Source organism: Aulostomus chinensis, chromosome 17, assembly GCF_037954235.1.
Source record: "Aulostomus chinensis isolate RoL2024-O1b breed Wild chromosome 17, RoL_Achi_v1.0, whole genome shotgun sequence".
In the NCBI taxonomy this organism is placed as follows: domain Eukaryota; kingdom Metazoa; phylum Chordata; class Actinopteri; order Syngnathiformes; family Aulostomidae; genus Aulostomus; species Aulostomus chinensis.
In genome coordinates this window covers 15,126,796-15,195,431 of record NC_141336.1, presented here as the reverse complement: position 1 = coordinate 15,195,431, position 68,636 = coordinate 15,126,796, and the positions used below count along the sequence as shown (strand labels likewise).

The 68,636-nt window shown below is 41.9% G+C and overlaps 3 protein-coding genes across 5 annotated transcripts; 2 read left to right on the top strand and 1 right to left on the bottom strand.

Annotated features, from left to right (window-relative positions):
• The first annotated feature begins 8,458 nt into the window (after positions 1-8,458).
• On the top strand, positions 8,459-12,217 carry LOC147246449 (uncharacterized). The gene is made up of 6 exons (XM_086182326.1): positions 8,459-8,538; positions 8,947-9,021; positions 10,078-10,353; positions 10,927-11,049; positions 11,304-11,331; positions 11,448-12,217. The coding sequence occupies exons 1-6, from the start codon at positions 8,505-8,507 to the stop codon at positions 11,566-11,568; spliced, it is 657 nt and encodes a 218-aa protein (XP_086038452.1). The 5' UTR covers positions 8,459-8,504; the 3' UTR covers positions 11,569-12,217.
• On the bottom strand, positions 10,488-15,089 carry ptafr (platelet-activating factor receptor). Its single transcript, XM_086182325.1, has 2 exons — positions 14,980-15,089; positions 10,488-13,612 (listed from the first exon to the last, which is right to left on the bottom strand). The coding sequence occupies exon 2, from the start codon at positions 13,610-13,612 to the stop codon at positions 12,446-12,448; it is 1,167 nt and encodes a 388-aa protein (XP_086038451.1). The 5' UTR covers positions 14,980-15,089; the 3' UTR covers positions 10,488-12,445.
• Positions 15,090-23,204: 8,115 nt separating this feature from the next.
• luzp1 (leucine zipper protein 1) lies at positions 23,205-68,349 on the top strand. 3 transcript variants are annotated; one of them, XM_086182652.1, is made up of 8 exons: positions 23,207-23,507; positions 43,707-43,762; positions 56,201-56,577; positions 56,668-58,939; positions 59,061-59,647; positions 59,745-59,918; positions 67,312-67,573; positions 68,018-68,349. In XM_086182652.1, the coding sequence occupies exons 3-7, from the start codon at positions 56,446-56,448 to the stop codon at positions 67,534-67,536; spliced, it is 3,390 nt and encodes a 1,129-aa protein (XP_086038778.1). In that variant the 5' UTR covers positions 23,207-23,507; positions 43,707-43,762; positions 56,201-56,445; the 3' UTR covers positions 67,537-67,573; positions 68,018-68,349. The 3 variants fall into 3 exon arrangements, with proteins under 3 accessions (XP_086038780.1, XP_086038778.1, XP_086038779.1); XM_086182654.1 differs by lacking the exons at positions 67,312-67,573; positions 68,018-68,349 and adding an exon at positions 62,976-64,222 and having other exon boundaries at positions 23,205-23,507; XM_086182653.1 differs by lacking the exon at positions 43,707-43,762.
• The last annotated feature ends 287 nt before the right edge of the window (positions 68,350-68,636 follow it).

Sequence of the window (68,636 nt, the reverse complement as noted above, 5' to 3'; positions counted from 1 at the left end):
TTTCCCGTCGTCAAGGAACCACTCTTTTGATCAATATTTCTGTATTTCAGATTTATTTTAGGACTTACTTTTTTGTTCTGCATTGAATTAGCCCAAATGTGGCTCACATAAATTCTAACGTGGCACATGTGGCCTTGATGGGGATGATGACAGCGTTGACTCACACAGTTGCCTAAACTGTGTCATAGTTCCACCCTCTATGGCCCGGATCTGGCCCGAGTCAAACCCAGCTCATTATATTATTTGGGCTACATCTGGTCCACACAACACTTCAACGTGCCATAACTGACATGTAGGATAAAAAAAATTAGACTCCAACTGACTGAAACACATGGTTCATAGAATGTTTGCTTCAGATTTTCAAACTAAATATGGGTTGACAACATTCTGCTCGTATAAATTCGAGTTTATTTTACATTTAAGTAAACTATATAAATAGTTAAGCTGTAGTGAATGAAGCCTCAAGCCAGAAAATAAATAAATCTTTTTCTCAGGGTGAGGGCATGCCAACTTCATGCTTCCCAAGCCCTAGGAGCGCGACTGTTTTCTCTACGTAAAAATCCAGTCCAAGTGCTCAACTAAGGCCGTGTTTTGACACTGCATTACACTAATGCTCACAGTGTGACACGGCTCCATCAAATTTCCCCTCCCACACCCCCACCCTCCTACTCACCAGCCCCCCTTCTCGCCTCCTCACATCACACCCCACATGCATTCTGTTATCAGGAAAAGGTGTCAGAGGAATGTGCTTAACACTTACAGCGAGCGGCGTGTGTGCCGGTATTTAGCGAGGTGACACCTTGAATCGACCCATGCGTTACTACAGCGGCCGATACTGATGGGGGGGGGGGGGGGCTACACGGGTCACTAAGTTACTAACTACTGCAGAGGAAAAACCAGAAGGAGGTTGCCTGTCTTTGGGTACACCTATGTGCTCGACAGTGTACAGATGTGTGTGTGTGTGTGTGTGTGTGTGTGTGTGTGTGTTTAAACCTTTTTCCTGGACCTAAATTCTTCAGAGGAATATTAGTAACAGACCAGAACGCTCCCATCTGCCACTGCTCAGTCCTTCGATCTGCCTCCCATCCTTGTTTAATCATCTCTAAGCTCTCCTCTCATTGTATCAGTTTCCAATCAGTGCCTCCAGTGTTATTCGGTTTCAAGGTCTTTTTTCCCCCCTCTTGTTCTTTTTTCCTTTCTGTTTCTATTTCCTCCCCGTCTGTCATTCCTACCACCTGTTCTTTTTGACATCTTTCCATGTACTCCCAGCATGCTACCACCCGCCTCTACAGCTCACATTTTAAGTCTTTCACATTTTAAACACCGGATGATATACAGGCTTAATACCTGCCTTTCTTTGTTCCTTTTCCCTCCTCGCCCCTCTCTCTTTCGTACACATGCTCTTGCTTCCAATTTAGAGAATAGTTAAAGTAAAAACAATGAACGTTATCACAACAGCCACTGAATTCGGCGAGATAAGAAATTCATTAGGCGCCAGCTTGCTAATGACGTGCAAAGGGATGAAATTACGGCAAGGACAAAAAAGGGTGTGAGAGACTTGAGTGTAGGGGAGGAGGTGAAATGAAAAAAAGGATGCGCAGGAGAAATTGTTCCCCCAGGTTTCTACGTAGTATCATAGCTGCTTTTGACCTCTTGAAGTCAAAGAATTTAGCGAGGCCTCGCTCACATGCTAACAAAACAGCCTGTTTTTCTTTATCAGTTTGTGTGTCTCTCGCTCTCGCTCTCTCTCCGTCTCTGTCTCTCTTCCTCCACGCCTGTCTGATATTACTTCCAGCACACGACCATGGGAAGGGAAAGTCAAAGTGCTCAAACTTGCATTCTCTCTCTTGGTTTCCGCTCAAAAGCTATTCAAGGTCACGGAAGCCTTTTTAAACTAATAACACCCTCTGCCATGATGAGAGGGTGAAAAAGAAATGGTGGAAGGGGGGGTTGATGTTTAGCTTTTGAGGACAAAACGCTACTGGTTCATCTGTGGCACCGCAAAAACATAATCCCAATGTTAGAGCATGCTTAACATTCTATCGAACTCACACACGGACACACACCAACAGCCATCTGGTGCATGTTCTGCATGTCATACCCCCTCTGCCCCATGCTGGATTACCGCCTCAGTATTTACATCTTGCAAAATCCAGTCGGCAGTCTCTGATAGGGGCCATCTGTAATCTGAAGGTTATATTTGCATCATGTGCATTTGTCCGCACGCGTGTCTGTGTGTTCTCATGTGTGTATCAGCCTGTAATTTGTTCCCGCTCAGCACAGGGACAGTATCAACATCCGCGACATCTGTTCGACACAGGGCCCATACAGCAGAACTGAGCGCATCATCTGCACAGGGATGAGGCAACATGAGTCTCTCCAACACACACACACACACACACACACACACACACACACAATCTACCTCCACTCACTTGCCAGTTTATCAGGGATGTCTACATAAACCTCAGGCATTTGATGTTGATTTGTTTTAATTGTTATTATGGAGGCTGTAGTTTGTGACGCTCTCCAACTACACTGGGATAAACTGAATGGTGTCGCTAATATTTTGTCTATCTCGTTTATATGAATAAGGGTTTAAGAAATATGACCTCTCAATATAACAGAGTCCAATTCAACAGCATCTGATGTATTTTTTAAATTCCATTCTCTTCTTCCTGAAGCCATTTCCTCACCTTTTTCCATTTTATGCAGGTTGTCCGTTCCATTCTAATTCATGGGATATTTCTGGAGCAAACGTTACGTCACCCAAAAAGTGAATTTTGCCTTTGAAGCGCTCACAAATACGTGTCTTGAGCTCACAAAGATATTTTTCTGTCCTGCATCACTTCTTTATGACTCCAGAACGCAGAAAGAACCAGCCATGAAGCTAATGGCGCTACAAAACACAGCAAAACCTGGCAAACTCTCAAGTGTATGGTGTGGTATAATCCCCGTCTTCCTTATCCAGCCGTGTGCTGAGTAATCCACACTTTGATTTGAGCCAAAAAAAAACCAACCAAACAAACAAACAAACCATAAAACCTTCCAGTTCTGTGCTCGTTCAACATAGCACTGTGATGGAAGGTACACTTTTAGGTGAAGAATGGCTTTAAAGGAATCTCTTCAAACCTGGCATAGAAATCTGCCCTGGTATGTTTAAATTTCGCACAGGTCTTTAATTTCATGAAATGAAGAAATCATGACATTTTACAGTTTGTTTGCTTGTTGGTTTTACTCAGAAAAAAATGAGTCTGGAACAACATGAACTGCAACTGGCCTGGTTAGTGGAGGCATTAAATTCCCTTTTCCTTCATCCAAATGTGCTTCTGTCTTGGCAAAAGTGATACAGATCACAACAGAGCAAACAAGTTTGAATGAAGGTCAAAGAAAAAAGTCATTCTTGAACATTAAATCACAACAAACAGAGAGAATTTTTAATGGAAGCATCCTGGTGCCCTAGAGGTTAAGACACATCATATATCATACAGTATATATCATATAAAGTGTAAATGTATATCAGTGTCCCTTGTCCAATTCCATTTCCTGTCTACAATTTTAATAAATGGATGCTCCAGCAATGCAATATTGCATTTCCACTGAGCTGGACGACTCACAAGAGATATCTAAACCTCAAGTCACTCGTATTGGATGCCCTAGAAATCCTCAATCGCTGGAATTCCTATAACCTCCTATAACACCGAGGAAATTATACATCTGCTTTCACAGGCTGAGGACTGGCATCCATGAGGAGTAAACTATCGTTACGTGTGTGACGCAAGTAATATGTATTTGAAAGGTATATGCATATTATGACTTAAAAACATTTAATAGTAATATGAACATTAGTGTTTGTATTTCTGTGAGGACTTTTAGCTACGTATAATACATTTTCTTTCTTTTAGTGTCGATTCCAGTTTTTAAACCTGACCAAAATAGATAGATGAATAATATCTTTAATCACCTGTCTGGCTGGTAATGAACATAACACTTTTATGTTGTGACCAGAGTTTTTAGTTTGGCTACTTTAGCATCTCAGTAAGTGTTTTTTGCAAACAAGCACAGTTTTGCACATCTGCCTGTGGTCAGCCTCAATCAAATCCTACTCAAAGAGATGCCACGTTGGAAAAAAAAAAAGCTTTCAGCCAAAATATTGGACTCCGAATGCCCAGTATTTCTCGCCAGTGATGACAACAACCCAAGTGGGAAACATGCAGAGAAGGAGAACAAAGACGGAAATGAATTTACAGCTGGGGGGGCTGGATGTGCACAAGATGATCATCTCATTCTCAGCTAAAATGAAATAAGATGCGGAGGGAGCTCAGTGCCATTTCCTGCCTGGCACAGGAAGCGCCCATCTGGAGTTGAGTACTGTCTGTTGTTGGTGTTGCATATCTCGCTGTTCTCAGTGCTGTTTTATTTCTGAGGCGCTGCACAGGTCAGCCGAGGGACATGTGGGGACAGGTTTCAGTAAAGAAGCTGCGTTGAGGGTTTTGATTGACATTAAGGGTGGAGTTTATGATTTGAACCAGGTTGGAAGTGTAATGGAGGCAGCAGAGGAGCTGTAAGAACACATGCTGGCAGCTGCCCATGTGACTATCACATCCCACCGCCTGCCAGAAAAACAGAAGGAAGCCACTCGTCATCATCGTGACTACCAACGCGTGACAAGAAGATAGAGGAAATATAACTATAAAAAAATAACGCAGGGATGTGTGTATTGCTTTGACACACTTGCGTATGTAGAGTCTTTCGTTTGAGTCATCAAGATGGAAGAAAAGCCTGAATCTCATTCTGTCTCATGCATTTCAACCCAACAACATAATAATGTCTTTTCTTCACAGTGGAGCGACTGTAAGCCCCACAGGCCCGATGTTCTCGGCACACACAGACAAACAGAAAGCTCAAGAGGGAGGAACAGCAAGTCAACTGTAAACTAAACACACACACACACACACACACACACACACAAACACACTGTCGCAAGTGTCTGACTGCTCTCTGTGAAAGAATTATGTATATAAATTTTGACAGGTTTTAACCTGTAAACCTGAGCGTAGTCTTGGAATAAACAGGTGAAACCAAAGAAGCTGAGATACTGTCCACATGTCCGTGTTCTCCTGGTGGGAGATTTGTGTTTTTGATCATAAGATTGTTACGAAAATGACCCACGGCATATTAAGCAGGTAAAAATTACAGAGGAATAGAGGAGAAGGTGCTTTAATGTAAGCAAAATTGTGTGTGTGTGTGTGTGTGTGTGTGTGTGTGTGTGTGTGTGTGTGTGTGTGTGTGTGTACGCGTGTGCGTGTGTGTAATTGTGAGTGCTAAGCGCCACCCAGTGGTTTGAGAAGCAACATACTTGAGTCAGTGGCTTCACATGAGAATCGACAGGTCAATGTTTGAAGCTGGAGCTTTTAACAATGAAATTTATTGCTCAAATACCAAATGACAGTGTCAAATAACAATAATAATCTCAGCCTGCTGGAGTGTTCTGCAACTTCATGGCTGGCCATGCTCTCTTCACGTTTGTTTTACTTTATTTCTTTTTTTCTGAATGCCCCCACCTACACACCCATGTGAGTTATGTGGGCTTAAACTGTGATAGGAGCAATTGTTTTTGAGTAATTAACTATTTTTCTTACCTTATTTGATCTATGTTTTATCTCTAATGCACCTTCAATTGCTGTTGTTGCTCTCTTATCTTATCTTATCTTATCTTATAACTGAAGATGGGAACTGTATGGGTCTCCATTTTTCCCACATGGTCCCTGTTTGGAGCTCACCAAAGGGGGGCCATCATCACTCCATCTGGGCTTAACCATGTGGGGGCTCCATGGAATCTGAGGACAGTCCTGGCTAGGCCCCATTTCCAGATTAGCCACATGGATATTCTGGTTGAGTGGAATCTAAAAAAAATAAATAAATAAATCCCTACAATGGGAAAATATCGGTATTTGACTTCATCTATCAACAGATAATAGCACCCAAATAAGTGTTAGAGCTTCCCACTGAGCCAAAATTTCATCCTCACTAAGTCTTTTGTTTTGCCAGCTCATCTCAGAACTCGCACGATTCATTATCTGGTCACGCGCCAGCTGCAGTCGCCGATGGGCAGATGCTGCCCTCTAGAGATCCATGAAGTCCAAATCCATAAAGAGGAAGATGAATCCTAATATGAGATGCATTATTCTCATTCGCGGTAGAAGTAGGCAAAGATGGACATCGACATTTCAGACATTTGTTCCTGCTCTCACTCATACGTCACCTCATTATTCTGCTGTCATCCGTTGGCAGGAGAGGCGAAGTGTCTGTGGTGAGAAGCTCCAGGCAGGCTCGGCTGTAGCCAGTGGTACCGGCAGAATAATGAATGAGTCATGAATAATAAAAGAATAATGAAGAATAATGGGGGGGGCACACACATAAATGCACACATTACACACATAACACACACACACGAGGACAGACAGATAATTATACACTATCACCATTTATCTTTCCTTCACAGAAAGAGAGGTTCCTCCGTCCCCTCTGGTGTACACAACTTCATTAGGAGGAAGTCACAGATGGCCGCTGGGTGGGAGGAGAAGCTCTCTCTCTCTCTCTCTCTCTCTCTCTCTCTCTCTCTCTCTCTCTCTAACGAAATAAAAAGCAGGTAGCAGATGAAAGCAGGAAGAATTTGTTGTGTTTAACCTGTAATTAAAACATCATAATTACTCAAACGCTCCCACAGTTTGATTTACGTGAGTTTTGCGGAGTTTTCTGAAACTTTTGTGCAACCTCCTCTTATTGCATCTTCACATCTCATTTCACACTGACCATGCAGAACTGAAACTGATGTGTTTTTCTTTTCTTTTGGTGCTTGGCAACAAAAGACAATAAAGAAGATTGGAGGTTCAGTAAAAATTGCGTAAGCGCGGAAATAATTGATGTCTTGCCGTGACAGGATTTCTGCTTTTGGTGAATTTTACTTTCATTCAATTTATTCTGGATTCTCACATTTAGAAAATGATAAAGGATTTCTGATCAATTCTGGCGAGGTTATGTCAACGTTTGACACTTTTTTACTAGAATGGAGTCATCAGAATTTTATTTTAAGTTTAATTTAACACAGACAGTGCACATTAAATAAACATATTTCATCTGTTGTCTGTGGAACGATGATACAGTGTCCACCTAAGGGCAAATAAGATTGAAATGAAATAAAGTTAATAAACACTTTAAAAAAAAAGAGTGATTCAGGTGGTGCTGAATCACACACAGGATTAAGGGATTTGTATTCATGGAATATCACCAATTAAATGTCTCGGTTATTGTTCGTACTGGTTACACTGTCATTGACACCCAAAATCATAGTAGCTGGCAAAAGAAAACTTGGAAAAAAATGACATTCCCAAATTTTAATAAAGATTTTGGTGTAGGAGTCATAACATTGTCGTACCTTGTGATTAAACCCAGCCAAAGTTTATGTCTATTCCTCATCTCATGTACTGCAACTTCCTGTTTGCCATTTGCTCCACCCACCTACGGGATATCACTCTGGTAACAACTTCGAAGCAGTGTCTGAACTCTTGGTTTTACCGATGGTAGATATGAAATACACCGTTGCGAGTGTGGATGAGCCCATTTAATATTTTGTTTACACATCTGACAAATTGCAGATTTAAAATGTCGCTGTTGCTACACACAAATTAGAGTTAGGTTAAATTTGGCGCCAACCTAAAAAAAAAAACAACAACCCTGCAATATCCTCTCAATTGATGAAAGATAGAATATCTTCAAACAACAACTTTCAACTATTTTTATGCATCTATTCAGTTGCATTTCCTGGATTATAAACATGTTGTTGTGTCATTCATCAAGTCTAATCCTCTCTATTGATTTCTCAATGATATATTTATGTTTAATTGCCGTGTAAAATCCGTGAGCTTATCCCCACTCGTCAGGCTGGCTGGAGAGTGTTTGCCTGAGGTGAGAGGTTTGCTATCAAACTGTCCAACAGCAACAATCTTAGCTGTCATCACAGCTGCAGCCTGAAGGTGACCACTGTTGGAGATTGGAAATGTTTGAAACCAAGTGTGTTGGGTGTGTGATAAGACTTACCCGTCAGCTCTGAAATTTAAAGTTCCGCGGCGTCTGGTTTCAGCAGCTTATAGTCGATTTGATTGCACAGTTTAAACCGCTTCTTTTTTTTTAGAGAAAAAGAAGGTTTCACGGGTGGGATTAGGTTTAATTCTGATTCTCTTTATAATAATCTTGTTGCCTTTTTATGTTTGTATTGTTTTCGTGCCATTGCTTTCAGCTGTGATTTTCAGTAATAAGTTATGTGAGGTCTCTCTTACCCCGGTGGAGAATATTATCTATTATTACTCCATCAAACTGTTGGTTTATTAAACATTTGGAAGGGAACTTGAAACTTCCCTCCATTCCAGTTTCACTTCCTCCATCCTCACCTGTGCATCGCTGAGTTCTGATCACCCTTGAAACTGTCTAGCGACTGAGACATCATGCGCCCCATCTTCTGTCTACTGTTGTTTTCAGGTAAGGATGTTTCTATTTCTGAATCCATTTATAGGATCTGTTCGAGGTAATAAATGTACTTAAACTTCAAACTTTATTGACCTGTTATCATTTGTCTTTGCAGCCAAAGAAATGGGAAAAGCCTCGGGAAATGGACATGATAAAATATAGGAATAAATACATCGTGTTAACAGTAAAACTAAAGTAAAACTGCTATAGACCATTATTATCAGCTGGGTTAATATGAGCATTTAACAGTTTGATGGTCAAATAAATCCAAAAAGTTTTCAGTAAGTTAGACTTTTTGACTAGTAAGTAGCTTTTGCTCTCTAAACCTCTGTGCAGAGGATGACAAGGATGCTCTTCAACTGAATTGATTCCTGATGAGAGTAATAACAGGGAATATGTGTGTTTGTAACAATTTTGCAGTGAAATCCCTGGCATTTTCCTCAGCTATTGCGACCAACACATCCACCCCATACAGAAACAGTACAGCTGTAGAAGGTAAAATACATTTTGACTCTTAACTCTATCAAGTCAATAATTGTTGTTGTTTTTTTTAAACAAGTCATTCAGTCCGAGCTACATGCTAACATTAGCATGCAGACAATACATTTTCCATCGTGCTGATGTTTAGTAGACCTGAGATTCTCTTTGCTCGCCGTCCAGTATAAGGAAGAACAGGGAAGTTCACAGTCAGGAACCGCAGCATCGGAGACATAACATCTTTTTAATCAACCCTCATATAAAATATGACGTTTGTAGGTACACCACACAGGGACCACCATTACATCCTTTCCTGTTGCAAATATCAACGTTCGCACCAAATTGCAGAGACTACACAAGAATACACAACACCCCCAGCTGCCAACTGTGCATCTGCTACTGGACCTTCTTTAAATTTCCTGCTTCAGTCAGAGAAACAACAAAGTTTGATAGTTCAGATTTGTTGCGCCATGAGGGCAAAACATCTAGGTTTTTTTGGGCTTTTTTTTTCTCTCCAAAGAGAATAAGGCTGTAATGGTAGTTCACCAGACACTTGAACCAGCATTACTATCTCTGAGGTATGGAGCCCCAAAGACGACGTGAGCAGAAAAGTAAAACAGTGGCCACTAGAAACGTAACTGTAGTCACCAGATAGGTAGAAACTATCGACTTCTGTGGAACCATTGCCTTCGCACCGCATGATATCTACAGCAGTGCTGTGCTTTTGTGTGACAACAACATTACAGGGATAAGTTGAGCTTTATTTTAACCTTAGACTTCATTTTAAGAACAGTACTGCTGTGCTTGTGAGTCGTCACCATAATGTTGTCTCAGAATAATATTTGCAACTGATACTGAAGGCTTCTAGTGCCATTTAGCAAAAGGGATACGCCGGCTCAGCAAACTGAAGCTGACCAAAAGCTTTGATAGAAAGCCAGGTTTATTTGACTTTTTCTCTGTCCAGTTAAGGGCTGCGCATTAAAAATATATCTTTAACTTCCATTTGAAATACAAAATTGCTTTTTTTCTCCACTTCTTTCCTACCCCAATCCATCTCTTCCTCTTCACCTCCAGAGCTACCTCCCTTGCAGCTGAGAGCCGTTCCAGACTACCCAGTTGCAGAAGGTCAAACAGTCTACATGCACTGCAGTGCTTCCACAACGCTTGACTCCATCTCTTGGTTCTGGGAACGAATGGAAAATCAGACCTGGCATCGAGTGGGTTTCAGTAGAAATCTGACCGTTACTGAGCCACAGGAGAGCGGGCTGTACCGCTGCCTCGCGGAGAGACGGTCCTCCCAGAGTGCGAGCCCAGATCACATGGTCTATATTGTCTCTGTTCATGCAACAGGTTGGTGGGCTGTTTTGATTTGCTGCATATTTTCATTAATTAATTTGAACTATAATTTGAATTTTGAAAAATCAATACTCAGGACACTATTGACTGAAGCTGATATAGTTTATAGCAACTTGAATCTGACATCAGTTTAACACTCAGTGACACCCGGACTCTTGGGTGTAAAAGTCAATTCCTGGACACAAAATAATGACAATATCAACCATGAAAGGCTTTAAAATGACTTCAAAGTAGAAATTGATGCAAATATTCATCAGTATTGGAACTGCAGTTGGTGTTGTACGACGTCCTGATGTTGAATTTTTGTCACCTGATATCTCGGAATTACCGAGGCCATCTACCTGTCTCCATATTTGCCAGACAAATTCTAGTTGAAGCACTTTTAACCCATTGAAAATTGTCCTTTACATTTGCTTTGAATAGAATTACAAATGTTATTTATACAACGCAAGACATTTTACATTTTAAAATAAGCCTCTCACGCACACTATACTGTCCTGCTGGAAGTTCTGTGGGTTCTTCTGGCAGTAATCAATTAGTCTTTGCTGTTTCTTTTTCTCACGATAGTGGCTGAGAATTTAGGAATAGCTGCCTTCATTTTTTCTCTCCTGGCCCTGATGATCGATGGCACCATTCTGCTTTGGCTGGGCTTTAGGAAACTTCCAACTTCTACCTCCAGCACGGGAGCAGGTAAAGATAAAAGACACAACGGAATTCCTCGTGTACAAAATCAGCCATTTCACTAAAGTAATAATAATAATAATAATGAGAAGAAGAAGAATCTGTATTTTTTTCTAAAATTAATGAGATCATCAAGTCAATTAGTCAGAAAAACAGAGCAGATTTGTTTTTCTCAAGTGAATGCAATACACCTCCATGCTAATTGGAGTGGATTACAAGAACATTCTTTGGCTCACTGTGGTTTCTTTTTCATTTTCTGAAAGGTTTTCCTCCACCTGTTAAAGCACCAAAGTAAGTCTGTACGATCAGATTCTATTCATATATTGCATTTTGTTCCCACATTGTAAATCAGGTGAGTCAGAGAGTCGTATATACTGAGAGTGTGGTAACCTTTTCTTGTGTAACAGTGGGGATTTGCCACAGCATGACGGAGATGTGTACATAAATTACACAAACACCAACCAAGCCTACACCGATCTCAACCCTGTCACTATGACGGGGGACAACATGTACTCAAGCCTGTCATAAACAGCAGCGAGCAATGAGGAAGTCCAGCAAAAGGAGGATCAGCTACAAAGAGAACGTTCATCTCATGTCACTGCCTACTTAAGCCTACCAATACATCTGTAGTTCAGTGTTGCCACCAAAAAGTCTACTTGCATTCTTTTACGTCACTGATAGCATACTAACACATTCAGGCTTCCCATTGTGTCAACTTTTTTAATAGTCTTTAACATTACAGCACGTTAAACATTTCAATAAAATTAGTTTGCAGTAACATGTATGTAAGCACTAACACACACACACACACACATATATATATATATATAGTACAGTTGATAGCTCAACTTCAATAAGCATTAGTCACAATGAATAACTGGATTTTTGCTGCAAATGCAATGTCATCATATCAGACGCCAGAGGCACAATACAAGCATTGTAACTCCTGATCCTTCCTGCTTTCACAGTACCAGCTATAACCTGAGACATCACTGGTAGGAGATTAAAAAAAAAAAAACCTCATTGTCACCTATTTTACAGATATAATATCTATCTATATATATCTAAAAGGAAAAAGAGGAGACTCGAGGCTGTGTAAAATGCCACGACTGCTCTGAATGCTCTTCAGGAACAAAGTTGTCTCGTCAGTTTACTGTTGTCAAATAAATTGCCATCCAGCTGCTTTTTTTTTCGGTGTCGTAACTATTTTTCTATGTACTGATTGCAAAATTTCTGCTTTTACCCTTACACAGGAAGACCAGTTAGATTGATGCAACTCAGCGAAACAAAGAGTACACCGGCGCTTTAATGCATCAATAATGATGTATGAACTGCCCATAGGATCAGTCTTCAGTCAGTGGAAAGACGTACTTCATATTTTACATAAAAACTTTCCATATTTAAATTATTCTGACCCAGGCTTTTGGTGCTCGCTCTGAAATTTGTGGCTGTCCAAAGATATCTGTGAGCTAACGGTGTGAGAGCATCCTTCGCCTTTCGCCACCTTTTTTACATGAGCCACGATGAACCTTCTGAACTTCCTTGTTGCAAAACAGTACACCACAGGATCCAAGATGCAATTAAGACCCATAAGAACCAGGGTAATTTGATGGGTGTCATTCAGCGCTTGAATAGTCTGACGGTTCCAGTCCACATGACCCCATCCCTCTTTGATCTGCAATACTGCCAGAGTCCAGAATCCTTGAATGACATGATGAGGCAGGAAACAGACAACAAACACCCCCACCACTGCCACCAACATCTGCAGAGCCCTCCTCTTCACCCCTGTGCGCCTTTGGTATGAAGAGGACATGGTCCTGTTTGATTTTCTGGATGTGATTGTTGCAGACTTGAATTCAGACTGAGGAGGTTTTTGAGACAGTAAGGCCCGGGCAATGAGGAGGTTACACACGACGACAAGGAAAAAAACGATGAAAAACATTCCAATTATCGCAAAATGAGTGGCAGCAACGGCTCTCTTGTGCGCGTCGTCGCCATTTTGGTACCCCTCAAAACAACGAGTGTAGTTCTCATCCTTGTTGGTTCCTGGAGTGAAAAGAAACGGCATAGCCATCGAAATGGTCACCAGCCAGATGACAACACACACGACGATCCCGCGCCGCCTGTGGTCTGAGGAGGCGGCGTCCAGAGGCCGGGTTATGGCCCAGTACCGGTTGACACTGATGGCTCCGAGGAAGAGGACAGAGCAGTAGGTGTTGATGAAGAATAAAGAGCCCGTCAGTCTGCATAGGAAGTCCTTGTAGATCCAGTCACCTTGGCGACTGTAATACCCAATCCAGAAGGGAAGGGCGCTCACAAACAGGAGGTCAGCTATGGTCAGGTTAGCCATGTAGATGCGGATTTCACCCATCGCTTTGGCTTCTCGCAGGCGTCGCAGAACAAACAGCACGTAGAGGTTAGCAAAAAGGCCCGGGACGAAAATGATGCCATAGGCAACTGATAAGAGGTTATAACGAAAGTGCGAGTCCAGGAAGTTTGAGTGATTGGCGGCTGTAAAACTCTTATCAGTGATTCCTGTCATTTGCTCTGTCGTTGAAACCAGCATCTCCATCTGTGAGGGACAAGACACAAAACCCAGAGAGAAAAATGAACCTGGTAGTTTCGTTACACTCTATATGCTCAGTTCCACGGCCCTGATTTTTGTTTTAAAGTTAAACAGGCTAACGTCACTTGTAGTTATGCTGTTTTTGACCTGCGTCCTTAGATTGTGGTTTAGTTTAACTTATTGTAACTTGACGGTATGTTGTTTTTGACCCTCCCACCACACCGACCTACTTCCTTATGCAGACTTCCTTCTCTCCTAATTAAAATAGATCCTGCTCTGGTTTTTGCATTAAATTTTTAACTTTTTGAACACTGTGTAGATAAAAATCTGATATATTTAGTTTTCTTTTACCCAAAGCTAATGAGTTGAAATATTTGCCTCGCGTGCGATTTCAAAAGCTGCGCGAAAAATGATATCAAAAATGTGTATGGAGGAAGAAAGAAGAAATAGCTAACGGGCAAATACTTTAAAATACCAAATCATGTCTCAAAAATGTCTTCAAATTTGTGACAAATGAAAGTTTTAAATGCGTATATACCTAACAGAGAAGTTGCTTTAATCTGCCAGTCAGTCAAAGCTACTGTAGCGACATCTTGGTCTCGAGTTAGTAGAAGTGAAACAGGATTTTAAAAAAGGGAAAAGGGACTCTCACTGCTCCTTCCTCTGTCTTCCTAAGAAATAGCTTGAGATAATCAGCCAGCAAAACTACAACAAAAGACATGTTGAAGCCCGCATGTGAAAGTAGGCTGAGGGCATGAGACCAACTTAAACAGATCTTCCCTAAAAGACTGAACCTTTTGAACTCACATTATTGAAATATACATATTATATTGTTATTTTTATTGTTTCACAGCATGATTATGATTATTCTTTACCATATGCAACGAAGAACAATCATTTATGCAAGGTGTTATCACGTGGGTGGTTTTGGAGACAGATTAAGTGTTACGGCAAAGATAATTATTCTGGTTCTCACTTGACAAGTTAGAGCAAAAAGCTTTCACACACTTTCCAGATATGCAGTTGAAAGAGTTCGTTTTTTTTTTTCATATTAAGGACAGCAAACATAAAACATTTTTAGATATTGATATCAAAATTCAGACTCATCTAAACCATGATTTATCAAATAGGTTTAAATTCCCTTGGGGATTGTCTTCAAGAGAATTCAAAGCAGTGGAGTATAAAAAGATAATAATAAGTCGGAATTGAACTTCTTCTTCACCTGACAGATCGCGTGTGTTCAGGTCACAGTTCAGCAGTGAGTCTGAGGCCGCGCTGTGCTTCATTTATATTTCATCACTTTACATTTAAATGTTTCAACTTTTCTCTGATCTTCCCCAATTAGACACAAAAATGGAATTCTAACAACTTACCAGAGTGTTTCCTCTTTTAATATCCCCTCAGATGCGATGCTTTCAAGTGCGTTCCAACTTGAGAGACTGGGTGGGTTTGTGAGTGTCTGTTAAAGAAATGGTTCAGATTGCGTAACAAAGGAGGTGTGAATGCGAAAAGCCCAGTTTGCTGCAACACACTCAAACCCACACACGTTCCACGCCCCTTTTTGTCAGCAGCAATATATATATTTATTTCCCTGTTAGGAGAAATATACTTATAATCCAACTACTTTCAGCAGGATGATCATTGTCTTGATAGTTTATCGTTGTACTGCACCGTTTTTGCGGTGTAGCTGTTTTGTTCTGTTTGTTTCTGTGCATTTTTGTCATGACTCTGAATGACATCTTAACCTCAAAACAGAAACGCTGTTTAGTATTTTGGTTGTATCCGAAATCCTGTATTCTAAAAGGTTTTGTGTTATCTTTGAGAATATGAATTGAAGCATTTAACAGATGTATAAAGTTATAGCTAAATTAGAATATATAAACTTGATATTTCAAGCGTGTTACCCAAATGTTGCAAATGTATGGTGGCCAAGAAGAATGCTGCTTTTAACTACTTTTTAATGGCCTCAAGATAAGTAAGATTTCATGTTGATTTATCATATTATGTCTGGGGGGAAAAAAAGACATTCATACCTAAACAACTTCTTCTTTTTTATTTCATTTGAAGATAATTAGCTAAAAATGAGTTTCTGGTACATTTATTCACACTTGAGTTCTTTTAGGCTCAAAAGATTTAATTTACATCAAACCATACCTAATTTTTGAGTAAAAATTTTTTTTTGAAAAGGGATCAAATTTGACTTGAGTGCAACATAAGGCTCAAAAGCTTTTTACAGGATCTTTGCATTACCTTGTTCATAAATGGATGCATGTTATTTCAACTGACAAATTAGACTTGGAGTACTTGGAACGTTCCTCTTAAGTCTTTAGGCCCCAATTACAGCCGTATTACCATAACACAATGGAAGCCGTGCTTCAACTTTATTATTCATTTCTCTTTTATCTGCGGCTCTATCTGTAACTAATTCATACACAGCCCTTCACACATCTGAGTAAACGTCTCTTTCCTCTGTGACTCATCATTGACTTGATTAGTCAGAACAGCGCATGATGAATGGCCTCGGGTAAATACAAACTAGATTGATGTTTAATATCCTTAGAACTTTATATAAATTATTTTTTTTCTATTATCCATATAAAACCCATCATCATCATCATCATTATCCAACAAATCCTTGATGCATGTAATGGTGTAATAGGGTCTTACCCAGGCTAATAATGTGTGCAGTAATGCTTTTTAACCACGAGGGGGTAGAAGAGGCTCATCAAAGAGCAGGACTCCCAGATGACCTAGCACCCCCTTACACACACAAACACACACACACACACACACACACACACACACACACACACACACACACACACACACACACACACACACACACACACACACACACACCCTGAGGGAGATGTTTCCCAGCAGCTTCTGTGTACTAGCAGACAATACAACACATCCCACTGTCCCTGGTGCCGCACTGTAATTCCTGGATTAAGGTTAACGAGACTCCCCAACTCCCAATTGCTGTTATTATGGCTTGGCAGCCACACAAGAGAAGAAGAGCTTTTTGGTGGTTGTGCCCATGACTGCCAGACATACTGTGACATTGCTGGTTAAACAGGCTTTTATATTGCAAAAATAATTTTCAAAAAATAAATTAAATAAAGTAATGCATTTTGTTGCCAGTGTGCTTTGGTGTGGAATATTCCTTTGGGTTTTGTACTGGTCGTGAATACGATATGTGGTTTTCCTGAAATTTTTGTCAATATGTCTTAAAACATTCTACTACTAGTTTTATGTCTTCATTCTAAGGTGACTTGTAAATGAATGCACAGCTGAGTCCTCTACAAGTTCATCAAGTAAGATTTGGCAAGAAAATGACTAACATGTCACCATACTTTCTCAGCGACCATTATCGGAATTGTGCTTTTCACAAAATTATAAACATAACACCTTGGTTTTTGGGGCCATTTTTCTCTTTTTTGGTGGTTCTGTGTGCTTTAAGCTCTCATTTATCTCAAATTTGACCCACAAATGTGTTCGTGACACTATTAGTCAGCATTTCTTAGTTCAATAAAAGTCCAAAAACCCTCCAGATTTGTCACAATACCACAGACGTCACAGGGACGAAGCTGGCGAATCAATTTAGCGATGCTCTAAAAAAAAAAGTTCCCCCGAAAAATACACAAAAACATAGCATGCTACATGATGGAAACTCGTGTGTGTGTGTGTGTGTGTGTGTGTGTGTGTGTGTGTGTGTGTGTGTGTGTGTGTGTGTGTGTGTGTGTGTGTGTGTGTGTGTGTGTGTGTGTGTGTGTGTGAGTGAGCGTGCATCAAAGTTGTCTGTTTCTGAAGCCTTCATCATCTATTTTAGTTCCTCAAAACAAGAAATGACCAGAAAATACTTGGGGAAACTTGACTATAGGTTGTGTGACATTATAAAGATCTGTTTACAATTATGTCCATGACTGGTTGGAGGCTCTTTGCTTTGAGTGCAGCTTTACACATTCAAGTATTCATGCAGCCGGTTGTTCTGAAACATTCATTCTCAACTCTCACTGAACTCATGCGCCACCTCAGTTAACCTCAGTTCACTCACTTTTATTAGGCAGCTGGTTCAGCTAAGCTGTTCTTGATGTTTCAATGTTTGCAGGCGACCAGATTTTAACACTTTTTTTCAAGTGTTAAGGTAAACAACTCAACAACACATAAATGTAAATGTCCCATTTTATACTTTACAAATGCCACTACCACAAGATCTTGATGCTGCCTTCATGATCCTTAATAATGTGGATTCCTTGCTGCTAAGGGCTCCGAAACAATGGTTCTGCACTGCTGCACGACTCTTTCCGAAGAATCTCTGTAGGTTTACTTTAAGCCCAGGTGTGCAGAGACAGTGAGGGAATGCTGCCAGAACCGCAATTGCCAACCCCCCCCCCCCCACCCCCCTTTTATGGGAACGCTTGCTTTTGCCCTGAAAGAGCTGTATAGTCAGAAGTCATGCATTCCTCCGGGAGGCAGGAAGGGAGGGAGCCGCATGTGTGAAACGCTTCTGTTCCCATAACACCTTTCACATTTGCTCCTTCACCTCACCTTGGCACTTTGCCTCTGGTCTACATAAGAAGACAATGTAGAACATGGACGCCACTTAGAAAGAAGATATAGAGTGTGGGGTCAGGAAGTGATGAATAGGTGGTGTTTAACTGCACATAGTGCCCGGTAGAGTCTTCTACTTGTGTAGGTCTCTCTCAGGAAGATTTACTGCATGCCAGAGGCTGAGGTTTGAGGAATGTCCCCCTGCAGTGAGAAATGGAGGGCCATGGGAGAGTGAGCTAGACATGCTGAGGCATCTGTACTTCAAAATAGTATAGCACTAGACAGTACGGCAGGATCATTTCATATCCATCAAACGATTTGGACACGTCACAGGACTTTCTGTGTATTTCCACATAAAAATCTCAAGTATCAGAACTTATATTGAAAAGACACATCATCATTTGTGTTCCCATGACAGAAAGATTGTCTGTAAAGGGCAGCCTTTCAAATCTAGCATGTGTGCAGCTTTCTACACAGATGTTATTCAGTGTTACACAATGCTGTGAATCCTTCATGTATTAGGATAAGTGCATGTTTCCCTACATGACAAGCTGTCCCACATTTTGATCCATCTGGGTTATATCTGTTTAAATACTGGCCATAACCCACTCGGGGAGGACAGAGAATTAAGCACATTAATCCTTATCCTTGCTGGAAAAAAAGGGGCATAAAGCTTCGGTCTAAGCCACATTGTTCCGTAAAATCCTTCTACTTTACTCTCATTTTTTGTCTTTCATTATTGTTATGTAGTCAAAAGAATATTGTCAGGTGACTATCAGTGGACTCTGTACTTTTGACTGCTTGTCATTTTGGTGATCTGCGCAGGATTATTAGAGATTAGTCTGCTGTTGCAGTTGTTGCAAGTCACTCTGGATAAGATAAAACACCCAAAAGCAGAAGCGCGGGGCTTACTTTTGCAAGAAAATCTATTTATTTTATTAGAATGTGAGCTGCAAAGTCTTTTTTTTTTTTTTTTTGAGAAGGACAGAGTCAGTGTTGCCGGCGGAGGATGTTTGCAATTAGGAAGGATGTTGGCTTGAACACGGCTCTTCCTGAATCAGCTGGTCTTTGTGTACGGCGGTCTTCTACGTACTGCAGGAGATTACTTTCCCAGAAACCACGTGCTCATCAGAATGCAAGCTGTTATAGTACTTAATATTCAATTTTATCATTTGATATATTAAAGTGTGAGTGTGTGTATGTGTATGTGTGTGTATAGCGCAGCGTACTGACAGATAAAATCATTATTATTGAATCATTTATAAATGAACAACCATTACATTCAAACTTTTGCCAAACAAGTTCACACAATGCCCATAAGTTCATGGCTACCAAATCACAGTGTATGTGGAGTTTGTCTGTGGGGACGTTCCCACCGTAGTGGGACAAAGAATATGATTCTACAAAAAAATAAATAAATTCCAGCATAGAACGTAGTGCAACTTTATTTTGTCAAAAAGAGCACCATCGCTGCATCCTGTGCTTAGTGCCACCCGGGATGTCTGGCTACATGAGACGAGCAGACGTCTGCTGACTTGATAGCGGATAAATAATCGAATCGTGCGGCTCTCTTAGACTTTCCAAATACTATCAGACCAGATAAATCAATTTCTGACAGTGAGTCATTACACCTGGGTTGCAGGGGCCCCAACATTTTACAGCCGCAGAAGTAACAACTGAGTAAGCTACAGCGACGTCTGTAACATCAGTTATTTGTAATAATGGCCACCGCCAGAAGATGGAGACAAAATTGCCGCTCTATAGCTTTAAAACATATTTCCTCCTCTGTCTTCACGAGCAAACCAAGACATGCAATATAAACGATAGCCGTCCTTACAGAAAAAAATGTCTGCCTTTATTTCTGCGTCATCTTATTTCTCTTGTTCTGGTGGATTTTAGGGTTTTACTTCTTTGCAGATTGAGAGAGAAATTGTGAATTAACATAAGAAACACAGGCAGATGAATGTTTTATAAAGAAATACAAAGTATAGACATACAAGCATATTCACACAGACCTATTCTTGGCTCTCCCACTGTCACAGCTGCATTTCTCATTGATTTCTTGGTATCTTGGGCTTTTTCCCCACTTGGAGAGAGAAACACTCTAAAACTATTTTTACCTCCACAAGCCCATTATGTCAAATGATATGATGAGCGCAGTGTGGCCTTTTGAGAAGAAGGGGTGTTTTAATGATTGGGGAAAAAAACAATGGCTTGACTGTGGGTCCATGAAGGGTTGTTTAAATTACACAGTCACTGGAGCTGCAGGGTACACATCAAGGTCACTGATTGATAACCATGTGGATTATAACATCCGTCCATCCATTTTATATAACCCTTAAGGGTCGCGGGGGGGTGGGGGGGCCTCAGGAGCAATAAGGGGTTCAGTATCTTGCTCAAGGACACATCGACATGGTCACCGGGGGAAGTGAGGATCAAACCAGCGACCTCTCGATTGCTCGACGGCCACTCTACCTCCGAGCCATGCTGCCCCATGGGTTACAACATCCAGATTCTACACGTCTCTTTTGAACAGCAACCAAGCAGGTTGTTGAAGGTGACATCAGAAAATGAAACAATGTTAAGCAGGAACTGAAGCGTGTGAATATGTGTTTGGGTCACACTTCCCCCGGCTTAAGGCTTTTAAAATTCACTGGAAGGAGGAGGCGTTCACCTAAAATCATTCCTACAGTCATAAAGAGTTTGCTGCCCTGTCATAATCATATCGCAGAGCAAACAATACACCTCTGTTCGGAATATTATTATTATTATTTTATTGCAATGCACTTCAGGTTAGCGCATTCACTCTCACAGGTTAATGTCTAGGAGTGTGTGAGTGTGTCATGCTCAGGTGTATAAAAACAAGAGAGGTTAAACTGAATCAGAGCACAGATTGATCCATCTTGAAGGTCATTCTGTCAGGGTTTCCCTGCAGGTTTAGGCTCAGGGGAGGTAAACGGTTCGGTGTGACCTGGTTCAAGCTGCTAACAAACCCTCGTTTTAAAGAGCCCCATATGAACTGTTAGATTGCATGAAGCGACAAAACGACACAACTTGATCCGTCCTTTTCGATAAAGCTCAAGAAAAGGTTTTTAAAAATGAAGCAAGCAAACCACCAGTGCAGAAGCTGAATATTTACAATACCATTTCCAACTTTAAGAGTGCACAAACAGCAAAGCGCAGTCATATGAGCTTCCCTGCCAGTCAGTTGCAATACATTAAAAACACTTGTATTTTACTCGAATACATATTCTACTTCATAACTCAAGCATAATCTTTTATCGTGCTTTTATCAGGGTGTTGCTCTTTCCCCATGTAATGTGGCATAATGGAGAACATGTGTCAGCTGCATGACTGAAACATTTGGATAACATAAAGCCAGGCTATACAACACGTTATCATCAATTTAGAGTATATTTAATATCACTGTCTACATCTTAGTCTTGTATGACAAAATGTCTTGTATTTCTGTGACGTGTGTGTCGTTGCCGAGCCAGTCCACAGGGATGGATCTTTTAAGTGAACGGTGGGAGTTGCATTCTTTTCTAAAATAAATACAAGACAGAGTAATAGGACAATCTTTTCACAACATGCTTGGCTATTCACTGATGCGATGACAGAATGTGACGATTTGCTGCGAGTGCGATGAATTATAGAGATGGCGAGTGCGTGTGGTGTGTGTGTGTGTGTGTGTGTGTGTGTGTGTGTGTGTGTGTGTGTGTGTGTGTGTGTGTGTGTGTGTGTGTGTGTGTGTGAGAGAGAGAGGGGGGCACTGGGGACAAGTGGAACCAACTTTAGACAACAGATTAATATGGATGGAGAAAATGCAACTGGTACAAAAGAAGTAGAATCAGGATGGTAATGAATTTATTTCAAAATATGAGGAGCCAATAAGAACCAGATGAGCCAAATCTTTTGGTTGATCTGAGTCAAATGAACCAGCTCACTGGAAAGATCTTGAAATTCCCATCACTTAAAGACAATTATGCTACTTGCATGTCAAACTGAGGCAAGTTGCCAAGTTTTATCTGTGGTATTTGCACCTTTATAACCTCACACCCAGCAGGAGTTCCTCTCAAGTAAAGAACTCTACACCACAAATGAAAACTCTGCATTTATCTTGTCTATTTAGCTGGAGAGTAGATGTATAGTACGAGTATTTTTTGCACTCAAAGAAGCAACTCAATGACTTTTGAGTGAGTTTTTGATTCTTTTGTGTTCCTGCATGTCCGTGACTTTAATTATCAGCAATTTAAAAAGAGATACTCAACGATAATCTCAAGAAGAGATTGCACTTTATGGTACTTTGTATCATAAATTGTGTTGGTAAACAGTGACACTGAATGTAGAGGCTGATTTGGCATACACAATACAGAGAGTTTATAGTGAGGACAACATTAATGTGAGAAGGAGGGATACATTCCAGTGGAGGAAGTACTATGCAGTTCCTTTACCAATGTAAAAGTAGAAACACTAAGTCAAAACAGTACTCCATTCGGAGTTTTGGTGGAAAAAAAATTAACGTGGGGTTTAATTTAGAATCTGACGTAAAAGTACATATTCTGCATAATGTTTCTGGTTGGGAGTGTCTCATCCAAGAACCACTGACCTTTACAGGCCACAGTAGAGTCATATGTGTTCCTTTTGTGCTGCTCTAATTATGTCATCTTGAAGCTCATAATTTTCATCAGGTTCCACCATGTTTCTGCAAAATATTTGTCTTTAGATGTTTGGATTCAGATAAATGCTATGGAGTAAGAAGTACAATATTTGGTCTGAAATAAAGATAAATAAAAGTCCCCTGAAATATAAATACTCAAGAAAAAAATCACTTGAGATTGAATTTTAGTACAGTACTTGGTTATGGAAAAAAAGAGTTACTTTCCAGCACAACCAAATCAAGAGAATAAAACAGGATTCATTGCTCCTCATGCACCGGCCTGGCTTGCTTGTTATGTAGGGGGAGAGAGGCGGGACCTTGCAGCCGAGAAGGGCGTTCTCTTTGCGGTCAGACCGGGCAGAGTCATCCCGAGGGGTGGGTCCTCCGGCAGCAGAAAAGGAAAACCCACCTTTTTTCATTGTTAAGGACGCGGTGGAATGTGATGGTTTGATCTCCAACGGGCCAGGGAGGGGAATATCCGAGAGGAAAGGACCAACGAAAGCGATTTAGGGAGAGGGGGAAAGAAAAAAGCGCCACCCCTGTCGCCAGAAACTCTCTGGTCTTGTCTGGATGAACTTGTCCTCCTCCTCGCCGTGTCAGCAGCAGCGAGTCCGACCGTCCGCATGAACTCAAACCGCGGCAAGTTGTGGATTTACTGTTTGGGGAGCCGGCGGTGGACCAGCTAAGGTACGGTCTACTCTTTTAAATGTTGTGTTACAGTTGTGTGAACATGGTTGGGGGCTCAGACAGCGGCTCCAGTACCCAGTCAGTCGGGACTGCAGAAGTCTGAACTGCGGCAAGTTTTTCAGTCCTCCTCCTCCTCCTCCTCCTCCTTGTCGTCGTCGTCCTCCTCCTCCGCTCGGTTTTAGCCAAAAGGAAGCATCCAAGACTGCGGCGAAAACCTCAGGTGGTCAAATGTAGCCTACATTTATTTTTAAACGCACTGCAGCTTTTACGGCATATTGTTACGTTTATTACGCACCGTTTTACGCCTCAACTGAAGTTTAGAATAGAGATTCACAGCTGTTCATGTAGCATGTTTGGGCTGCATGTAGTCCATCAGAATGTGTATCATGGCTAACAGTTGACCTCCAGCCTTAATTAATTTAATGGTATTTTTATGAATGAAGCCAAAAAAAAAATGTTACCGTTCGTCGTGACTTCCTCTCTGTTAGGACGAGGCTTTGGTGATATGTGCGAACCGGTTTTTTTTTTTAAACTTTTGTTGATAATATTTGTATAAAAACCACATTTTTAATTATATTTACAGTTTAGACCTACTGAAAAAATACGTTGACAATAATGTGTTTTTCCTTTGAATTTGGGAAAGCCTGTTAGTCATTATTACTGCATTGTTTGCTGGGGGGAGCAAAGAATAAGCGACTGGGCCAGCTTTAGGCTCTGCACAGATGCTAATTGGATGCTAACATATTAAATATGAACACTATCTGCCGATACTAATGACATGTCAGGATTATTTTGCACCTCAACTCGAAGTCAAAACAGGAACTCTGATATTGGAACTGATACATTTGGAATGGAGTGCATCCATCTGTGGATCCATCCACTAAAGTCAGTATGTTAAAAATGCTGATTTCCGTCATGTTAAACAGAGCTGTCACTAATTTGAATAGGTTCCTCCTTACCTGATTCCATATTCCATCACCACTTTAGGTGAAAAATTGGCTGGTTTTGGCCTTCCTGTTGGAGGGAGTAATATATTTATTAATCAAAACTGAGGAAAACTGCAGCCTTGTTAGATTATTTAAGGCAACATGGAACATTTATTTAATTTATGCTTAAAAAAAACTCTGGAAACAATTGAAAATTGAATAAATATCGCAAATTAAAATTTTGATGGGGGGGTTTGGGGAGGTGGAAAAGTTGGTGTATCAATGAAAGATAATTGTGCTAGAGACAGATTTAGTGAATTTATGTCTGGCTCGAAGTCACACAGCCATTGTAATAGTTGTTTAAAATTCTTCATGTCCATCATCCATCCATCCATCCATCCATCCATCCATCCATCCATATGGTTTGTATCCATCCCAATGTTTTGTTTCCTATGTTTGTCTGGCGCTCTTATGATTCCCTCAACTTGGTGTAACCTCTTCAGCTCTAATAGTCCCATACAGCGGTAAATGGGACTATTAGAGCGCCACCTACTGGAGTTGATGTGCATACATGTTCTTTAGCTGAAATTTCTAACTCGGTTAATTTTTACAATACATGTGGATAGAAACCTGACTGCTGAGTGTGGCAAGGCATGCCCGCTGTGCGTGTTTGTGTATATGTGTGTCTGGTGGTGTAATATGTTTCATGGGCCACACACACACACACACACACACACACACACACACACACACACACACACACACACACGTATGCAACCAAGGTGGCAGAGGTCTGAACACTGTGTGCCCTGTGCTACCATAGTGGCGTGTGTGTGTTTGTGTCAACAGCAGAAGAGGTAGTTGTCCTGGTGGAATACTAATCTGCCAGGTGGGGCTCATAAAAAAGCAGCACAAGGAGGCAAAGTAGATGGAGGGGACCTGCCTTGACCTGTTTCAGACACAGAGACAAAAAAAAAAAAAAAAAAAACACACTCTGATGACTTTCCAGTAAGGCTCGCCCTCCCAGACAGCTGTAGATTATACCAGCTGAGCTACCAGCATGTGCTGCCACTTTTCTCTCGGCTCGTTGTAGCGGTAGATGTTCAACGGCCATGTATGAAAGGGTTTCCGATGGTATTTCGGAGTGGATTATTACACCGCATGAGGAGGGAATATCTGTAGTTTGTTAGCATCCTGTCAGTTTGGAAGTGAAGAGTTTCAAAAAGGGGCAAATCAAAGGAGAATAGCAGCAATGCTAAGCGTGAGATTTTTCCGATTACTACTTGATCCACACGTTTAAAGCTTTGGGAACGTACGTTTGCTTTCGTGGAGCTCATTCCCTGGAGATGCCCCGTCTGACCTTTGTCAGTTTGTTTGAGCATGATTGCAGTGATAGTTGTTGACACAGAAGAAATGCCACCATTACCACCTGCTTTGGGGATTCTCAAGAAGCCAAAAAAAAAAAAAAAAGAGGGAAAGTTACATAAAGACACGTCCTGTCCAGGAGTTGTCGCCTGCCATGCAACGTAATAATCATACCCTTTTCTCATTTTTTACGACCTGAGCTATACCACGCATGATTGGTTTTCCACTCCGCAGAATGCCGCGACCGCCCCATGAAACTGCCTGCAATGCTTTGGGTGAAACCAAAAACTAATCATTATGGGTGTCCAATAAGGGTAATTATCAGACTAAGCAGTGGACCTGGGGATTACGGAGTGGCTAAATGACTGCTCTGGGGATTAAATTAAAGTATTGAGGTTTTCTGCCTGGGAGAATCAAACTGCTGGGAATGTCCAACCCAGCCTGTCAGTGGTAGTCTTACTGCCACTCAGCACATCAAGGTTCATGCACAGAGCCCCTGCTGTTAGTGTAGCACAATCACATTAGTGTGGAAATGCAGTCGACGCCATGTATTACAAGTGCATGGATATTATTACTGCTAAAATGGCTTTAAATTCTCCTAAAATTATCTTTTGATATTTCATTTACCTTCCGCTGTTCTGGAAAATCTAATTTGTAAGACAGAGTTAGCAATATTAAAACATGTATGCAAACAAATTAAATTCTCGAGTCGTTCTCACATATGCTATAGCTTCTTCGTAGTGTACCTGAGCACATTTCTCAACCAGCATTCATGTGATGTTGTAATGTTGCATATTCAATTCCAGAGAAATAAGGAGTAGAGTTGGAGTAAACTATCTAAATAGCAGTGCACTCCTCTATTTGGTAAAGTAGTGCTCTTATATTTGTGTTGGGTATCATTTGAACCAATATTGCTATGATGCCAGTACCTCTACAGATTCTAGTGCCTGTATATATGACAGTACAGTGCTATACAAAAACAAAAGTGATATTTGAGTTATGAAAAATAAGTCCAAACGTCAAGATTTCCAGGTGCAAATTTCCCAAATATTAAAGAGTGTAACCACTCTATGGACCACTTGCTGAACTGGGAACATGTTGTTTGAGGGGTGTCACGTGGTTTGGTGGTACCCAACCCCCTCACACTAAGTGCAGTCCAGATCACCTTGAGATCCAAGTACAGGTTGCTGATTTGGCCCTGGTGCCGGGTTCACACTTATCAAAGGTACTGGACATTGGGGTCAAGTGTTTGTTCTCTTATAAATAAATGGGAAAAGAAGGTCAGCAGCACTTAGTGAACATGAGCAGTCCATGCAGCATAGCCGATACCTATAAGCTGTAATAGATAGTTTGGATAGAATTAGGTGCTGGCATCAGTTGTTATTATTAGTGATGGACTCTCACTTTTAGCCTTGGTAACCCTCTGGCCCCGGAATAGAGCAGCGGCTGATGCACACAGGACACAGAGTGGTGTTGCAAGTGTTACAAAAAGGGGGCCTCCTTGAAATAGCACACATGAATCATGGTCTCTTAGAGGCTCGTATTAAAGCCCACACACAGCCTGTGAGTGCGTCTCCTTTTGTGTGTGTGTGTGTGTGTGTGTATGTGTGATAATGCAATAATGGGCTCAGTTTCCGGTACGGAGGCTGCTGTTGACAATACACAGGACAGCTGCAGTGGTTGTGTATTAGCAGACATTGAGGAAGATAAGGATGCCTTTGTTAGATTCATCCACTTTTTTGACTTTTCTATTATATTAATATGAATATGTTTGGGCTTTAAACACTTTAGAATATGATACCATGGCCTCTGTGAGTTTTGCTTGGGCATTAATCAACATCAGTGCAACAGTTTAGTTTTGGGGGCCTGATGTCACATGTTAAAGGTGTAACCAAACAACACACATAATTGGCTGCTACGCATCACTCAAAACATGCCCCCATTATCAAGGAGAGGTTGTTTATTAGCCTGGGAGGGCGCGGACTGTGGGTTCGTTCTTGCAGCTGAACTTGCGTAATTGTCATGTGCAGTCATGGGTGTTTGCATTCAGTACATTTCATGAAACTGCAATCATCATTGGTATTCATGATCCATCACTATTACGATTGAGCTATTGCTCCACATTCTATTTACAACTAGTTAGATTTTAAAGCTCCTCCTCTGATTTGGTTTGTCAATTCAAACTGGACACTGAAGAGTTCGGACAAGTAAGCAATCAGAACTTTATCTAGGCTTCTTAGGCCACTGAGTAAAGCCATTAAAACTGAATATTGTGGGTTCCCCCCCCCCTTCCTCTCCCTGTATTTTGCCCACTATCCTGTCTCTTCATCCTCTCCTCCTGCCCTTGCCCCCACTACTCTCATGACCCCCCCACCCCCCCCACCCCTTTCCTGCCTGACCTCCCTGCCAGCTTTCTTTATCAGTAGCGGGCCAGTGACGGGGCACGGCTGTGTGATTTCAGCTGGAGTTCAAACTACTTGAACTTTGTGTGCGTTGGTGAGTTTATTGTGTGTGTGTCTGTGCATGTATGTCTGCGTGCCAAAGCACTTTTCCTCACTGCTGTTCCCAGCCATGTAGATCTGTCATCAAACACTAAAGGCTGAGAGTGTCAGTCACTCAGCAAGTCGTCGCCAGGAGTACATTTCAGCTCCAAGTTTTCGCACGCCTTGCTGAGGCTCTCATTAACACTCCCTCTCTCTCTCTCTCGCACACACACACACACACACACACACACACACTCATACACACACACACACACACACACATGCTGAGCATCTAATTTCAAAAGATATGTGCTCCCTCTCTTTAAGAATTCCATGTCAAGGCAAGAATGGCTTCTGTTCATACAATATCTTCTGCGTGTGTGAGGCTCAGTGAATCCCTCTCGTTAGTACCCCAAAGCGTGCCAAACGGCCTCCTCATTACCGGCTGCTCTGGTGGGCCTTAGTCCTGTGGTGACGTGGTTACTCAGCGAGGCCTCACCATTTGCGTCCTGCAGGTGACTGCGAACCCAATCAGCATCACAGAGATCTGCTCTGAAGGTTGCTGGTACACCGGACTGTGTAATGTTAATTATACGGCAGGAAATGTAATTTGAACCCCCACCCCTCCACCCCCCCCCCTCCCGCACCTTAATCAGCTTGTTATAACATTTTTCCATATTTTGAAACAAGTGAACCATCACATTCTGTCTTGTTTGCAGAGACTGTCAATAGAATATATTATGACATGGCAAAAAATGTATTTAGAAGTTCATACATCTAATTTAATTTGAACAAATCTCAGGCTTTTTCAAACTTCCTGATGGGGATGTAATGATGTCTCAGGCATTCACAGACAATTAGTTCAGCTTACAAAATATGTAGGCCCACATTATGTTACATGTTAAAGTGAATGATCAATCAATCAATAAGGCTCAAGTTGGTCCACACAGCAGAGGGGTGATGTGTACATATACAGCACAGAGCACAAATGAGAGTTAGCCTAGCTGCTAACAAGAAAACAACAGAATTACCTGACTTCTGGTTGGAATATTTTCAGAAGAAAACTGTCAAAGGCAGCAGTTTTGAAACCATAGTAATAATAGAGAATTCTTGGTTTTATTTTGACGACAGGTCCACTGCACTGATCTGATCCAGGATCACGCAAGACAAGGCAGACAAAAAAAAGAAAAGATATCTGATGATTACTTTTACTGTCAACATGAGAACATGTTGAATGTTGGCCACTTAGTCAACCAATCGTCACATCCCTAATTTCTGACTGTACAACTTTTTGGGGGGATAATGTTAATGACATTGTACGTTATGTAACACTGTAACCAGTCAGCCAATCTCATTTCTCCAGTAATTACTGGCCTGCACAGGATTTTATTGAGTTTCTGTGTTGTTACATGAGCAGGTGATTATGAAATTGGAATTTGCTTAGCAAGTGAGGCTGATGTAAAATTAACTTTGAACATGTACAAGTGCTGATGGTTTGTCATAGCCAAATTGTGAGGTTGATAAATGCCGGATTACACGACGGGCTAAAACAAAACCTGGAGTATCAGCACACTCAGATAAGACGAATGGATTCTGGCTCTCTGTCATGACAAGTTAGAAACTGGCACAGACACTAGAAGGCTCTAAATAGATGTTTTCAATGCACCTTTGGCACGTCTCTCAGGAATTATCCACAGGTTGTAACGCTGACTTCCAAGCTGCTTCTAAGCACCATATTTCAGGTAATTTATGAACATCTACTGCTCTCCTGTAGTCCCCAAACCCAGGCAGCTGCCCTACTGTTGACCATGTGCAGGTTCTCAAACTATGGCATGTAACTGAGATTTGGGGGGGGGGATTGCTTCATCTGGTCTTCATTTGACTCCCCAACCGTCCACCATTTCCTTATCGCAAGGGAACACACAGGGATATTGTTAGTCCATAGATGCTACACAAGAGAATAATTTATTATTTGTGGGTTGTGTTGCTTGATGATTAACATGTGTTTGACATTTTCTCCAGCTCGTCCACAGCTTCTAGTGGGCTACATATTGTTGATCTCCAGTCTGTGGTGTAGCTCATATAATTAATTCTGTCCTGTGAATCAGCTTGTTTAGTCTTCTGACTTTTCAAGGCAATGTTTCTCATCTGAGTCACCTCCTAAACTCTAGGTTTCCTTTTATGCCCAAGTATACCATATTAGCCCTTCCAGAAAATTGCACTTTGATTGCATAAATTAATGCAAAATCAGTGCAGAATATGGAGGGCTTGTATATTTTCAAAATTCACGCACTTTTATCACAGACAGTGGTTTTGTTGCAAAAAAATTGCAAAACGTTGCATTTTTCATTGATGCACTATAAGTGACACCATTACGCGACTGGAGTTCTGCTACGCTTTGTGACACGGGTGTTGCACATTTCTCCTGTTGAACAATCGCAATTTTTGCCCAACCTCACTTATTTTGCCAGTTCAATCAATTTTTATCGCGAAAGAATCCACCAAAAAGTCTCGCAAGGTTGTTGCAAATTTTTTTTATTTTTTCAGAAAACCCATTTAAAACATTCAAGCATTTTTGATTTCAGCAGGCACAGAAAAAAACTCAGAATCCTGGACTGTAATATTACCTGTCTATGGAGCTTCATATTAATACTCTGATTCCCTCTGTCAGGTTATCATTCTTTCAAACCCTCTCTGATGAGTGCCATTGTCATTACAAAATACTCCTGCCAAGAAAGCATGAATACACCAATTTATTCGCCAGATATCAATCTCAGACAATATTCAACTTGTTGACCAGCCTCTTGGCAAATGAGAAGGCATTCACAGATGGCTGATGTTTATCTGTTGAGAAATACGCTGATAGTGTGGTTGGACCAAAGTTTGATTACATTCTCAGCATGAATGAACCGCACCAGTTTGGTTAGAAACATACCGTGACCACCTACTCAACAAGGTCTCTTTTCTTTTCTTTTTTCTTTTTGGCCCACTTTTTTTGGTTGTATGATTGTTGTGCTCACACATCCCCAAAGTAGCCGTGCCAAGAGGCAAAAAGGATGCATTTTGACTCAAACATGGTATAAAAACAGATGAAGGACTTTAAAACAGTTGTGTTTTTATTGGCAAAAAAAAGAGGTTACAAAAATATCAAAATACAGAAACATGGCATTGATTGGGCTGCACAATTTTGAAAAAAAAATACAGAATTGAAATTATTTTGACTGAATTTGCAGTAAGATTTGTGATATTCTAGGGTTAAGGGAAGTTTTACACTCTCGTTTACATTGAAAAACCTACCAAAATGAAATTTTTTTTTTTGCCTTTGTGGGGACATGTTTTCTGAAGTTTGTAGACTATTACATGTGATAACTCCGCAGCACGGCTGTAATTTCTGACGCATAATTAGCTTTTAAGAAATATTAAACCTTGCTGTGATTTGAAAATAGCACCATGCCACATTTAGATTTAGATTTTCAAAATTCTGCAGCCAAATATTTGCTCTAATTATCAGTTTCAGCTCACAACTGCACAAGCCCTGCATCCTGGGCTCCAGTGTGTCGTGACAGCGACAGGTGATAAGACCTGTAATATTTAATCAGACGCCTGGCAAGCTAAGCCTCCCCGTATGACTGGAGTTTGAACCACACTGACTTATAATGTGGGTCACTCTGCTACTGGGTTTGTGTTTGACATGCTCTCAGGTTAAACCTAAAACACAAGAGTTTCCTTTTGGCTTTTGGTTTTTCATTTTGTCCCACTGCTTCCTGTATGGGATTTAGATTTCTGTTGGACTTTTCAGTCTCTAACATGTGTTTTTACAGGAGGTCCCCTGTGCTCCTGTTTTGTTCCTCCTTCAAAAAAATGGCTACCTCATGGATGTTGGGGAAAAAAAGGAGGAAAGAAGTGCAGGAAACAGATTTCAAAAGCATGTAGGAGGCACAGCAAGGCAAAGAGAGAGGGAGGGGAGAGAGGGACCTAGACATTTTAATGGGGGGAGCTTAAGTTAAGACGTTTCTTCTAAATTCCTCTGCTACACTTTTATTCTCCTCCTCAAAAGGCAAATATTTCCTTTCTCTCTTCATGATTGTTATCTTGTCTCATTCTCTCTTCTTCTTGCAAAAAAAACAGAAAAAGAGAGACCACTCTCTTCCTGTCACCCCCCCCCCCTTAGCTTGCTTGGTCCAGGAGTATTTTTGGAAGTTAATGAAAAGAGAAATCTGAACTCTTCAAAGGCATGTCTGGGTCAGCTGGGTGGAAACTTGTGTTATTAATGCTTGTGATAATTTCAATGTGACTGGGTCATCTGTGATTGTAAGTGAGCATGCGTTGGGTGAAGTGTACTGCACAGGAATGCTGTGGGTTGGGGGACCAGAGGGGAATGAGGGTGGGCTATCAGGCAGGCCTACATCTTCAAGAAGGGGGGTGTCAGGGGCATATTTGGCATATTTCAGGAGCCATTCCAGTCTGGTTCAAGATGCATTCTTTTTGCATTCATTCTACCTGGAGATCCTAGCTGAGGAGCCAGAAAATGTTATCGCCAAGGAAAGGTGAACATCATGCCTTTGGCTTCTGTCAGTCTTATGATCCTGGTGGTGGAAGATGAGCCAGACAACCGATTCCTTATTTAGAGCCAAAGCAATACAGACAGATGGTAAAACAATACTTGAAAACACCTCCTTGTGCCACCTACAAGTTGTCCAACCTGCCCCATCAAATCATAAACCTCAATAATATCCATAAAAGGCTAAATGTTGAACCAAAGTCTTTCACCCAGCAGCAGGGTTTATATGTCTTGGGTAACATCACTGCAATTTGTTGAGCGTTTATGTTCTCAGAGCTGTAATATGTCTTTCAACTTCTCTTCCGTGGCATTATAGTTACTGCTCATGATGTCCAGGTCTGTTATTTGCAGTCAGATGACTACCAACCAATGTGATGATGGTTGGCAGTAGTTTGTTGTGGTAGTACCAGTCCAGGGCCCAGCAGAGGTCGGGTTCATCCTGAGGCCACCAGTCAGTCTTGAAATCTTTGTTTTAAACATTCAGTCCTCTTGTTTTAAATTAGACTGACACTTTGAGAATTAGAAGTACTGCTTTTAGGTGCTTGTTGTAACGACACTACGGCTGCCGATTGTGGTCGAGTCCACGGGGATAACATCAAATGCGCATGGGTGTGCTCTGTTGTGTCTGATGTATGTTTTGATCTCAAGATGAAAATGTGCCCCAGTGAACCACATCTAATAGCGTTCATCCTTTGAGTGGAAACTGGTAAAAACTGCTGTGAAGAGCATTAAAGTGCGAGGTGGCCCATCACCTTACTACATTTTTCCTGTGTTCATTTGTTCGACAAATATGTTCTTCAACATTTTTTTTTGTTTTACATCATACCGGCTGTGGTTGCCGTGTTAGATTTCAGATCAAGATCAACTCCAAAGCAGAAGAGGAGATGGGTGTAAAATGCTCAGACGGAGATACGCAGCAGGCAGCCTGTTATTCCTGACGTTTATCGTCATTGTTGCTGTGATTTATCTGTGCTGTTCGATGAGGAAAAGAAGTTAAAGGGGGGCAGGGGTCAGCATCATTGAAAGGCTTGAGAACAGAGCAACTGCCAATTAGTCAAGGCCTTTACAGTTTAAGAGCAATTATTGTGAAGCTGCTTGGCTAATCTTTGTATCTTGTTCTTGTCTAGCTCACCAGTTTTTTTGCATTCTGGCAGTTCTCACATGCTGCCAGTACTCTCTGAACTGCATTACCCAGAGGCACTGGTCATGAGCAGTGACAAATCCAAGCAAACAAAATCAGACCAATCATCACTGCTGGTGTTGTTTTTAAGGTTTTACATCCAACATACATGGACAAACTGAGGAGAGATGTGGACATTGAAACAATTACTGAGCTGGCCAGAATTAGCATTTAGGATCAGGATGGCTGGCGGCTCCAGTGGAAGGCTCGTAGCAGTAGTAGCAGTAGCTGTAGGTCTTACTACTTGATTTGTATCAACAAGTTTCTTGCTGCTAAAAGTGTGGCTAATATTAGCTTGCTGCTCCCACATTGCATTCAGTTCTGCTTCTGCCATTTTGTAGCCAGAACAACATTAGAAGTGCCAATGTTATCTGGTTCTATGTTGCATTACAAGAATCACGTAATAGTGTGCACGCGCACACACACACACACACACACACACTGCTAATATGGTAATATACTGACAAGTCATAGTCCCTTTTAGTAAATTAATTTATGTTGTGAATATCTGCAATATAGCCAACTATATTCATACTCACTACATATGAATGTATGTGGAGAAAGAGGAGTACTGGCCTTTTTTCATTTAAAACACTACTCCAAAGTATTAAATTGTACACCAATTGTTGCACTCCTTTTCTTTAACTCCTACAGTGAGAGGAACAGAAATTGGCCTTAAAATGAGAGCACTGATGAGGAGGTTGTGAAAGAGAAAGATGGACTTTGTACTATTGATACCTTTTTGTCAACATCTTTTTAAAGTGGCATGTAGAAATTCTCTTTGTACTGTGTGTGTGTGTGTGTGTGTGTGTGTGTGTGTGTGTGTGTGTGTGTGTGTGTGTGAGTGAATATCTGGACTTGGATCCTCACATGCTCTTCATGAGATTAATGAGATGCTCTTACACCACAACTTTATGAGTCAAATACACACACACACACACACACACACACACACACACACACACACAGAGTCTGACCTGCTCTAAGACTTGAGTCTACAGGGCGGCTCTCAAAATAAAATTCCTCCTGCAGATTATTTTTCTTGTGATCAGAAAATATACATGTTCTCAGAGAGAGGAATGTTGGGACTCCATGGCAACTTGGCTGTTTTTCACTTCCCCTTCTTCCGGTTCCCTCGTTCACTGCTGTTTTGTCTTCTTTTCTCTCTTTCTATACTTATTATATTGCTTTTTGTTCCTTTTTTACTTCATAACCATTCCATCAGTGATCTAACGAACTTCCTCTTCCAGATTTTTAATTGAAATGTCATCAGTTAAAAATAAAATGAGGATATTTTCAAGGCTCATGTGTTAATTAAGTACAGCTTTTCTTCCATGACTGAAGTAAGTGGAACAACTCCTACATGTGTCGCAACTTTAATTGATTACTTACAAGCTGTCTGTCTATATTAAAGCACTATTGGGACAGACTGTGCTAATACACCCTTAGCCGTATTACTTGGATAATATTTCACTGCAGGGAGTCATATATTGCATCATAATAGTGGGGGGAAAAATGCCATTAATAAAGGAAAACAGACCTTTTTAAGACTGTTGGGTCGTTGCTTCAGAGAAAGTGAGGTGAAAGCCAAGGTGTCTGTGAGGACAGTTTCCTCCAGCATCAGAAGGCTCTTGGAAACTGGAGGAAGGCCTGACAGGAAGAGGTCTGGCAAACCCAAAGCCACAGCACATTCGCAAGACAGGTTTTAGAGTCAACAGCTGACAGGCAGCTCACAGGACAACCAGTCAGCAAGATTCAGTTTTTTTGGTCTGAACCACAGTATAAAAGTTAAAATAGTAAAACATGTAGTAAAACAACTAAACCTTTTTTTTTTCAGACAGTTTTGGACTGTTAAGTCCAGAACAGTAAAAATAGAAACTATCCCTGATTTCCTACCAAAGAAAGTTGATTATAAGCTTCAGAAAATAGGCGGGTAAAGAATGTCTCGTTGTTGTTTTGTTTTTTTAGATGAAAGTGTGTCATTACTTGCAGTGAAAGAGCAGGTAGATGCTGACGGAAGGGATGACAAACAAGAACCTAATAGCTCACATAAGGAGATGAGCTGTCAAGATAAGGTAGCAGAAAACGCAACAGAAATCGGAGATGAATCCTTGTATCACTCGTGAAATGTGGAAAATGACATTCCTTTAATGGTTTCAAATGGACAAGCAGCCCAACCTGGTATGAGGGTTGAATGGAAAACAACAATTACAAGTAGTTAAGACTCCTGTTGTGTTAGATATTACACCGACATATACACCTCATGCTGGAGACAGGGCGGGAAGACTGGCAACCTATACCCTTATTTTTGGAGACGCCATTTTGATATCCAGTGTTCACATGCAAACAACAGAGACGAATAATTTCAAATCACGCAACAGTTGTGTGTGTGTGCGCACGTGCATGTCGTTATGGATGAAAAAAGGTCAGAATGTCACCTGTTAATCGTGGGATTTTTATCAGACTTGATTGATGAGTTTCATTAATTTTTTTTATTGTCTGAATAAGGGAACCTTACGATATGATTGTAACTTGAAATTAGATTCAATGAATGAAAAGAATCTCGGCTTATATATACATACATATATTTATATAATTGCATACCTGTAGACACCCACTTAAACACAAACACAAGTAATCCTTTGGTAAAGTTTGAGGAAGGTGTCAAAAAAATATCCTGGTGTTCAACTGTGTTTGGTCTACAATTAATGTTGAATAAGAAATTAGTCAAAAGTTCTTGGTGACTTCATCATCTTTTTTTTTTTTCATTTTTATTCAATGTACTTTAATCTTAGATCAGATGAAGAAGCCGGTTGTCGGTTTTGCATAATTGCTTATTGTTGAACTGATATTATTTAAGGTAGTTTGAGTTCCAACATGCTGACCAGTGATTACAGGAGCGCCCAGAAATGGCGAGTGAGTCATCTGGAGAGGAGAGGAGACACCATCTCAACCTACCTTACCTGTGTACTCAGTGCCCTCTCAGTCAGTCAGGATTGTTATAATTTGTTCTCATGATCGTATGACACATTTCTAATGTGTGTGTGTGTGTGTGTGTGTGTGTGTGTGTGTGTGTGTGTGTGTGTGTGTGTGTGTGTGTGTGTACAAATTCAGACACAGGAGTCTCACAGGAATCCCATAAGACTCCCAAGTCCCTGAGTGGCTCATTTGTGCACTGTGGAACATTGTGGAATACCAGGCATATTTTATGATCCAACTTCAGCCATTTCCCTTTTTTCTCCCTGCGTCTGGATTTATTTGTAAAGCTAAGCCGGTCTGGTCGTCCGGGCCTCCTCCTCCTCCTCCTCTTCTCCGTCTCTCTGCCCGCAGAATACTTAAACACTGCATTTCAGACAGTTATCCGATGCTTTAATTCAGAGTGGGAGTCGTGTACATGTTCCTCAGACTACTTGGCTGGGGAATCAACTTTGTGATCTTCCGTTTGTCACCCTGTGAGATGTTTCTGTGTGTGTGTGTGTGTGTGTGTGTGTGTGTGTGTGTGTGTGTGTGTGTGTGTGTGTACATTATATTAGGCTTGCCTTTTTCCTTGACAAACAAGTTACCACATGTTGTGTTTTGATTCCCTGGTCAAATATGGGTACAGCAAGGCTTGAAGTCTGTGGCAAAAGAGATTGTTGCTCACAATCGTTGTAGGCCCATACACGTCCAGTGCTGTACAAAAGTACTGTAAACTGCCTGGCACATTAGTGGTAGTTTACAAGTCCCTTCTCAGTCAGAGGACACCGTTTGATTGGTGTTACAGAAGAGCCAGTAGCCTGTCAGTGAAACATTTATGATTTGATTAAATCATTAATAGAATAGATTGGTAAGTGGCCATCCTTCCTCCTCCCTGTGTCAGTCTTCAGTTACCTCTCTACCTCCTTCTCTTGGCTCCTCTCAGCCCGTCTCATTCCATCTGTACCTCCCTTCCTCTTCCTCTCTAGGTGTGGACAACACAGAAGAATGCTGTTAAATTAGTGTTTTATCTCTGCTGCCAGCCAGCTGCATCTGTACTCCCAACCATGCCAAGCATTTGAGACACAATTGACCTTAAAAGGAAACAATAGCAGCCTATCAATTCTGCTCTGCCAGTCAAGGAATAGCTCACTCCTGCATGGGCAGGGTCCAGTTTACAGACAACACAAGGAAGTGTTTGAAAACTGAACTTTGAAACAACGGGGAACTAAGGGAGGCAAGTTTGTCTTGTTGTTTTATTGCTGTATTCTGTATGAACAGGGTTGTAACCAGGATTTATGAAACATAAAAGGAAACGTTCATGTATCCACCATGTAATGTTCCCTCTTCAGATACCAACCAACCATTACATTGATTATTTCCATACTTTTCCTTGCCTGTCTAAGTTAAAGGATTAACACTTTCATCTGTCAAAACATGATTCAGGCTCAAATTATATCTATATATTCTGATGTCAATTGATTTTGGCGAGTATCGGGCTGATAAGATGCCAAGTATTAAATATCAAGAGGATTTTAACAGGAAGTTGGGCTCTCCTCCCCTATTGTAAGACACAAGGAAACATTAGCACCAGCTTAGAAACATGATTAACACTCACCCACGGTCATAAGCTTTGGTAAGTGACCGAAAGAAGAAAGAAATTTCTGTGGTGAAGAGCTTCGCAGCACTGTTGCTGAGCAGTGAGCTCCAGAGAGATCGTAGTAGAACTGTGGAAGCTACAGCGTTGCCTCTAGAGGAACTGTGCGGTATTACAGCTCGGTATCCCCTATTAAATAGTACATTTTAAAATGAATGAATAAAATCTAAAGGTGTGTACGCAAATTGGATCCACCACATGCCGCACATATTCCGCCTTTGCCAACGCAGTCGAAAAGATTCCTGTGAATTCCCTGATTATAATTACTCATTCAACCATACATGAAGGACTCGGCGGTCACATGCTTGCCACAGAAAAAGATGTTTATTTATTTGTGCCTGAAGATAACCAAACATAAATGTTCTAAGTGAACATTTTTGGGGGAATGCCAGCATAACATTTTTTTATTCAGAGCTCAACCCTACGAGATGTCCTCAAAATTTTGACAAGATGAGACCCAAGTATTTGATCCTACACTCTGCCACGCCATACAAGTAAGCAGTCAGGCCATGAACTCATACATTTTACTTTTTTGTTGAATCATGATAATTGTACTAAATGTTTATTACTGCGGTCTCTCTGACAGCGCCAAGTCAAAACTGAAAGTTATTGTCTTTGTCAAGGCCGAATTTATGGCAGATCTGTTTTATGACATCATCCTAGATTGAGGTTTTTATATCGACGTTGCCCGGGAGTGTAGATTTATTTCGGAACGATCTAATCCATCTGTGTAGTCAGCAGTAGTGTGTGAAAGTCTCGGCTGTTATTTGTGGAACAGGGAGGGCTTGAGGGCTTTAAGTCATTCGATATTAGGACAGGTTCTGCAGGTTTGCGGTGCCGTTAAGGAGGTTGATGGTTTTTTGTCTGACAGCGTGTAGACAAAATTCCTACTCCACCTTGTTGCTGTACTGGAATGCAAAGAGCAGCAGGAGGAATGTTGTTCAAAGTCTTCATTGGCAGCAAACTAGAAGTCCATCTCTTGTTCTATTCTTCTTCACCTTTTTTTCCTGCAAACTCCTTCTGTCTGCTACTTTTTGGACCTTGGCTTCCTGTCTCACCCCTTCTGCTTGCTCTTTCTCACCCTCGGTCTCTGCCTTGTCCTTTCTCTCTGTCTGTCTCTGGGCATCCTGTTCACTGTGTTTGATTTGGGCATTCCTTTCCTCCCCAAGCAGACAAAACAACCCCAGACCGCTCTGCAACTACAACCCCCAGTGCACGCACATACGCTCCCTCCTGTTAATCACTCACAGAAAATGGGTTCCCATGCAAACAAGGCCCTCCTTGCTAGTGGAACCCAGGATGGAGTTTCAGGCATAGAAACGTTCTCCAGGAGGGGAAATTGAACATGATCTCTTTCTCCCTCTCGTCCCCCTTTTACTCGTTCTCCTTCATTTCCTCTTGTATTTCACTTGAGGTGATTCCTCCTTTCCTTGCTGACACCCTGTTCTGTGCTTTGTTCGAGTCTATCCATTTTTCAAACTAAAAAAACACAGTTACATCCCACCACCTACCACACGGGTTCAAGCGTCCCCCTCCAGATATGCAAGGTCCTCGCGTGTGTGTGTGTGTGTGTGTGTGTGTGTGTGTGTGTGTGTGTGTGGACTCTCACGTGATCAGTGTACAAATATGATGTATATGCTTGGAAAGTGTAAGCTAAACCGCTGCAATCTTATCAACAGCCTTACATGAAATGCACGATATTGCCATGCTAACACATAAACATTACACAATAACATTTTCCTCCAGAGTGAAAACAGCGTCTCTCGTCTCCCACTTTTCCAGAAAAAAGCTCATCACACTGCTCTTATTGAATAAAACTAATGTTTAAAGTATATTTTTAAGAAAAAGAACTGGAAAAAAACACAGATTAATTGGATTATGTTCAAGTGCCGATTTATTTATGTAGAACTAAGTGAAATTTCCCTTCGTAGGGAAATTTCAGGGGATCATTCATCAGTTGTTCTAAAGAGAGACCTTCTTCCAGGTTGTGTTTTGTTCTCTGAGTACTTGCACACACATTCAAGTGTTGACATATTTGTGTAAAATATCTAGTTATTGCATTTTATGCATGATAAGCTATATATTCACGCATTCATATATATGTATGTGTGTGTGTATAGATAGATATAGATATAGAATTAGAGATATATATGGTTATTTATATTAATCAGTTCAATTCTCATCAGTCCTAATGTCACAGGGCCTGGGTTTGTGTCCAAACACTCAGCTGATGACATGCTGAGTGTTGCCTCTCTAACTTGAGGTGTGGGACCACCGCGGGTCACGCGTGTTGTTGCAGGTCAAGCAGCGCGGCATGGATAAGATAATGAGCTGAGAGATCAAAACATTTTTAAAACTGTGTCAGTTTCACAAATATTAGTTATGTCCACGACTGATGAATACAGAAGCTTGTTTGCTTTTCTCTTCTTGCAGCCGGTTCACCAGTGGCACTGTAGGATTTTGGAGACATTGTGATTAATATGCGATATGATTTGCTTTATTCAGCACTGATTATTTTCTTACATCGGACGTCTGTGCTAAATTTCCTTTTGGGTATTCTTGACTTCTCTGTCTCTCTTGACTATTTGTGCTCACGGCCATGCTGTCTCGTACATTTTTATGGAGGTTGGCAGGGCGTTTACCTGCGCTAATGAGTAACAAATGGTGCTGACAATGGGATTTAATATTATAAGAACACAGGTGCAAACAATTCTGTGGTTTAAGACCGTCATGAATCTGACTTAGACCTTTTTTTAAAAGACGTTTCTCTGCAAAGATATTATGGAGTGAGACGCATATTGTTTCTATTCCAGAGAGGTGTTTTTATTTGTCATCACCTTCTAAGTAGGAGGCTGTACTGCATGCACACAGGGAGGCTGACGCTGGAGGATATGCCACCTCACACTGTTTCAGTTTATTCTGCTGAGTAACGCAACAAACCCTCCCCATCCTAACTCGCTGTGAGGGGGAAGCGAGTGGTAGCGAGGGAGAAGACAGCTGTTTTCAGTTGTGTTTGGTTATGTCGGAACTGTCTGAATGAACAGCTCCGACCCTCCTCCTAAACACACATACGCCCCCCAACAACACACACAAACACAGACAGAAATGCGGTCTCTGGTCACCAGGCTACTTGGCGTCTTGTGGATTGCCGGGATTGTGATGAAGCACCTCGAGAACATCAGATGATTCAGCAGAGTGTTGATGTTATGCTGCTGCCATCGTCAGACGTGACAAAGCCGAGCACCACAATTTTCAATTGAAGCAAGACCTCAATGTTCATCATTATTTCCCCCAGAAGGTGAACAACAGAAGATGTGTAAGAAAGCAGAAGAGGTGAGAGTGGCAGTAGCAACTTAAAGACAGACGCTCAGTGTCTATCAGCAGCTACTTACATGATCAAAGTGTCTATCCTCGCTCAGCTACTGGAGAAAACACAGAAACCTCTTGTGTATTCATGACGATGACAGAGAGACTTTTGCATGCTTTTACAGCTGCATTACTTGATTAGTCCACCCATTAAAATTAATCGTCAGCAATTAAATGGTTCACTCAAATAGTTTAGGCACAAATCCAGTGGTTTTACTGATTTACTGATTAGTTTTGGTCTGTAAATAAATTTATGATGTCATGTGAGACTTTGAGCCAGAGCCTATTGATTAAGAAGTCATATTCCATCATGTCAGTTTTTGCCTTTTTTACGCTTTCGTGTTGCGTGCAGTGTGGTTGCAGGTTCTCTGCCCCATTCTCTCTAACGATATTGCAGTAAGGTCTTGAGGGAGTTTCTTCAAACTAGGGACACACATCAACTGGGACTCAAGGAAGAACTTAAAAGGTTCTGATGGTCAAAGGTCAAAAGCACCTCAGGTTCACATGATGTCTGTTCTATTCCTGTTAAAACAGTGTCTCAGGAAAGGTCAAGGTCGCTGTAACAGGCAAACATCATACAGGCATACAAACGGAATGCAGCATTTCTAGTTTTGTATTTGTTTTTGATTTGGAACTTTGCATGCTTCAGGTAAGCAGACTGAATTTTATGAGTTGTCTCGTGACTGTAGAATGCAAAAGGTTGCTTGGACAGTTTCATCACATGAACATATAAACCAATTTACCAAAATGTGGTTTAATTCCATTCAACCTTTTCTGGTCTTGAGTTTTGTGTTTCAGTAAGTTAGCATTTTTCCACTCAAAGCAGATTCATAGCAATAAAAAAAATCGACCACAACTTGTTTTGATTTACTTGTCAGATATTTAATGATGAAGCATCTTTGATTCTAAGTAGTACTGAAACTAATCAGTTGGCGCCATAAAAGAACCAGCATTAGGTTCCCAGCCCTGAAATCTACAGTCCAATTTTCAAGCTGTATGCGATGTTGCATCCTAATGTACAGGTCCTTCAATACCTGAGCGCCCCGCTGCTACCTCCAGATCACAAGAATGTTCCTCTTCTCCTTCAGTCCCTCCTCCTCTTCTTCATTTCTCACTCCCCCCCTGCTCTCCCCTGTCATCCTTTTAATTCAGTCCAGACTCCAGTCTTAAATCTGGATTCTCTGTGCTTAACCAAACATATGGAATGCTACTGTAGTGGAATGCGGTGTGTGTGTGTGTGTGTGTGTGTGTGTGTAAAAGCATGCACATGTTTTGAAGCAGATGAGAGCTCCTAGGATGATGATGATTATGATAATGGTGTGTGTGTGTGTGTGTGTGTGTGTGTGTGTGTGTGTGTGTGTGTGTGTGTGTGTGTTGTGTGCACCAGTGCCTCCCCAGAGAACTGAATAGAGCCTTCTGTTGTCGTGGCCAAACACGGCTTGTCTGCTCATGCATGAGTCTATTGCAAAGCCTACAAATGCATCCCATATCTGAGCAGTTAGCTCATTCTTAGCCTGTAAGCTTGACTGTGAACGATTGCCCCTACAGTGACTGCTTTGTCAGTCCTGCCGAGGGCTTCGAGCCTCACCAACTGCCAAACATAACAATGTTGAAAGGTGGCGTGAGTGTGTGCATCTTGATATTATGATGATCAGTGAGCCCACTTTGCTGACCCCTTGCCCCTTGTTTGTGTGTTTCAACCGCAGGATGGAGAATTTGGGAAGAGGAGCTTAACATACCAGACAAACAGCTGCTCTGAAGTGTAAGTTAAGGCCTCTTTAGTCTGACTCATGTATGCCGTTTCTGCACATATTCACAGTGTCTGCAGATTACTAAAAGCCATCAAGCTGCAGGAAACCCAAATCATTTTCTGTTTGTATTTTAAGTGTATCAAAATATCATTAATCTTGTCATAGTTAGTGATCGTTTCTGTTATCTGTGCTTCACTGAACTGAATTTACTGTTAATCTCTTCAAGAAATAGTACATTTGTGAATTTGCTTTCTTTTTGAGAGCAAGTTACGAGATATTCTAAATGTACCGCGTGTGTGCTAATTAGGGAACATAGCTAGCCTAACTTAACTTAGCACAGTAATTGAAAACCAGGAACTTCCACAATGTTAAAAACTCCTCCTTTCAAAGATCATCAGTAGATAATGAGTGACTGATGATGAAGACTGTACATCTGGCCGGTACGATCTAGTTCTCCCTTCTGTCAATGATTCCATATTGATACTCTCTGTGATGGAGCTTATGTTTGAGTGCCATGTGTCTATCAGTAGCATGGACACAATAATTACCCAGCCAAGTTTAAACGTGAAACTTGGTGGAGTAAATTGTGTGTAAGATGGGACTTCCATCCATCCGTTGTCTCCCGCTTATCCTGTTAAGGGTCACAGGGGGGCTGGAGCCTATCCCAGCAGCCTTCGGGTGAGAGGCGGGGTTCACCCTGGACAGGTCACCAGTCCATCACAGGGCCAACACATAGAGACAGACAACCATTCACACTCACAGTCACACCTACGGTCAATTTAGAGTATCAATCAGCCTCGTCCTCTCTTGATGTCTTTGGACTGTGGGAGGAAGCTGGAGAACCAGAGAGAACCCACACAGGAACAGGGAGAACAAGGAGACTCCACACAGAAAGATCCCGTGCTGGAGCCGGGACTCAAACCTGGAACCTTCTTGCTGTGAGGTGACAGTTATAACCATTGCACCACCGTGCTGCCTAAGACGGGATATTTTACATTTTCTTCCATTTAATGGAATTCTCAGGAGTAATTTAGGCAGAACTATTTCTTCATGTATTTATGACATTTTCAGTTTTATATTCGCACATGCATCACAATGGAAGGATGGGCTCCCGGGCTTGGCGGTGGCTTGAGCACTCACGGTGCCCTTCTAGTCATGTTCTGTATTTCAAATATTTCCTCTGGTTCCTTTGACTTCCTCTTCACCTCTAAGTTTCTCCTCTTCGTCCACCTCATTTTGCCCACCTTTGCCTCCTTCCTCTCCCCCTTCTAGCCTCTTCTGCTCTTTGTGTGTCTGTTTCCTGTTGGGTGCAATGCCGGCGCCATGCTTCCTTCCCTGTAGCCTGAAGTAACACAGGAGTGGCACACAATTTACATATGAGAGAGAGAGAGAGAGAGAGAGAGAGAGATACATATAGATATATAATTTGTGTGTGTGTGTATGTATGTGTGTGTGTGTGTGTGTGTGTGTGTGTGTATATATACATATACATACATTGTACTGTACATCTGGGTCAGTACACTCAATAAATAGATATACTTGCCGCTCTTAGATGGCAGCTGCTTGTGTGTGTTATCAGGTCAAGTTAGTCAGCTAAGACAGTGTGTGATGTGTCACTGCCTTTTCTTGTCTACTCCACCGTCTGTGTCTGCTCACACAACTGTTTAAGGTCAATATGTGGCCAAGGTGTATTCAGCGAGCTGCATTTAGTATTAGTTTATTAGTCCGGACACTGGTTCATATCCTGCTCATGCTGAAATCATCCTGAATAATCCGGAACTAGCAAAGGCCATGAAAAATGGACAGTAGAAGAGGAAAAGGATCTCCTCTTGTTGATATCCTGAGACTAAAGGCATGTGCTAATATATTTAGGCAGCTTGTATAATCAGTTATGAGCCTGTCTGATATTGAGCAAATGGCTGTAAAGTTTGACTGGAATCTGCAACAGCCTGAGTAATTTTCTTTAGCACGCTTTTATTTTATCATGCAGCCTGAAATTTTAGCCCCACACTCATTACGTCACTGTTGCTGCAATAACAGCTTGCCAACATGTGTTCAATCCATCTAAAATAAAAGATGGATGAAAGATAAGAACATGTCTGAAAGCTGAAACAAAATACATACAAATCTCAATCGCAATCTTCTGGAAGCTCTGAAAGTTAGTCCTGGCTGCAGGTTTAGCAACAAAGTTTGCAAGAAAAAGGGGCAGAGTGCAAAAGTAGAAAAAAAACAGCCTTTTGAACACACAGCCCTTCATTAAAATAACTATTGTGTTATCCAAGTTATCGTAATGAAAATCTGTTTGATCAAAACTTTCATTTTAATTTGAATAAATACAGCTGGAGTGGATTTTTTTTCAGTGTACAGACTCTGTTTTATTCTACTTTTAAAATCCCAGTCCCAGCCTCCAACAAGCAGAGATGGACAGCAGCGCTGTAGCAGTTGCACTCATTTGCTCCATCATCTCTGACTCTGACAGGGTGTCTTGTGAATCTGCTACAGCTAAGCGCATTTTTTCTTCCCCTGGGTACACGCACACAGGTTGGGCGGAGGGGGAGTGAGAAAAAACAAACTTGGGGAATTGTGATGCCATTGCTTAGAATTTACTGCTCATTAAGATCTATTTCTCCTTTTAGAAGCAAAACCGCATCGCCCCAAAAAACATGTAATATACAATAAGCAGTCAGTTATTCAATGTATAAAAATGCATACTGAAAGAAGAATTCACACACATTCATCTGTACGCAAATATGTGTCATCACTTTGCCTCCTGCTACCTCTGCTGCACTGCTCCTCTCCTCCTTCCTCTCATCATTCTGCACTGGCAGCTGCAGCATTCTTGCTGCAGTGATCCCCTGCAGCTAGCAGCTACCTGCTCTGCATTCTGTGGGGTCACTGGCCTTCTCCTCTCTCTCTCTCTCTCTCTCACTCTCTCTCACACTCACACTCACTCACTCACTCACTCACTCTCCTCTCTTGCTATTTTTCTTCATTTACCATGCATTATTATACACCATTTGCTCTGCACATTTGCCTCGTATAAGCTTCTCCGCTGCTACCCTTCACTCTCCCCACTGAGGACTTCATTTAGCCGCAGCAGGCAGCTAATGCCAAGGTTCAGGCTGATGAAGCACTGCCAAGCTCTGCCAACCGAGCTGTGTGTTTTGTACGAGGATGGGAAAGCAGTGAATAAGCAGGATCTTAAGCAGACTGGCAGAGGGTGGAAGTGCTCTACCTTAAGAGCTATTGATGAGCGTATGAATCGAAGAGTGTTTGCAGGCAGAGGTTGTCAGCTATCAGGGGCCGGCCTGGTTTAAAGCCCAGTTCTTCATCACTGAGGAGTTTGATGATCACTTGTTATTTTGCATATATTCAGCGGACTTTAAAAGTAGCATGGCAGCGGGGGAGTTAGTTAAAGGAAGGAGGAGAGCAGCAGCTGATATGAGATGTTATTCCTGAACTTTACTGGAGGAAATGACAAAAATACAATAACTGACCTTCCTGTCGCTCATCATGAACTGTGAAGCTTCCTGCGTTCAAGTCATCATCCACTAAATACATTTCACTACAGGATTTCTATGTTACTTTTTAAACCACAGACTGGAGCATGATTTACAGGCAGCTCCTGCACATTCCTCATCCCCAACCCATCTGGGATGAGTCTGCATTAAAGAAGAAAAAAAAAAAACGGATGCGAGGAGGAAGTGCTTTCACCATAAATCTCATCTCAACACTCCGATAAGCCTGATAATGCATTTGTATGCTCCGTGGCACCTGGTGTGGAGAGAATGTCTCACATTTTGTAGACACAGAGGCCTGTTCTCATTAGTTTGAGTAGGGCACTATTAGTTTAATAGTGTGTGCAGTGAGTGCAAAGTCAGTTTTTCTATCAGCATGTTATAGAATTGACACATTTATCATAGAAAGAAGGTGTGTCGCTTTGGAGATGACAGTACAAAAAAGAGGTAAGAAATCCCAGGAGGAATTCTGCCTCTTCTAAAATGAAGAAAGCAGAACATTTAGGTGATGAATAAGTGAAATGAGTGGGAATAAAACAGTCATTCTGTTCGTACAGCTCTTTATCTCTGCCTAAACTATTATCTGTCCACTAGGCCTCGTTGGGATGATTCACTCTTATTCACACAGACACACAACCTGTTAGTTTACCCAGTGTTGTTGACTTTACCAAGTGTCATCATGTTGTGATGTTCCCTTATCAGGCTGAAGCGGTGACGCACGCACATTCCTCCCCGACCAGTTCACCGCTGCACATATCTGTGTGTGCGCTCACTGAGTCATATAAGGATTTTTTTAGCTGACATCTGCCGATACCTGAGAGTGCCTCCAACAGCTGTTAAGTGTTGCTTTAAATAGGTAACCAGTGTGTGTCCTGGCGGAGAATCAGTCTTAATGGTCACTTCAGTCAAATTCAGTGCTTTCTTTTTTGGTTTCGGTTTATATGCATTTTAGCGTAATGTCTGACAGTGCAAGGATCCCTGATGATGTTTGCTATATTTTCGTCCATCTTTTCATGTGGCTTTGTCTTGAGGTTTTAAATAAGATTTAAATTGAGTTATGTGACCCTCTCGCTTGTTGAGGATCTGTGTTTTTTTTGTCAAGGCGCTCTGCTCTCATCATCTTATCTAATCAAGGCTCAATAATGGACATTAACTGTGTGTCTACTGCTGGAGCCTTCTGGTCTATCACTCCCACAACTGGGACTTCCTGTGGTTTTCGTCCATGATAGCAGATAACAGGCGCATGTATCTTTATGCAAGTCAAGAGAGTCTGTGACACTATTGGGTTGGAGTTCTAAAGTGGCCATGGAAACTCTTTGAAATGAATGTTTTCTTGACCCCAGACTTTGTATGTACTCTATATAAATTGTATAATATCCAAGGAACGTATTTGTAGTAACAGTGCAGTTAATTCTCCAACTGTATTTTCAAACCTTTTCCTATTCCTTTTCCTCTCCGAATTTTGCTTCATACCAACACACAAGAGTATTTAAAAAAAAAGAAAAAAACAGGATAACATCGACCTGCTTTTACAAGTAAATCGGCGGCAGCTTTTGCCTGTATTTGAGAGTGACGATGAAGCCATGCTCGTCTGTATTTGTGTGATACGTTGAGTTTCTATTGGAACTGACCAGACTCTGCCTGAGGACTCACCAGCAACGCAGGTCTCCCTGTTTTAAATAGAGCATCCAATATCTTTCCTCCTGCACTGCTCCTTGGTGGCAGCAAGCAGTGGCTGGTGCATGTAATACTTGAAGTGCTGTTTTTTGCCAAAGAACATGCTCCAGTTTACTGAGCTGCCATCAGGGTCAGGGGCAGAGTGGACAGCTGTGATGGCTTTGACTCCCATCAAAGTTTTGAAAAGGTCATAAAGGCAAAAAAAATAAATAAAAGGGCTGTACACTGTATTTGTCTGTGTCACCACTCTGCCACATTTTCATGGCCTGTGTTGTCCCCCTCCCCCATATCCCCCCCCCCCCCCCGGTCACCACCTTATCACGCTCCCTTGCATAAGCACAGTGATGGTTTTAAGCCCCAGCAACAAGACTCTTGATGTAGGAAGACAGGGGAAGGGAGGAGGAGGGGAGACCTAGAAAAGGCTCTGGGTTACTGGGCTAAGACCAGGCAGAGAGGATTGTTACTTTCCAGCCTAGTTTTGAACTATAACTGTGATTTTAACATAACGTCAAGTTTGACATTCGAAGGTATCGTGCATGTCCCTTATTTATTTTTATTTCATTTGTTTTTTTGTTTTGTTTTTAGATAGTTATATTGAAGATTTTGATTGATTGCAGTTCTTAAGAGGCTTACTTCTTGCAGGTCATCCGTCAGAATAAACCATGTTTAACTATGACTCCCACACAAGGGTATTCTAAAAAACACTGCAGTATCCTCTCAAAATCATCCATCAGATATAAAATGTTTTATGTTTTTCCCACCATTCGCCTCCTCTTCCTCGGGCTGGGTTACTCATTGTGGCCTAAGTAGCCACCAGAGTACCCCCAATATGTCCAGTTCCTCCTGAGTTGGAAATAAAAATAAGGCTGTTTTTGTACCCAATATGATGCCTAAGATGCTCAAATTAGGGATAAATAGAACCTGTCAGGAGGTTTCAGGACAAACCTCCAAATAAAATCCATCCATCCATCCATTTTCTTCCAGTTATCCTGTCAAGGTTCGTGGGGGGGGGGGGGGGGGGGGGGGGGCTGGAGCCTATCCCAGCGGTTTTTGGGCAAGAGGCGGGGTTCACCCTGGACCATCGCAGGGCCAACACATATAGACAGACAACCATTCACACTCACAGTCACACCTACAGTCAATTTAGAGTATCAATCAGCCTCGTCCCCTCTTGATGTCTTTGGACTGTGGGAGGAAGCTGGAGTACCAGAGAGAACCCACACAGGAACAGGGAGAACATGGAGACTCCACACAGAAAGATCCTGTGATGGAGCCAGGACTGGAACCTGGAACCTTCTTGCTGTGAGGCGACAGTGCTGACCACTGCACCACAGACTAAAATACATAATTTCAACAAATTTCATAAAATACGTTTAACATTTTCAGAGATGTGAGCCATTCAAACTAGATCAAAACAAGGAGACACTGTACTTCCCTTTAACACAGATTTACTTTTGCCAAGAGATGATGTTTTGTTGACCCACTATTTCACCACATTTCAATATTTATACTTCAAGAGGTCATTTTTCCCAGCATGTTAGGGAAAAATAATTGGTCATCTTTCATGAACAAGCTGCGTAGCTTTAGCCCTGTGTCCATTTTTCTGCCTTTCATTTCTTTACCATTTTTCCAGAAGTGGTGCAAAACTAAAAAAAAAAGCAGGGGGGGTGAAAGAAAATGGAGAAAAGTTACATGACAGCACAGGAAACGACAAACTGAACATTATGGGATGCCGGTTTTCTCTTTCTTGGAAAAACTGAAAAATGCAGGCCAAGCATCAGGTCTCCACCATCTTGTGGCTTCCACCACCTCGCCAGCATCCATCCACGGCAAGTCGTCCCTCCTAACACAGACACACAGACTCACACCGAGCTTTTGTCACTCGTTCACATGTAGAAACTGGCACCAAGTCCCTACATGAAGATGTGGTTAAAGCATTTGGATTGGACTGAGGCCCTTTTATTAACCATCGTTTATGAGGCAGACGAGCTTCAAACCCATAAGTTCCTAATGTCAAGTGCAAGAGAGAGGAGGAATTTTTTTCTTTCTTTCCTTCCTTCTCTCTTTCATGGCGAGAACAGAATGTACTGAAGGCAACCGGCAGCCAGGCAGGAAGAGAGCGGCTAAAGCCCTAATGATATGGTGCATGATTGTAACCTTGGTGTGTGTGTGCGTGTGTGTGTGTGTGTTTGAGAAAGTGGATGGACCTTTTCAGAAAGATTTTACTCCCAAATCCTTCAGATATTGTTTGTCTGAAAGAAAATGAAGCCCCTTTTGGTTTCTCTATTTTTGACCCCCCGCATGCACACACACGCACATACATACTCACACTCTCTCCCTGTGCATGTTTGACTGTTTACCATTGCATTGTTGTGTTGTGTCGACCTTCATTTTCTCTTTTTAGATGGGAAGTCCTTAATGGAACAGGGAACTTGCAGTAGCTTGCTAAATTAAGTTTCACGGGCTGCAGTTTTTCCACATGGGAGAGTTTGTCTCCTGATACTTATACATGCCACCTACTGCAAAGAATCAGAGCTACTGCAAATGTAGCAGGTTTCTACTTGTCTACTGGTACTAAAATTGAAAGAGTTGTCAGGTTAATTTCTTACCGCAATGCTTAGCAGGTTTGCATGTGAGAGATGGATAATTAATCACGTTGTTTTTTTCATTTGGCCTGCAGTTAAAACAGCAATCCATGCATCACTTCGGGGGGTTTAGGGTGTCAACGGGTGCAGGTGTGTCTGCTTGAGCAAGGAGATCGGGGTGTAGTTCATCCCATTTCACAGTATGTCCACAGGCCTTCATTTACCCCCTTACATCCTACTCTTTTGTTGCCTCGGTGTCCTGCTCCAGCTTTCTGTCCTGAATACAGGAAATGGAAGCTGCCAGAGCCATAAACTGCTGTACCGAGCAGCCAAGCAGTTCTTGTCGAAGCTGGGCTGTGTGTTTACCAGGCATTATGAAGTATAGCCACTGCATTATCTCAGTTGGTATTCTTCTGTAAGACTAGAACCATATATTTGCAACAATTGGACCGGTTTCACCTGTGAGGGTTGCCACACCATCAAGGAGAGACTGTGCAACTTTTGTACAATCCAGCAGCAGGAACATCTTCAGAGAGTTATCACTGGAATCTTTTGCACTTCAGCTATACCTGGACTAACCTATCTGATGCTAAGAGCAGACTAAACATTTTCTTACTCTCTGGTTTGGATCAGAGAGGGCCTAGGAGCCTATCAGTGGCCTGGTTAAGAGCAGGCGAGGAGGATTGGGGGACTGGCAGTGCCCTGGTTCGTCTGTCATTAGGAATGTGTCTGCACAAAAGGGGTCAGTTTCCCTGCCTCACAGCTCCTACCCCCTCCAGGTTTTCCATAATTGTCAAACAAAGAACAGAACAGGGGGAATAAAAATGTTCTATTTGAGCCAAGTTAAGAATTCTCCAGCCTTACTTCCTTCCCCTTTCCCCCCTGTCTTCTCTCCCTTTACTCCTTTACACCTTTCAGTGTGTTAGTGTGTGCGTACAGTTCATAGGAGGAAGTGAGAGGGCGAATACATTCTTGAATATCTGTCTTGAGTATCCGCTGCAGGTGTGGAAAATCAAATGAGGAATACGGGAATTCAGGGTTTATGGGCATAGATAAAAGAAATTCCACAGCTTAAACTAATGGCCAGTCTTGCTCTTGCCCACATGTAACAACTTCTTTTATTCCACCTTTCATCTTGCCCTTCATCACACTGCATCTCCATTTCATCTCTCCCCCCCTCGCCATCTCACCCAACACTCTTCTAAGTACCTCCTGTCTTGTGGTGAATGTAGTTAATGAGGGCCCAGCCCTGTGATAAGTGAATCAGGTATGTTGATTGGTTTGGCAGAGGTGGGCCCTTGCCAGAGTCGCTTTGCACGCTCTGCTGCCCATAAAAAGCGCCCACTTGGCCATTCTGGTGTGCGTGTCTGAGAGAGATGGAGGGGTGAGATGAGGGAGGAAAGAAAGGAGCTGGCAAAGAAATAAAAGCAGAATGAGAGGAGAGGTAGGCAGCCTGCCAACACAGGAGTAGCTCAACCTACCCAAAGCCATTATTAACCAAGACAAGGCTCAAGCTGCATTTATACAAGGAGTCCAAAAAATAATTTCTTTTTGGCCCAAGAATATGTTATTTTGAAGTAAGAAAAACTTGACTTGATGAAGGAGAACTTCTGAATATGTCATGATTTGAGAGCCAAGGTGTTCCAGGAATAGGGCTGGATATTGTTCAGAAATATTAACTTGACCATCGTGGTGGTTCCTGATTGATACTTGCATAGATATAATTTAAAAATCTATTTTCGCAAAATGCAATTTTAAAGAACGGTAATGCTCAAAATGTCACCCTATGTGTTTGAGTCTTGTTGAATTTTGTCAGTGTGCGAACTGTTTATTATTTTTCTTCATTTGTCCGATGTGCATGCATTCTCCTACTCAACTATATGTAAATTACATTGCATGTTTGCAAATATTTGGTTTCATCTCCTTGGCATTTTCATCCAAAACATTTCTCAAAAGTTTCAGTTTATATTTTCGCGAAAATATAAACCATTTTACTCAATATGTTTTCACTTTTGTTAAGCTAGTTTTGTGAGTCAGCACGTTGGCATTTTTTTCCCCACTCAAAGCTGTTTTACAACTTCAAACAATAAATTGCAACATGTAGATTTAATGATTTAGGTATGATATTTGCTTCTTTAATCTATTCAGGGGTGACATGGTCCTACATGGTGCAGCTGTCAGAGGCTGTGACCTACCTGTGATGTCGGAGCATCGTATTATAGTACAGCGTTGGATCAGGATCAGTCAGGACAGGTTTGGATCACAACGGAAAAACAACCTACTTAACAAGCAACAGCTGGGAAAACTAATGCAGGACAAAATTCCTTTGTTGACTAAGGTGTTTTACATTCTCCTGGACAGCTAGGCTAACAGTTTTCAACCCCCCCCCTCCCCATTTTCTCTTCTCCCTTTCAACCCATGCACTTAATTTCCCTCTTGTTCTCCGCTGAGAAAATTACTAAACCACTAGACCTCATGAAAGTGAAGAATAATTGAATCTGGAGGCTTTGAGCTTGCATTCTGTTTTCTTTTTTTCTTCTTTCATAATCACTGCCACATTGATGTTCAAAGATTTGCTCAGTTTGTGTTCAACAAGAGTTTTAATAAATTGCGGGGAGAGTGGCTTCGTCCTTTTTATACCAGATGAAGCAATTGAAAGTACATGATAAATACAGGAATAAATGATCATTTCTATTTATAACTTGTTTTTATCATGTGCCTGCATAGTTTATGTAGATGTAAAGATTCAGTGAATTTACTGCATTGTGAACTTGGTGTAAAACATGACGTCAGACTCCAGTAGTCTTTATGTCTAACGGTTAGTAGCCTTAAAATGTCTTTGATTGTGTTGATGAAGGGAAAGAGGAGATGTGGGGTGGGGTGGGGGGGTCGGGTCAATAAATGATGATGTGTGCATTTATGTTATGTGCCGCCCTCAGTTCGATTTTCCCCCGTGGTCAATGGGGAAAGCAAATGGGATTGATGAGGGTGACGAAAGCGCCGCTACCTCACTCCTGCATGAGATAAAAGGTTCAAGTGAAAGGACTCGTGTGTTACTTTTGCTGCTTCTCAGTACTGATGGATCTTATATGAGAACATGCAGTGGCTATAAAAGCATACAAAGAAGCCATCATCAGACATAAATGTAAAAAAAATGTAAAAAAAAAAAAAAAGCCAAATGACAACGGTACTCTGATATTCTTCTACGTAGTAATTATTTGATTTATTTCATGTCTACTTGGCCCCTCATGTCGTGGCTAATATACTGCTGTCTGTCAATCTCTGTCTGGGTTTACATTTATCAACTCACCACTCTAAGCTGGCCATGAATGGTGCAGTGTTGTGATGGGCCTATGATGTAGTGGTTGTCACGGCAACGGCCGGGTATGTGACGAAGACCAATGTTATTGAGATGTGCTGCTGTCAGCAGAAACAGGCAGGCGGCAGAAATCGATGTTGGTCACAAGAGCAGGGAGACTAGTGTGTGTGTGTGTGTGTGTGTGTCTGTGTGTGTGTGTGTGTGTGTGTGTTCTCGTGCGGACGTGTGCAGGCATGTTGAAACCCATCCCCTTGTACACATATAAACAGCGCCTCCCCAGCTTCTTTTTAAAGGACAGGCAAGGTGAAGTACATAATGTTTCAATGATATAAATGAAGAACGTGAAGCATATTAACCACAATACACATTTGGTCATTTTAATCATGACGCCTTTGCTCAAATGAGAACATGATGGGGGGGTGGGGGCGTATGCTTCTGATGATGACAGGGGTTGCAAAATTCCAGAAATGTTGGAAGTTTTCCAGGGGGATTAACTTGAGTATATGGGAATTCTTTGGAATAAACTGGAAATTTTGTGTATATACCTTGTCATAAACAGACATAGATGTAAATATTTTGTCTTATCATAAACAGATATGATTGCAAGGCAGTTTTTTGATTCCATTTTCTTGTGTCCAGCTCTATGTGAGTGACTAAAAACATTTAATAGTTGTTAGTTTACTTAAATGTCTTTGAGTAAATATGGCTAGCCCACGAATACCACCTAACTATACCTGACTAGATGTTGTCCCCGGGTTCAAATACAGTAGTGTTGCTTTATAAGCCCTGGAAGATACAAACTTTTTGCGTATGTGATGTGGTGCACAGTTAAAAAAAGTTTGTGTAAATTATCCCGAATTATCCAGTTTATTCCTGTTAAGTCAGATATATTCCCAAGTCCCATATATTTCCCTTAATTCCAAGTCTTTTGCTAGAAAAAAAAGGGGGGGGGGGGCAAGGGGATAAAAATTCCCCTAAATTCCAAAGCTTAATTTCCCATGTAAATTTACCAGGAACCTTCCAGCTCTTTGCAAACATAATTGTTCTGTGTCAAATTCTTAAGGAGTTGCTCCGAATCTGTGCTTCTCATTTGCAGTGATCTAAAGGTTTGTGTGTCTGTGTTGGTGCCATGTTGACCATTTTAATCCTGTCCCACGGTTCATGTCACAGCCATTATGTAAAATTGAGAAATCATGTGCTGATTGAGCTCCTGTTCTTTAAAGTGTGGTCCTCTCTTTTTCCCTCTCATTCCTTTACTACGCTGACTGAGCCACATTTTAGAATGCAAATGACTGTCATTAACAAATGAGAAATGACTAAGTGTTGCTTCCTCTGTTCTCCCTCCTCCAGATGACAGATTTGTCTGCTAAACACCACTCCGAGGGAACTTCAAAGTCTTAACAGTCACAAAACCAGACAGATTACAGAAGGAAAAGAGTGCATCACCTTTCATGTTTGCCATCATATAAAACTACGACAAGCCTAAAGGACTTGAAATCACCGCCACACAAATGTGGACCACTCAAAACGCTGTCATCAAATAACCTGAAGAACAGAACACATAGAAGACATATAACTCAGAAAACTTTGTAGTCATGTCTGATCATAAAGACATGACACATCGCCACCTGCGGCACAAACTCCAGAGTCTTGGCCGAAGATTGGATGAACTTGAAGAAGCCACCAACAAGCTGCAGAAGTCTGAGGATGAGCTCCTTGACCTGCAGGTCAGTTCTTGTTGACTTCTACCTGTGTGTTTGTTTTCATTTAAACGGTAATAAAAATGCTTTAATACATTTGACGTTCTTCCTCTACAGGACAAAATCATCCAGGCAGAAGGCAGCAACTCTTCCCTGCTTGCTGATGTGGAGGCTCTGAGAAAACGTCTCCTGAAGATCCAGGGTAAGGATGAGGAGGTACGCAAAGCTGAGGACCTCTGCCGTACAGTGAGAGAGAAACTGGAAGAGGAAGAAAATCTCACAAAGGAGCTAAAGGCTGAGATTGAACGTCTACAACGAAGGATGGCTGAACTGGAGAAACTGGAAGAAGCTTTTGGGAAAAGCAAGTCTGACTGTAGCCAGCTCTGCCTCAGCCTCAATGAAGAGAAGAACTTAACCAAGAAGCTCTCAACTGAGTTGGAAGCCCTCAAAGCCCGTTTGAAGGAAGTGGAGGGGTCTGAGACAAAACTGGACAAAGCAGAGCAGGCTTTGGCAATGGAATTAGAAAAACTCAAAGGGTTCACCCAGACCTTTATAAATGAGCGTAAGAGGCTACTAGAAAAACAGCGGGAGGATGAGAAGATCATTCTTAAGCTAACAGAAAAACTGGAGCAACAGAAGAATCGTCTTGGAATGACAGCAGACCCCAGTCGCACAGATTTCATGAGATCAAGAATTGAAGATGAACTGTCATCCACTGGGATCCTCTCAAGTAAACTGGCTGGACGTAAGAAGAGCCTTGACTACTTGAAGCTTGCCGATGACAACATTGGACTTGTGAATAAATCTGAGAATGAGAAGAACAGCAGCCTCGAAGGCTCTCAGGAGGAGGACAACAAAGTAAAGGAGTTGACGCAGGAAGTGGAAAGGCTGAAGAACCGCCTCAAACAGCTGGAGATCATTGAGGAGGACCTGAAGAACTCAGAATCCAAAAATGACGAACTTCACGAAAAGTTTCAGACAGAACGAAACCGGGCTCGCCAACTGACCGAGCAGGTGGAACAGCTGAGGACGCAGCTGGGCGGGAAAAGTGGAATTGGAGGAAATGGAACTGGTAATGTGGATAAACAAGGTATTGGAAGCACTAACATTAGCACCGCTAAGCTCTTGGAGAACGGCAAAGCTGAGAATGAAGAGATTATAATGAAGGGCGGTTTCAGACAAGAGAAACCTAAATATAGGAGTGCTGCGACTGTCTCAGAACCGAGCTCACCCAAGCACCGCAACAGGGAGCACTCTCCTCAGTACAAGAGGGAAACCAAGCTGAGGAGCAAAGAGCTGAGCCACTCAGAGGAGAATTCTCCCAAGGATGTGAGGAGAGCCCTTAGTCCTGCACACAAGAGTAGGAGGACACCTAAAACCCAGAGTACTGTTAATTCATCTGATAATGGAATAAAAGAGACTGGTCGAGGAACTGAGGAGAAAACGAGGGGGGGCACGTACAGCTTTGTAAATACACCTTCTAGTGATATTAAAAAAGTGTCTGTTCTCAGCCGCTACCCCCCAGCCGCTAATGACCAGAAGCCACTTAGGAGTGGTCAAAGACAGAGTGATGGGGAAAGCAAAAAGAGCAGTGTGGAAAAGTTTTCAAAATTGTATGTAGGTAGCGATAGTGAATCCAACAACTCTGATGTAGTACCTGACAGCTCCAGTAACTTGAACAGTATTTCTACTCTAGAGAAGGATGCAGCATCTGCTTCAGATCAGGAATCAATAGAGGTTCAAGAATCTGTCTCTGTATCTGCCGCCTCCAACTTGTCCAAAGCCAATGGATCCTTCACAGCTTACAGATCCCACGTCACTCCACTGCTACCCAATGACCAGGGGTCCGAGGGTCATTCCTCTGCTTCTGAAACAGAATCTACCAGTTCAAGGCCCTCTGAACCTGAGCCTGTAAGTGAAATGACTACTACAACTGTAAGCAGTAGGGCTGCGACCTCCAGATATCCTAGATACTCCCATGTCCACGATTCACTCTCAGAGGGTTCTTCCTCAAGGAGCTCATTCGATGAGGAGCTGCACAGCAGAACAAATTTAGCTGAGGGAGGCCACCCACCTCATCCCCCATCAGGGATTGAGATCCAGCGGGTTTGCAGCCCCCGCGAGGCCCTGAGGTCAAAAGCTGTCATCAAGCCAGCCATAGTCGAGATTGACAGGAAGGAAGTGATGATTTCAGAGCCCTTGTCTACCAATGGCAAGCCCAAAATCTCCACCAAACCGGTTTTGACCACCGCGAGTAAAATGACCAGCAGTATAACCATCTATCCCAATGACCCCAGCTCCTCTAGAACCAGCAGCCGCAGCAGCAGTGTGTCCAGTGAACCCTTGCCCATCAAGGAACGCCACACATCCACCAGTAACATCCTCATAGGTAAGTTGCTCATCATTTTCTTCTATCTGAAACTTAAGCAAACACGCAACAATTCTAGTCCTAGGAATCCCTGGTATGTTCTAAGAAATGTTTTATTTCCATCTTTTCTTTGCGCTATTAGGCCCCAGCAGTGAGCACCATGGCAGTATTTCCATCCCATATGAAATCTCCATCCCCAAGAGCGAGATCACCTTACGGCCATGCCAGGACCAGGACTGTGGAGCCGATGACCACAGCGATTCCTCATCAAGGTCCAAGCTCACCAACACTTCCAGAATAGAGACCACCACCAGTCACCTGTGCTGCCAGCGCAGCAAATTCAGCCTGCAGTCCCCTGAGACCACCTCGGCAGACTTCAACGACACAGAATCAGGCTTCGAAAGCAGCAGCAGCAGTAGCACCACCACAGTCACAAGCTGGAGAAACCATAAACAAAGTCTGCAGGCCCATGAAGACAGTTTACCAGACCTGAAGAATGTAACTGTGAGAAGCACCTGGAGGAACCGAGGCACAGCATCAGTGGACGAGAGAGGAAGAGGAGGTGCGAGGACGATGATGGATGGAGGCTCAGAGGACGAAGCAGAAACTGCTACAACATGGAGGGCCTATCGGGCAACCACCATCGACACAGAGGAAATGGTCAACAGTGGAACAGCAGCTGGTGGGAATAATTCAGCAACGAAGGGAGCCAAGCCGACCCCTGCAGAGGTAAGACAATGAGGCAAAGATTTGCGATAAATTTACTAAAACAGTAATTTATTGTAATGAACTACTTCCTGGTTGCATCATCATGGTGTTTGTGTAGACGTACATGCGAAGGATCAACAGTGTGGTTACAAACACAGTGGAAGAACCTGTAGTCCGTAGAGGCAAGAGCTCTCAGTCTCCCTCCATGGATGCCGGAGCCCTGGGGCGGACCATACCCCACGCACCTGTTACCTCTACTTCCTGGGGCCGATCATACACACAACTTCCACAGGTAAAACACATACAAACATTTTCATTTAAGTTTTGCTAAATGTAAATTATTCAGGAAGATAGAATGGGGGGAAAAAACTATGGCAAAAAAGCTGTCAAATTTTCCCCCCCTCAAATATTCCTGATTTGTAAGATGAAGCAGTAAATTTCGTGTAAGTTTCCTCATATGGAAAGCAAAACTTGGCTGGTAATGTTCCATGTTTTGAGAACTATTCCCACTTTTTAAGATAAGAAGAACTTCTCCCTCAAAGAAGAGTTCGACTCTGCTGTCCAAGATATGTCTTCTTATCACAAACACGTGGCCTGTTTGTCTACATTAACATGACAAATGTTTCCCATACTTGGTTAATACACATTTTTTTACTAGAATTTCTTTGCTGGATGTGAGGAGCATCACCTTGAGACTCATAAAAAGGCAAAACCCAATTCACTTACATTATTCATTTAACATCTTACGTTTCTGGCATCAACTCCAAAGGTTTTCCAGATATTGGTCACACATGAGAAGATATTATCAATGAAGTTCTAAGAACGGGAGTGTTACAAGAGTGCAGAAAGTACAACTACAGAGTTTAACTCCTTAACAACAGGGCTCAGCTTTTATTTTTCCCTGACTCAAGGCTCTGTTACTTCAAGCTGAGTACAGCAGTTCTGCAGGCCCCGCTTATGCTAAACCAGCGGGCACAAAGAGGAAAGGCTTGGACAAAAGCCACTTTAACGCAAAGATCCCGCAATGCTGCCTTGAAAATGACCTCAAAATTTTGATGCCTTGCTTGCTGAAACAGAACCAACCAAAGCCAGCATATGGCTGGCCCACGTGTGATTTTAGTTAGTATTGTGGCTTTATCCGGCCAAAGGTGTGACACTTAACACAACAGTCAGCATCTTGAGGGCTGTTCCGGTTGTCTCTTTTACACAGACATTAATTCAGTGATACCTCTTCTGCCGGACGCTGAATGTTCTGTCCCAGCGTTGGGTTTCATGACGTGTGTGTGTGTGTGTGTGTGTGTGTGTGTGTGTGTGTGTGTGTGTGTGTGTGTGTGTGTGTGTGTGTGTGTGTGTGTGTGTGTGTGTGTGTGTGTGTGTGTGTGTGTATTTATATATATATATAAAGGTGAAGTGTAGTAGTGTCAAAATATTCCCACCTTTATCAAACCGTGTAAAAAAGGTTTCAAGAGAGGGAGGATGGATATGAAAAACAAGGAAAAAGATGTCTCGTTTAAAAAAAAAAAAAAAAAACAACCTCAAAGAGAAGAAAAGAGTTGTCTGGTATTTGAGTGCCACCACATTACAGTCCGAGCTGCTGCCAAGCTGCTTTGCAAATTACATAAACGTTCCTGAAGATAATTGATCAAACACCTCAGTTTACAGTGCACGTGTGTGCTCCTGCTGCTGCATGCTTACTGTATATCTACATCATTGCGCTGCTTTATGTACAGGCTGTCAATTCAGTTATTGCATCTTTTATTTTTGCTATTCGTCACTAAAGTGGCCTGCTACATGTGGGCCATTCACATGCACCCGATGGTGGAGCTGAGCCATAAACCACTTGGATTCTGTACAGTGTCTCAGCATGTATATGTGCATATCTCTGATTTAATAAATGGAGTGTGAAAGTTTATTCAAGTCAAAGATGGGGTGAGGAGTGCTAATGTGCTGGGTAGTAACGTACTTGTCTTTTTGTTTATAATATATTATCAAATGGCTGTAAGAGTGCTTAGACAGTGGGCTCCATGGCTGCAATAACATGTCACTCTGTCAGTTTGACAAACTAGGCTGGACTGGAGGCCTGTGTGTAAAATCCCCGTGTTTTCCTCCATAAATTAACTAGACACACGGAGACACACACATACACGCAAAAAGTGTCATCCATCATCTTGGTCCCATTTGTTATTTAGGGTCGTAAATTGTTTTTCTTTGCATTTAAGCATTAAAACACAACACCAAGATCTTTGACTGAATGAGAGCTCTCAAGGGGATTATGGTTCAAGTTTATTGTATTTTACTTTTCTTTCTTTCTTTTTTTTTCTCTTTTACCGAGGCTGATGATTAGGTCTTGTAATTTACAATAACTTTATTTTTCTTCATAACATTTTGAAGAATTCATCAGATTCGGAGGAAGTCACGATGTGAGGTTTCTCACAAGTCAGAGCCTAGACTTTAGAAGGTCCCAGGTTTGTGTTTGTTTTCCTCAGGTCTTACTTGGCACATTTACGTAATGTTAAAAAGTAAATTCATTTTGTTAGTCTGACTTAAACTGGACTTTAAACTCAAGTCTGACTGAAATTGTACTTTTCAGAGTCAGACTAACACACCGAGTTAATGTCCTGCTGCGGTATTTAACCCAGAGAGTCCAACGGCACGGAAATGGGAAAAACATTTTAGCATTTGTGGACAAATGAGGAGACAAACTTTATACTGTCTCAGCTTTAGGAGTTGTCTGTTTGTAGTTAATAGTCTGGGACGCCGCCTGCTAACTTGTTTGGAATGTATCGCAAAAGAAGAACTGATTGCAACCAGCTGTAAGGGGGCACACCACCACCACATTCAGCTCCAGAGACGAACACGTCCATCAGTAAATCAATTTTTGAACGGCGTAATCGAAATAAAACTAGGGGAACTGCCTGTGTAAACCCACTGACTGCTGTCAGGTTGCTGCGTCATGGGCTCTACTCCTCCGAGAACCCATTTTTCTCCTCCAGATGGTCAAAATACTTCACCATCACGCACCCCAATACCAGTGCCACAAAACCCTCACTCCCGCTCATCTTCATCCAGGCCAGCCATTGTTTTACAACACACGAACTAACACGGAGCTGTAATCGCATGTGGGACCACTCCCTCTCATCAGCCTCACTGGGCTGAGTAAAATCCATCAAGCATCAATATAGAGTGCCTCCAACTCCTCGTGTTCCTCTCTTCTCAGTGTCATTCAAACCTGGCCCCTTTTATTTGAGGAATTCTAGCAGGGTCAATTCCTGCATCACTTCCACCGCATGGTCTTGACCATTCTCTTCACCAGTTTATACATTTTCAAAACACTCTTCCCTGTCTCCAGGTCCCTACCCTGGCTCTCTGATGTGGTAAAGCAGCAGTGACCTGATGAACCACCAGCCTTGTTGTCATTCCTTCAGTGTTTTGTCAGTTGTGCAGTTTGTACTCAACTATGGGAATTTCCTAAACGCACTTGGTTGACCCCCCCCCCTTTTTTTTTTGCGGTTTCATGAAACCTTGTCCATCCTGATGTTTGATGCACTTCATTTGGATAGCAATTATGATCAAGAATTGCCCGAGTGCAAGAAAAACATGCCTCAAGTCATAATTGGTCTTTTAAACATTTCTTTCAGCACAGCCAATAATGTTTGGCTTGGACCGTCAGTACATTTCAGTGGTCTGAACTGCGTCCATTCCCAAGAGGTTTGGATAAATACAGCTGCAGTCACGACAGTGGGAGGTTTAGGATTAGTGTGTGATTGCGGTGTCAAAGGTTGATAAACGAGGGTCGTATTATTACAAGTTTATAGATGGAGCCACATTGTTTGATGAAAGAAGAATGCGGCTTGTCTTCATTAACTGACAAAGTTAAGAATAGGTGCCTGAATTAGTAGCTGTTAAGATGTGATGTTATTATTTTAGGTATTTATTCGTTAAAAAAAAAAGTTCAAAAACACAACCACAGATGTTTTTTTAGTCTAGAGATAAAATCTCTCTCCTGTGTATTTGACTGTCATTTCTTGACCATTTAACGCGTCCCAGAGTATTGAAGAAATAAGCTGACTCCAGACCAGTAAAGCTCCGCGATCAATTGTCATTAAGGAGGAGACAACACGTCCAATTCCTTTAAGTACCCTGGAGCAAACCTGGCCCATTGATTATCTTTCTTTTTAATGTCATGTATAACTTTTACCGGGTGCCATTTATTCAATCTGTTATGGGACCGAGAATAACATCCCTTCATCAGCCTAAAGGTCACTGTAGTATCGACATGGCCGTTGCTCAGTTGGTCGCTGACGAGTTTTAATCACACAAACATTTCAAACCATCAGTGGGATTTGTGTGAAATTTGTTCCCTTTGGTCCCATTCCTGATGCCAAGAGGATAAAACCCACTAGCACCACTTGCATGGCAAATGATTTACTTATACAGGAATTATAGCAGCATCTGTTGGATGGATTAGCACAAAAATCTGAAGTTACTTAAATCTCACATTTAGTTAGACATTAGTTTTATATCAAATATTTTCATAACTATGAAATGTGCTGCCCCTGTTCCCCTCATCGTAACAACGTTGGGGATCTCTTAACTTCATTAAGCTGCAAAATTATACCAACATTTACTTGCTTCTCCTGGTTTGTTTTTATACATCTCTCATACATACAGTTTTGTATTTAGAATTCATGACAAAGCGCATTTGTAGTACAGCTCCTGACTTGCAGGAGTTTGATTTAAATTTTTACATTTCTGTACAGTAGATGTTCGTTTCTCTGTGAATAAAAGAAAAATTGACTTGTTCAACCAAATGTATAAGCATTTTTATTGCGAGGCCTTTTCAATGGCGATGCTAACATTTAGCTCAGAGTCTCCCAGTGCTGCTTTCATACTGGACGTAATAAACTGAACTGGTCAGAGGAAAGGAGTTGACAGACTTAAAAAGCATATTCTATGTATGAACACACACACACACACACACACACACAAGGCACAGAACAGAACAGCATTGTAGTACTTCCTCTCCAGCAGCAGGAAACGTCACACTGTCGGCGAATGAGCCGTGAACTTATGTTTGGCTGAGGACAGCGGGGCCGATATGGCTAATGAGCTTGATACCAAAACATCCTTTCCTGAGTCAAAAACCAGTGGCAGCAAGGCATAGTGTGGAATCAAAGCTGCTCTACTATTCGCTGTTCGCCTGATGTGACCTGCAGAGTAAAAGAAAAAAAAAATCCCTCTGGACTAAGTTTCTGCAGCGGCTACGCTTGGATTGGCCAGTTTTTATTTCAGACAGCAGAAACTACACAAGTGATCCGTGAAAAGCAATAAAAAATTTGAATAAATCAGAACCAATAAACAAATCATCATCTGGACAAATCAAACGTAAACCTCCACTCTTCTGAAACATTTCACCTGGAGTGTCAAGAGTATTGTCTTGCTTAAGAGTTGATTTAATAGTTTAGGTTGGCACGGCCACATCATTCCTCAAAGGGCAGACAGATTTAGAGCAGGGATATAATTTGTTCTCTACAAACTTTGACAGGCTTCTTGTGTTAGTTCTTAACTCTGCTAGTCTTCATTCCCCATAAGAAAGCAGTTCTCTCACAGCCCGCGAAAGTGATTTTAGAATTGTTTTAGTCACTAAAAACATGTCAAATTTGACCAAATGTAAGTCTAATGTGGGCGATACACAGATTTAAAACTGAAATCACCATATTCCATCGTATTTTTGTTGGTTTGTTCGGTTTGATTTTTTTTTTTGTCTTTTTTTTTGTTTGTTTGTTTTGTTTTATTTTTTTGCAGTACAGATATAAATGGTAATATGAAAATGTCCTACCATGAAATAAAAACAAAAATATCTTTTTGGTCACAAGTCGCATCACCACACAGTATCGAGAGCCATTCAGAGACAAACATTCAGGGAAGACGCGCGTTAAAATGCGGTTGTGATTTTAGTGTGAATTTACACTCAGTGGCCACTTTATTGGATACATCTTGTGGGTCTCAGCTTGGACCACCTTAATTCTTCCTGGCAGAGATTCAACACGGTACTGGAAACATCCCTCGGAGGTTTTGGCTCCATTGTGATATGGAAGCATCATGCAGTTGCTGAAGATGGTTTTTCCACTGCTGTTGTTGAACAGGCGTACCTAATAAAGTGGTCGGTGAGTTTATTAATACCTGGTATTAATCAACGTGTATGCAGTGGTCCGATCACTCTGTCCAGCAGATGTCATCTGCATTTTATGTGGGTCTCTAAAACAAACAAATATTCTCCACCGTTGGGGACTGCTTCATGTCTTTAATCTAGCTTTGCCCTCTAGCTGGCTAATGGTTGCTAGCTCACTGGATTGGAACAGTCATGACATATTTATACTTATATTCATGTGGTGAAATTTTGGCTAGTACGATCACAATCATCCCCTGCCTCTGTCTATTCTATCCACCTTCTACTGTTGCTGTTAAAAACTTTGGACCACCCGTCAGTCTCTCCATTTCTCTCTTCATCAGGTCTGATTGTGGTGTTGGGCTGCCAGAGATGATCGACTGCTTCTGTCTGTGGTAGTCCATACTGTAAATGTGGCTTCTCCTAACTGGAGGTATTCACATGTGAGCAGGAGCAGGTCTGTGATGACGGCAGAACTTGCTGCTCTCAGTAGATTTATTCTGCTGTGGCACATTAACGTACTTAAGAGCGTTTATTGCAGACTGCCGTTCCTCTTGACCAAATATTTTCTTAAATTAAGTCAAAGCCACATGGGGAAAAAAAAAGCTCTCTATTGGCACGCTCGGAAACTTCTTTTACTTCTACTCGAGCCACACATCATTTTAAAAGCTTCTTTTTTTTTTCTCGACAAACATGAAATTGTGTTTTTAATATATTTTTGTTCAGATTAATTGAGTATTCTGGACATTTTACAAGCTTCTTGTTGAGTTTGGGTGGAAGACTGGAAGTACATCACATCACAGTCTTGTGAAAAAACCCTGGTCATGCAGCAGTTGCTTACCATAGAAGGAGAATATGCCACTCTGATATTTCCTCCCCTCTGTGACTGGAACAGGAAGTGACCACACATTGAACACGCCTACTTGGCAGAGTTGTCTGGTGACTTATTTCCTGTCTGTTACCCGTGGAGACAGAGAAAGGCAGTCCAGCAGGGCTCCATTAAAGCCAATTAGCGAAAATGCCTTCTAAAAGTGCATCAGAAGCCAACTCCAACCCACCAAATGTCACTAATTATGGTGCTTTTTAAAGCTAAAATTACAGGAGCAGGGTGCTGTTTCTGTGTGTTTGGGGAACTGCATCGTCATCTAACTCTTGCTTTCTGAAAGAGGGGTTACTGAGGTTGTGAGAGGGGATGTGCTTTTGCAGCCACCAAATTATAAATCTCTCAGCTTGGGGCATGTTTGTGGCTTTTGGTTGGGGGATTTTTCTCCTGGCAGAAATCCACATGGCAGACTTTACTTGTCACACACCAGTTAACATAAACAGTATATATTTAATGCCCACATAATAGAGGGATCCAAACAAGGCCCCAAACCCTCCAAACAACATGCCCAGAGCTCGTTTACTCAATGAAGTGACAAGTGTTTCTGTGTTTCTGTGAGCTGATGCAAACCCAGCTCACTTATTCAACTTGATAATTAAGACTGTGGTCCCTCTGGTTGTCTAACCCTCCCAGGCTGCTGATAGCGTCGAGACCAGTCCGGCCTCCTGGAGACAGCAGCCACCCAGCAGCAATTCACATCACCTGGGGAGCTCTTACGACCGGGCGTCCAAGACAGGAGGAGCCTCATCCAGAGGGGAGACATGGTCCAGTCGGGGTCAAGCATCGGGAGCCAGGATCGAAGGGAAAACTGGAGCAGGGAGCCGGCCGTGGACCCATCGCCAGCCTGAACATCATTAGAGCAACCTGGTCTGAGCCGGATTTCAACTGATGACAGGTAGATTCTCCTCCAGAGCAGTGAAGAGTGCTTTTGGTGACAGTCAAGCAGGAGCATACGAGGTGTTTGCTCGTTACAAAGACTTTATGGCGCGGCTTTTCCTGTTTGTGCTGCAAATATTTAAATGATCTATTTACTCTGGCAAACTCATGCCAATATGGATGTAACATAGGAGGTTCTTTACAACGCTGCCCCCATTGTCCATTTTTATCCCTTTTTCATAAATAGGATACAATTTTGGAGTCATGAATAATTTTGTTATGTTCTTCTGAAACAGAACTCATTAAATGCTTCCGGCCGCTGATTCCTTTCTTCCATTTCCAGTCATTTTGTGATTATTATTATGTTATTATTGTCACTCATTCATGTAATGAAACATCCATAGTTTTGATAAAGTGCCCACAGTAATTTATGGCGATTGAATCTTTTTTTTGTTTCTTACAGCACCCCCACGACAACGGCAGGTGGAGAGCCACACACACCAGTCTCCCATCATTCAATGACGACACATCAGAACTCCATCTCCACAAAACATCTGCAGCTTTTATAACAAGCAAAGAAAAGGCAACATCCATACAAGGAAAAACACACTCACACTGAACTACTATGAAATGGCTCGTCCTTCCTCAAAACAGGCCCGAGTGCTTCCATCAGCCGGCCGCCTCAACCAGCCCACGTCTCCTCTTCTGCTTCTGGTGTTGGATGTATTATAGTGTATTCCTGAAACTTGACAAGGGAGAGGCTGGCATGGTGGGGGGTGCGCTATGGGGTTGTGGGGGGGGGGGGGGGGGGGCGTGCAAAGGGGTGAAGGAGGACTCACAAAGGATGAGAAAGCCCTCCGCAAGAGGACCGTACCATACTGAACAGAGCCGCTCAAGTCAGACTTTCAACCTTTTATTGATCAGTGAAAAGCCAATCTATAATCAACAGCATCTTTGTCTTGACTTTTAATGTGACCAAAAACAGGAAGCGAATTACCTTCATTGCAGACACATTGGCTTATTTACTTTGACCATGCATCAGACAAACACATTTTTCACGTTAAAGCTGAGTCCCACTGTGT

Coding starts and splice junctions, on each gene's coding strand:
- luzp1 (XM_086182653.1), top strand. CDS start 56,446: ATGTCTGATCATAAAGACATGACACATCGCCACCTGCGGCACAAACTC. Junction 56,578..56,667: donor ATGAGCTCCTTGACCTGCAG/GTCAGTTCTTGT, acceptor CTTCCTCTACAG/GACAAAATCATCCAGGCAGA. Junction 59,919..67,311: donor CATACACACAACTTCCACAG/GTAAAACACATA, acceptor TAACCCTCCCAG/GCTGCTGATAGCGTCGAGAC.
- LOC147246449 (XM_086182326.1), top strand. CDS start 8,505: ATGCGCCCCATCTTCTGTCTACTGTTGTTTTCAG. Junction 8,539..8,946: donor CTGTCTACTGTTGTTTTCAG/GTAAGGATGTTT, acceptor ACAATTTTGCAG/TGAAATCCCTGGCATTTTCC. Junction 10,354..10,926: donor TGTCTCTGTTCATGCAACAG/GTTGGTGGGCTG, acceptor TTCTCACGATAG/TGGCTGAGAATTTAGGAATA.
- ptafr (XM_086182325.1), bottom strand. CDS start 13,612: ATGGAGATGCTGGTTTCAACGACAGAGCAAATGACAGGAATCACTGAT.